Source organism: Lagenorhynchus albirostris, chromosome 13, assembly GCF_949774975.1.
Source record: "Lagenorhynchus albirostris chromosome 13, mLagAlb1.1, whole genome shotgun sequence".
Taxonomy (NCBI): domain Eukaryota; kingdom Metazoa; phylum Chordata; class Mammalia; order Artiodactyla; family Delphinidae; genus Lagenorhynchus; species Lagenorhynchus albirostris.
The window spans coordinates 29,968,575-30,040,663 of record NC_083107.1 but is presented as its reverse complement, the minus strand read 5'-3'; the positions used below and the strand labels follow the sequence as shown (position 1 = coordinate 30,040,663).

Here is a 72,089-nt window from a genome sequence, read left to right as displayed (position 1 = left end):
GAGTTGGAAGCAAATGGGAATTGGGCCCCCTTTTTTTCTCTCTGACATGAATAGTCTGTGCTTCCCCCCAGCAGAAGGCCTGTCTGCCTTGTTCCTCCTCTTGACTTCAATAAGGAAGCAGACAAGCAACCTTTGTGCTGGTTGGGATTCCTTTACAATCTCTTCTAATTCTGGACTTTGCTCCTTCTGGACGTTCTGACATGGGTGTATCACACACCAGGTAGCCCGTGTACATGTGAGAAAACAGTAGGTTCATTGAAAATCTAAGCTCGTTGGTCTTCTTTTGCTGATGCCCTTTCTTCTCCCTGTTAAAATCATTTCTGATTTCATCATCAGAATCTAATTTCCACTAGTTAGAGTGCTTAAGCTCGAGTGGTTTTTCTCTACCCTTCACATTATATTCCTACCAAAAAAAAAAAGAATTCCATTAGGCAGCTTCTCAGAACCACCACACCAAGCCCCAATTCATTTCTGGCCAAAGCCCCTGAAATCTTTTTTTTTTAATTAACTTATTTTTATTTTTGGATGCATCGGGTCTTCGTTGCTGCGCACGGGTTTTCTCTAGCTGTGGCAAGCGGGGGCTACTCTTCGTTGCGGTGCACTGGCTTCTCATTGCGGTGGCTTCTCTTCTTGAGGAGCACGGGCTCTAGGCGCACAGGCTCAGTAGTTGTGGCTCATGGGCTATAGAGCACAGGCTCAGTAGTTGTGGCACACGAGCCTACTTGCTCCGTGGAATGTGGGATCTTCCCAGACCAGGGCCCAAACCCATGTCTCCTGCACTGGCAGGCGGATTCTTAACCACTGCGCCACCACCGGAGTCCCGCAAACCTCTGAGATCTTTTCAGAGACTTTTGGTATTGTTACTTTAGTTTATTGTTGTCATTCTCCCCCGGGGAGAAATTTCATCGTTTTGTAGTCACAGGGCATTTGGAAATATCAGTACTAGAATTGTAATGTATTATGCACGCACACTATGTAGCAATCTACTGTTAAGACAGAAACCTCCTGGTGGTGTGACACACCACCAACTCCACTGCCTTCTACTTAAAGGTTGCTTTCTCAGACGATATGGAATAAATGATCTTTGTCTCAGAAACAGCTGGCTTTTCTTTGAGGTCCCCTTACTTATTGGAGCACCCCTGCAGTCACTCAGGGTAACTCACAGAAGCAGATCTGGGGATCAGGTGGCCAGTGAGCCGCGAGGGGACAGGCTATGGAAGAAACAGAGGCCTGGCTCTGTCTCAGTGAGTGGGCTGTCCTCAAGTAGTGAAAGCAGTGAAAAGGGTGGAACTTGGCTTCCAAGCCTGCCCCCCACTCCTCCCTAAAAGCTCACCACAGTCCAAATCCCAGTGGTTTTGTCCTGCTCTCTGGTCATTTAGGCCACCCCATCCTCAGGTGGGGTCCAGATCAGAGTTCTCTCTCTACATCTACCTTCAGAATATCCGGAAGCCACTATCAAGAAGCTTTCAGATTGGAAAGAATTTATTCACAAATTCACACAGGTGAACAACGGAACCCAACAGTAACAGTAATGGAGGGGTTTCAGGCTATGAGGCTGACTAGGGCTGCGTGGGGAGGACTTGCCCGTGAACCTGAGATTACAGCATGCCTCAAACCCATGACTAGTCCTAATCAGGGGCAGTTCAACAGCACCTAATTTATGCAGAATCACTGAGGTTCTCATGAATACTTTTCCTGAAAAGTGAAACTTCAATGCCCAACCACTTTAAAGTGAAATCTTGCTAAAATGTGGTCCACTGCTCTCTAATGCTTTAAAAAATGTCCTTTCCCCACATAAGTGGTCATTAGGAACATTCCCTAAGGAACTAGATAATAACATGATTGTGTCCCCTTCTTACTGTTTCTCTATCCTTCCCCATGGCTTTTACTTTCCTGTTATCTACATGTCTCTCTCTGGAAAAGACCTACCACCACCCTTCCAGGCAATTTTCTTCTGCAGTGGGTTGAGACATCAGATAGCCACTTTTCTTAGAAAAGTGTACTAAGTAAATGTCAACAGGCTTTGAGGATCTCAGAGGGATAAATGCAGGGGTTTTGAGGTAGCTATTTCTGTGGGTTCAGTTTTCAGTAACTTCCAGTTCCAAAGGGAGATGGGGCTCAAGACTCACTGCCCCCTGGAATGTTCCTTACGTATATTTATCATCCATCCTCTAACCAGGAAGATGTTTCTGTCACTGTTACGCTGCAGGCAAGAGCTCCCTGTTTTGCTTTTATTCTATTTGTTATCCATTAGCCCTCCCAGGTGAGCAGCACCAGTGAGCCCCACGGGGCCTGGAAGCTTTGTCTCCATGAGGAGCCTCATCAAATGGGATGAGGTATACAGCCTTGTGACACTTCACACTGAGCCAGCATCTTTCTGAGGGGTGTATGGAGTGCTTTATAGACTTCAACCTCCTTCCACAGCACGGAGAAAGCATCTGTGGCCACTTCATGGCACAACCAACTGGGGCCCTGAAAGGAGACTCCACGGAGAAAGCAGAGCACCACCAGGTGGACCACACCGCTGCCAGTGCCATCATCTGCAAGCTCTTCGAGGCACCCAAAGGGCAACATCGGCACAGGGCCCCTTGGCTGTGTTCAGAGTTGTTCTGAGCAGTAATGATCTCACTCTGCATTTTTCACCCTGTGGGTTGTGACCCATTACTGGGCTGTGAAATCAGTTCAATGGGTTATAACCAGCATTTTCCTTTAAAAAATAAATAGAACAGAAAATATCCAAATGCATCACACGTAGTGAGTGTTATTTTTACAAAATTTTTGTTTCAGTTTTATATATCTGTATGTAGGTGTGTGCGGTAGTTGGGACATAAGATATATTTTTCACTGGAAGTTTGAAATGCAGAGACCTAATGCACACCCATCCTGCAGCTACATCTTCCTGAGATCCATCCCTGCCACCTCCACCCTCAACTGGGAAGCCAAATGGAATCTGTTCAGAGCCCTAAAACTGGCCTCACCTGGAAGGGACAGGAGTCGGGGAAGTCTTCTTGGAGGAAGTAGGGTTTACCAAGGCACGAGCAGGAATAGAGAGAGGGGGTGGCAGGGCAGAAGGATGGGACGTTCTAGAATGAGCAAATGAATAATTCATTCCAGGATCGCCTTCCCTCAGGAATGCAACATCTTCCATTATTTCTATTATACCTGTAGTTCTAAATGCAAATGCCTCTGGGAGAGTAGTGGAATGGCTTAATCTCTTACCAAAGGGTAACTGGTTGATATCAAGGGCCTGAAGAAAGCCAGAGTCTAAGAAACCATCAGTGGCAGAGTATGTGTGAAGCATGAGGGTGAACGGACATTGGAAGATAAGACACTGCCCCCAACTGAATGTGCTGTCGGAGGATACTGATGGAGGATTAAGCTCTTCCGTCTGCAGATGTGGAAACCCTTGAGACCTGTGAGGAAAGGAAGTGACCCATAGTTATTATTCATCTTCAAGTGAGAAGACTGATTTTATTCCCCAACAGTCCTCAGCAAGGGGGCTATTAATAATGAGAAATAAGTGCTTCTCTAAGGAGGGAGGAAGTAGTGGACGCAGGCCTTCCCAGAGGTGGATGCTTGTGAACTTGGCCCTCTCCTGCCTTCTACACTCACTCTACGACTAGACCCGTGGCTTATCTACCTCCTTCACAGTGATGACTCCCTGAAAATCACCAAAGGCTCAGGCTTACAGATCCAAATACTAACTTGGTGCTTCCACCAGAAGCCTCCACTCAATAGTCCCAAGGACAATTATAACAATCTCTGGCCCACTGCCCACTCCCGCTTCCGATAGTCTCAATTCTGGCTCATCCTCCACCTACTCAAGCCGCCATTCAGGTCAGCACCCCGTGAGTCACCCCAGACTCCTCCCCCTCCCTCCTTGCTCCCCACCCAAGGTCATCATCTTGGCCACCTCTCCACTCTGCCTTGAATCTGCACAGCTCAATCCTCCAGCCCTCACTAGCGCAGGGGCCACCCACTGATCTTCCTGCAGCCTGTCATGGCCACCTCCAGCCCAGTGGTTCTTAACCAAGATAAGCAACACGATGACTTGGGGAGGTGTTTAAAATCTAGATTCTGACTCAGTACATCTGGCCAGGTTGAGAATGTATATTTTGCAAAAGTGCCCCAGGTGATTCTGATGTGTGCCCTTCATTAAGAACTACTGCCTCCTCCTCCTCATTATTAATAACAACAAAAACAATTAACATTTTTTGTGCACTTACATGTACTTCCTTGTGTAATCTTCATGACAACCTTGTGAGGTAAGAGCTATCATCTACTCCCATTTTACAACTGTTGAAACTGAGGCACAAAAGTCCCATGGCTAGGAAGGGGGAGGACCAAAACATGACCCATCACTCCTAACCATTCTGCTCTCCACATACCGTATAGACTTGATATGTGGCTCCCTCCTTAACACTCTTTAAAGGCAGTTCTAGAAAAAGATGGCAACTTGGGGACACACTCATGACTTCCCTCTCTACCCAACCTCTTCCCTCTCTTCCCTCTCTACCCAGCTTCTTAACTCTAAAACACCTATCTTGATCAGGGTGGTGGATCCACAGTGTACACATATATAAAAACTCACTGAGATGTATGCTTAGGATTTGTGACTTTATGGTATGTTCATGACTCCTCAATAAAAAAGACCCTGAAAAAGTCACTTAAATAAGAGAAAGCCTAGCAAATGAGAAATAGGGAAAAACTTACATGCACAGAAGAAACTAGGAAGAAGCCATCACAATGCTGCCAATTATGAATTCTCTAGAAGAAACACATTTAAGAACAGATTAAGAAAAGATCCCCAGGGACTTCCCTGGTGTTCCAGCGGTTAAGACTCCACGCTCCCAATGCAGGGGGCCCGGGTTCGATCCCTGGTCAGGGAACTAGATCCCGCATGCATGCTGCAACTTTAGTTGCAGGCTGCAACTAAAGATCCTGCACGCCACAATGAAGTTGTGTGCCACAACTAAGACCCTGGGCAGCCAAATAAATAAATATTGGAAAAAAAAAAAAAAGAAAAGAAAAGATCCTCAGAGCTAACCTACAGAAAATCATTAGAGGACACAAGGCTTGGAGAGCACACTGAGGGCACAGGCTAGAGACAGGATTGCCTGCAAGATGGAGAATAAAACCCCAGTATAGGCTGGCTTGGTTACAGTGGGGAGCATATGGCTGGGTGCTGTAACAGCCACAGCAGCAAGGACATAGGGGCTCTGAGGGTCCACAGGACTGTCTTTGGGCCAGTGACTGGGCGATGCCCCAAGTCAATGGCAGTGAGGGGCTTCTTCCTAAAGAGGCCCCATGTGATTTCTGTATCAAGAAGAAAGTCCAGGCTCACCAAACCCAGTTCCTGGTATATTTGGTGCTTATGAATACAAAGGGTCCCAATGGGGTCACCCGTGTTTCCAGCTCCCACTGTGCAGTCCAAGGGAGCAGGGCTTACAATGATTTTGCAGTCCATCCTAAAAGAACAAAGGAAATTCTGAGGAAAAAAAGTGTGAAGTACACCTTACCCTAGCACCTATTAGATATATTTAAAGAAAATGTGATCAGAACGGCGCTGGTGCAGGAGCAGACAATTCAGTGGAACACACCAGAGAATTCTAGAGCAGACTCAGGTATATACATGGAAATATATTGTAAGACACAGGTGTTATTTCAGATCACAAGAGCAAGGATAGATGTTTTAATCATTAGTCACTTAGGGGAAAAAAAGTTAAATCTTTAACTCACAATCACCAAAATATGACAAATTCCATCCACATTTAAATGTAAAGCCTGTGAGGTGGGCCGCAACCTGGGCTCGCAGGGGCGCACAGGCCAGCACGGGCCGCTGAGGGAAGCTGGGCCCGAGTGGGAGCCGGGAGGGGCCTGGCAGGCGGGCCGGGCGGTGCAAGGCCCTGCCCTGCCTTCCCCCTGGATGTGGCATGTTGCCCTGGACCTCTCGGCGGTGGGGTGCCGGTGAAGAGCAGGTGCCAGGCCTGGGACTCTGGAGAGGAAGCCCTGGGGGAACCAAGAACACCCCACAGGACAGCCTTCAGCCCTGGTCCCGAAGGCCTTCCTGGACCGGAAAGAGCAGCTGCTGCCTTGGCCGCCCCCAGGCCTGGCTGCCAAGTGGTCCCCAGGAGCCCCAGTTCCCCACTCCCCACAGACGACCTGGGAGGTGGCCCCGTCAAAGATGACCCTGCTGGCATCCTGGGACCCCAACTATGAGGCGCAAGCGGGACCTCGGCTGGTGTGGGGACCCAGCTGTGGGTCAGGCACCTCCTTCTCAGGCTGGACCTCATGCCATCCCTCATTCTGGCCTCTGTACAAGGCAGCATCAGGCAGAGGCCTCAGGCCCATCTAGCAGGACATCAGAGTGGAGAGCAGGCACCCAGGGATGCAGGGTTCCCAGTGACACGCTGTGAAGACGTCTTTCTTTCTGACCCTCTGCTGCCCTGTGGGCAGCATGCTCCCCTGCACCTGTCTCAGGCCCCTCAGCAGGTGATGGGCTCTCTGAAACTGCTGCTCCCACCCCCAGTAATGTCCCCCTGGGTCCTCCCCATCCCATCCTCTGGCTGCTCCACCGCCTGGCTCAGTGGGCCTGAGCTGATAGCCCTCACTGGCCTCCTGCAGATGAGCCAGGGGGAGCCAAGATCCAGCTCCCCGGGGGCTCCCATGCCCCCTGCTGGCCCCCCAGACCCTGTCTCTGACCACCCAGGTGCCAGTGGTGGCCAGAGCTGTTCTCACTGCACAGACCCATCTCTCCCATGGGCCCCAGACAACCAAGGTCCATAGCCCCTCTGGGGGCAGAGTGGGCCCCCTACTTCCCCAGGCAGGTTCTGTTGACAATAAAACAGTGTTGGTTTGCAAAAAAAAAAAAAAAAAAAAAAAATCCTAAAAAAACAGATGAAACAAAGTATTAAAAGAGAATTTATTTAAATCTATAATTCTGTAGCAGAGAAAGCCTCTCCGAGCTTGACACAGAGACGGAAGCAAGGCCAGGCCTACAGATTCAAACACCAAAGAGGGCTCTCTACCAGGAGGCTCCAACAACAATCCCTAGAGGAATTACAACAGTCTCTGCGCCGGACCCCTAGCCCCTTTCTTCCTGTATTCCCGATTCTGGTTCTTCCTCCACCTGCTCACTCTGCCATACAGGTCAGCACCCTGTGAGTCACCCCAGACTCCTCTCCCTCCTTCTTCACTCCCCCACTCAAGATCACCACATCTTGATCACCTCTACTCTGTCTTGAACTGCACAGCTCCATCCTCTCCAGCCTGGCCCTGACTGTGGGCCTCGTCTTGCCACCTTGGTACCAGTGCAGGGGCCACCAATGGGCCTCCCTGCTCCCAGTCATGGCCACTCCAGCCCAGTCGTTCGGAAAGCCTAGACAGACTACCTCGATTGCATGGACATTTCACTTTTACAAATGCTTAAATAGTGAACAAAACTAAATGGCAAATGACAATCTAGGATAAAATATTTGTAATATAAAAAAGACAAAGAGTTAATAGACTGAATATTCATCAAGTACCCTTATCAATCAGTAAGACAAAAAGAATAAACTACACTAAATAATAATAATAAAATACTGCACAAATAAAACGAAAAAAGACTATTCCAATTGAAAACTAAGTACATAATCAAACAATTTGTCAAGAGAATTACCAATGACTAATTGGCCTATAAAAAAATAAAAGTCCAAGTGATAAAATAATAATAATAAAGAAAAATAAAGCAGTAACAACGAAACACTATTTTGCTTATCAAATTTGCAGTTAAAAATAATAATAATACCTAGTATTGGGAAGGATGTAGTGAAAGAGACACTCTCATAGGACTGGAGAGCCTAAGTTGATATATCCTTTCTGAAAAGCAATTGGGCAATATGTACCAAAACTGCCGAAAGTGCGCATATTCTTTGATTCTACTTAAAGACTATAACCTAAGCATAAAAATAGGATGTGCACAGTGTCGGTATTATATATATCGGCCACCACTGTCAGTAATGTAAAGGGGCAATAACAAGGGATTAGTTAAATCATGGTAGGTACACAGTGAAATACAAGAGACCTTTAGTTTACTGACAAGGAAAACTGTCCACAACTTATCGCTAAGTATAAAAAGCAAGACAAAGAGCAGTATGTACCACATGAGCATATGAACCCATTTATGTAATGAAATGTGTGTGTTTATACCCATATATGTGCACAGAAAAAAGATCTTAAAGGATGTAACCAAAATAGTAACAACGTATATCTCTGACAAGTGTTAATATGATTCATTTTCTTCTTTATTCTTCTTTGTGTTTCCTACTTCTTTTACAAGAAACATGCCAGTGTGATACAGACCTCTCTCCCTTCCGTCACCTGGTCCAGAATTCCCATTTGGCTCTGAGGGTCCACATCCCTTATATGTAATATACAGTTGGCCCTCCTTATCTGTGAATTCAACAAGCCAAGGACTGAAAATATTCAAGAAAAAAAAATTCCATAAAGTTCCAAAAAGCAAAACTTGAAATTGCCCCCTCACTAGCCACTATTTACATAGCATTTACACTGTATTTACAGCTATTTAAATAGCCTTTACATTGTATTAGCTATTATAAGTACTCTAGAGATGATTTAAAGTATACTGGAATTCCCTGGTGGTCCAATGGTTAGGACTCGGAACTTTCACTGCCATGGCCCGGGTTCAATCCCTGGTTGGAGAACTAAGATCCTGCAAGCCTCGTAGCGTGGCCAAAAAAAAAAAACCGGTATATGGGAGGATGTGCATAACTTATATGCAAATACTACACCATTCTATACGGGAGACTTGAACATCCATGAATTTTGGTATCTCCGGGGTGAAGGGGGGGGAAGATCCTGGAACCAATCCCCAGATATGGGGGGACAGTTATGTATATTTCTGTGCTACTATAACTTTTCAAACTTAATCTTGTCTCCTCGATTCTCTTGACTGTGGGTATGGTCTGTGTCTTACATTTCTTTTGTGTTCCTCTCAGTGCCTAGTACATAGCAAGTTTCCAGCAAATGGCCCAAGAATGGGTATGTCACTTCTGTGCCGGTGCCTCTTAGGCTGCCCAAGCACGGACTGACGGGCTCCACAGGTGTAGCATCCAAGCCTGGTTCCAGGCCAGGCTTGAGGCTGTGTGTTTTGAGCCACCTGTCAATCTGGTCCTGTGAAGATGCCTATTGTTGCTGCTAATTACTGCTGAGGGATGGGGCTGTTTGTTTAAAGCACAGCTTACTACTCCCACACTCAGAGGCAAAGTCAATCCTATGGCATCCTATAATTAATAAGTATTTCCTCTGGTGAAAAGTTGGCTTTGATCCAACAGATCCCTCCCCACTTCTTCTGCCATCCTCACCCCATTTACAACTTCCCATCTGTTGGAGGCCTCCTATGGAGAAGTACCCACTTCATCCAAACTATGGGCCTAGTCAGAACAGCCCTGTGTCCCTGGTGTCCCAAAACGGACTCACCAGCTCCTTCTTGTCCTCCTGGATGATAAAGTTTGCTCTCATGTCTAAGCAAATCTACTATCCAAGCTGCCCAGACTGCAGGCCCAGAGGCTGAAAGAGTCCTAAGAGACCACTGCAGGAGTGACAGGAGGATTTTTTCGTGTAAACTCAACAAGTAAATTTTCATGGTTGTCCATAATCTCTGCCCTCAGTACTCATTTCAGTTAAACCCTCTGAAGAAAAAAATACAAAAGCCACTGGAAATGTCAGAATCAAAGAGAAGGACCAGTTGACTGCTTTTTTTTTTTTCCTCTTTGTATAGATATAAACAACCCCTGGTGCTCCCAAGGTTCTGGAAGAAGCAGAGAGAGGAGAGAAGTCCTGGAGCACTTGCCATGAGCACTTGTGAGAGGCCAAGCTTAGACTGCTACCATGGGAACCTTGAACTAGTACTTTACAGCCCTATGCCTCAGTTCCTCATCTGTAAATGGGATGATCACAGTGGAACTTGCCTCACAGACTTGTTGTGAGGATTAAATGAGTTAATGGGTGTAAACCACTTAAAACGTGGCAAGCTACAGGTGAATAAGTCGTAAGTGTTTGCCCCTGTTAACAAAAACGGAGAGTGTCATGGTGACAGCCACATGCTGGGCACTGTCTGCCCTCCTGTGGCCCAGGATTTCTCACCTCAACACTACTGACATTTTGGGCTGGATGACTCTTCGTTGTGAGCAGCTGTCCTGTGCATTCATTGTAGGATGTTTAGCAGCATCCTTGGCCTCTCCCTATCCACTAGATGCCAGCAGCACACCCCACCGAACCCCCTCACCAAGTTGCGATGACCAAAAACATCCCCAAACGTTGCTAAATATCCCATGCTGGTGCAGATGGGGGCAAAATCACCCCTGTTTGAGAACCACTGACATAGCGGTAAGTTGCAGACAGTTTTGTCTGTAAACTAATGGATCTCTTGTATTTCACTGTGTACCTACCATCATTTAACTAATCCCTTGTTATTGCCTCTTTAGGTTACCGACAGTGCTGGCCAATATATAATTCTGACTGTGTGCACATCCTTATTTTTATCCTTAGGTTATAGTCTTTAAGTAGAATTGTTAGATCAGGTTGATTCCATTGTCTCCACTGCCATGCAGAAGCCATGCCACATACTCTGACCTCCCACTTCTGTGCAGGTCCGGGGTGGATCCAGGCCTAGAAGCTCCACATTGATGTCCCTTGCAGTTAGATGTAGGAGCTTCAGGTGGGGAAGTAAAGAGTAGCCAACTGTTTCTCTAGGTGGCTGCCATTTTCTCTTCTTGCAGATAGAATAGGAAACTGGAATCTGGGCAGTCTCCTAGTTGTTAAGTACCCTCGCCCTTGAGAGACCAACAGGGTACAGAAAGAAAAGGAGTCCAGGGGCTGAATTCTCTGGCAGCTTGTGGCTGTGGCCTTAGTAATAGGGCATAAGCATGGTTACCAAGACTCCTGGGAGCGCAGTCCAACCCAGAGAGGAGAAGGCTAGATAGGATTCAGAGCTAAAGCCCTGGCCACCGCAAAGAAAACACCCTTACCTAGTGAGGTCTCTGGGCACAAGAGGTGGGGCCCTTCTCTTCTCAGGAAACAGGTGGGCTCTGTACTTGATTACGAAAAGAAGCATGCTGCTCTCTTCATAAAATAAACTCCTAACCATTTAGCACTACTCAAGTTTAACATGCATTTATTTTGACCCAGCAGCTGCACTGCTACAAATGTATTCTATGGATATCTCAGCACAGGTACACAGCATATACACAGGGACTGTGGTGTACTAATTTAAAGTTTAGGCTTGGGACCTGATGCCTGATTCAAATTCCAGACCTAGTACTACCACATATGTGACCACGGGAAAGTTACTGACCTCTTTGTGGCTTAGTCCCTTTATTTGTGAAGCAGGGGCAATAAGAGGGCCTATATCTCATTGGGCTGTTACAAGGGTTATGTGACTTACCATATACTAAGAACTATGTCTGTGATCAGTAAATGCTAGCTATTATTATGTTCACTGTGCCCTTAATTGGAAATAGCTAAAAATCTGGAAATTTAGGCCAATCAACTGGTTAAACACATGTGGTACATCCATTCTATGGAATACTGGGCATCACTGAAAGAAATAAAGTCAAATTATATCTACTTAAATAATAGAATTTATTTAACAATAAAGGTCAAATTGTTAAATAAAGAATCAAAAGAGGGCTTCCCTGGTGGCGCAGTGGTTGAGAGTCCGCCTGCCGATGCAGGGGACACGGGTTCGTGCCCCGGTCCGGGAGGATCCCACATGCCGTGGAGCGGCTGGGCCCGTGAGCCATGGCCGCTGAGCCTGGGCGTCCGGAGCCTGTGTTGCGCAATGGGAGAGGCCACAACAGTGAGAGGCCCGCGTACCGCAAAAACAAACAAAAAAACAAAAACAAACAAACAAAAAAGAATCAAAAGAGTTGCAGATAAGTACCTGTAGTTTGAGATTATTTGTATATAAAAAGAGCTACACAGAAATAAATACATGTCTTTATCTGCATAGGAGATTTCTAGAACACTCAAGAAGGTGTTAGCAGTAATTATGCCTAGGGAATGGGAATGGATGACTGGAGAACTTCTGCTTTCTCCTTCAGTATTTTTAGAATTTCCTACTATGAGCCTTTATTTTTAAAAAAATAATATTGTTTTTTAAAAAGAATAAATCTATATTTACTTCTATGGAAACATTTTTAAGATACATTGTGAAATCTTTTTCACAAGTGGCAAAATATGAATGGTACAAGCAACAGGAAGAAATCTCAGTTCACAAATTCAGGTGAGCAAGAAACCAAACTTTAGTTTCTATAACTCAACTCAATGTTTATGGTAAGTTTCCATCCTGCCAACAGGCAACTTAATTCTAGGTGTGTCTGAACCCTGAGAAGTGCCAGACATGGGACACAGGAAGGGGCTGTGAAGGTGGCTGAGGCCAGGTCTAGCAGCCTCTGCTGCTCTGTGCCACTGTGGGCAGCGAGGAATCTAGGACCAGGCTACCTGCATCCCTACAGCTTGGTCCCACCATGTGGCCACCGCTCTCTGGGATCTTATTCCTGCCTGCCCAGGTGAGCTGCTTGAAGGCAGGGTGGGACTCCAGAGACCACAGATCTTTCTCCCGTGTCTCCTGCCCCCAACCAGTCTGGGGGATGGGAAGGCTGCAAAGAGTTGGGGGTCTTGCCACTTCGGGTGAAATCCTTCTTCCATCTTGTTTCTAGTCAAAGTATTCAGACTGTGCAAGAGGATCCTTTTCCTTCGATGAGCTATTCTGCAAATCCTGAAGTTTCCCTACGTGTGTAAGCTTTTGATACACAAAAGCCAGAGACACCTGAAGGTGGATTCCATTTTCTAATCTGGAGAGCTGGTTCAAGATGAAATAAGCTCCATGAATGTGAGAGTGGAAAAGGGAAAATCCAGGGAGGAAAAAAGAGATAATTTTTCAAATATTATGCAAGCCATACACATGTGTAAAAGCAGAGCAAAAAGCCTGAACATTTCCACCAAATAGTTAACCAACCAGTACCTACCAGTAGTGTAAGCTTTAAGACAGGGGAAGGGGTGGAAGAGGAGCTTTACCTTTTTATTCTATGTATTTCTGAACTGCTTGGATTTTTTAATGATGAAGCTATATTCAGTATTGCTTATATAACCTATTATTTTAAATAGATAAATACCCATACATTTTTTGCCTCCAGGCTGGAGACGGAAGGTGATGAAGGTCACACTTGTCTGGCCCGCTGGTGGGCAGAACCTTGGGAAGCTATCTTCATGAGCGGTTGGGAGGCCTGTTGGGAAATAACTCTTTCTAAAGGAAGAAGGAAATAGGTACAATGAGCTGACCCAGAGACAAAAACTTTGCTCTGTGGAAAGGAGGAGGTAATTCTGAGCCAAGGTGGTAACTGTGATTTAGACATACCTGTGGAGCCAAAGCCCATGGCTCTATAAGGCAGTGGGGGCACCAGAAGCCCCATAGCCCTGCTCTGATAGTGGAACTGGCTGACCTCATGCCAAAATGTCAGTGACTCCTAGCAGGGGCGGGGTGCCTGATGGGTGTGGTAATGTCCAGCAGAACTGATAGCTCCATGGGGTGTGTCAGGGGCAAAGGTTGCAGAGCTGGAGGAGGGGAAAAGATACCTAGGGGTGGGGGTAGGAGGTAGGGGGTTAAACTGCCTAACCTTATCCACCAGCACATGGGAGACACACACCCCGGGGATGCCCAGAATGCTCATGGGGTGAGCGAGTGGGAACTAGGCAGGACCTGGGATCCTGCACTGGCAGGTAGGAGCAAGAGTCAGAGACATACTTGGATGGGCTCTAATGATGTGATAAAGGCACACAAGTCCAGCTGTGTGCACAGGTGGGCAGCACAGGAGACGGAGCCACAAAGCCTATGTGCGAGAGGTCAGAGAAGGTCTCCTGAGTCAGCTGACACTGGTAACTCAGAAAGGATGGGAAGGGTGGAAGACATGAGGAAGTGTGTATGCAAAGGCCAGGAACTGTGAGAGAGTGAGCCGGGATTTGGGGGAACTGAAAGCAACTTGGGCTGAATACAGAGGAAGAGCAGATGAAGCCACAAAGGTTGTGTTTCATGGTAAGGAATTTGGACTTTATACTACAGGCAGCGGTGAAGCTCAAAAGGGCGTTTTAAACAGGGAAATGAGATGATCAAATTACCAGGAAAGCTTTCTCACCACCACACTCCCGCCACTTCTAGCTAACTCCCACCCAGTTGTGCAGTCTGAGTGTTGCTTCCTTCAGGAAGTGTTCCCTGGCCACCCCTTGGACTTAGCTAACCCTCAGTTAAGGCTTCTAGGGGTTCCCAAGCACCGCCCCGTTTCTCTCTATCACACTGTGTCATGATTCCCTGTGTCCTGTATTTTTTTTCTCTCATACACTGTGAGTGCTGGAGGCCAGGGACTGTTGTCTGTTGTGTTCTGTGTTGTATCCCCAGCACCCCGCACAGTGCCTGGCATAGTAAGAACACAATATGTATTTATTTAATGAAAAAAAACCCAAAAACCTGTGAGAAGGTATCTTGAGATTTCCAGCCTGAGCTGTAAAGTATAGGTTGGAAAGGGAGGACAGGGGATCAGGGAGAGGGTTCTTGCAATAGTTTGAGTGAGAAATGATGAGGGCCCGGTCCTAGGCAGTGGTGGCGGAACTGGAGAGCAGGGAGTGCTTGGGAAAATATTTAGGGGGCAGAACTGATAGGTCTGGGAGATTAGATGATGGAAGTAAGGGGGCCAGATAAGGGGAGTTCCTGGGCTTCTGGCTTAACTAGTTAGGTGGATGAACGATGAACCAGGACTGGCTATGTGTGGAGGAAGATGACACAATCAGTTTAGACATGTTGACTGTGACATGCCTATAGGGCATACAGGTGGAGAGGTACCAGGGGCAGCTTAAATCACAGAACCGGAGCCCAGGACAGATATCTGGACTAAATAAAGATAAGAGATTTGGAAGCTTTCAGCCTGCGGGTGATGGTTAAAGACCAGGGAGGGGATAAGATCACCCAAGGAGCGAAGGAGCAGGTGAAACAAGGAGGACACCCACCTATAGGAAGTGGGCTGAGGAGGAACTTTGGAGAGAAAAGGAGACATGAGAGAGGAAGAGAGAAAAGAGAGCAGTAGCACAGTTGCTGGGGGAGAAGGGGCTTCAAGAACTAGCGAACAGGGTCCAACAATGTGGAGAAACTGAAAACCCACCCAGGCCCCTCCTTACAGTTGAGAAAACTGAGGCACAGGTAGGCTGACTGAGGTGTTCGAGCCCACAAGCTATCATTGCCCATGATCACATAGATCAATTATGATCTCTGGACTCCTGGGGGGTCCCGAAGACCCTTCCAGGGTGGTCAGAGAAGTAAAGACTATTTTTATAATAATACCAAGACTTTCTATAGTATTCACTTTGTTAACATTTGCACTAGTACAAAAGCAACAGTAGATAAAACTGCTGGGGCCTTAACACAAATCTACAAAGTCATATTCTTCACCCGCAAGCACTTATATTTTAACAAAAAGGCCAACTTCACATAAGAATGTCTATAATGGAGCAATAATCATTAATTTTATTAAAACATGACCCTTGAGTGCATATCTTGTTATTAGCCTTGCACAAAGCACTTCTGCTGCATACTGAAGTACTGGATACATTTACGTTATTGTTTGCATTGAGAGCTAAACTACCTGCTTTTTTTTGTGGAACGCCATTTTTATTAGAAAGAACAATTGGCAAACTATGATAATTCAGACTTGGGTATTTAGCAGACATGTTCTTGAAAATGAATGAAGTGAACTCGTCAAATCAAGAAAAACTGATAGTATTTTTTTACCAACCATAAAATTTGAGCTGTCAAGTGAAAATCAGGATGAGCCTGACAGCTTCCCAATACCTAGACTTGGTGATGAAATCAGTGATAATATTAACAAATGTGGTATTATGAACTGAACTGTGTCTACATTTGGAAGATCTGCATAAATCACTGAGCCATTATTTTCCAATGACCAATGCATGATGTTACAAAATCAGTCATGAATAAAAGGCCTATTCAAAGTGCAAGACGAACCAATGGATTTTTTTTTTTTTTTTTTTTTTTTTTTTTTTTTTTGCTGTACGCGGGCCTCTCACTGTTGTGGCCTCTCCTGTTGTGGAGCACAGGCTCTGGACGCGCAGGCTCAGCGGCCACGGCTCACGGGCCCAGCCGCTCTGCGGCATGTGGGATCTTCCCAGACCAGGGCATGAACCCGTGTCCCCTGCATTGGCAGGCGGACTCTCAACCACTGCGCCACCAGGGAAGCCCAAAACCAATGGAATTTAACACAGCTGACTATGAGAAATTCATTGATATGGTTTCAGATCTCACATTGCAACTAACCTTTCAGAAACTGCCATCTGTCCAGTTTTGGTGACATATCAAAGAAGATATCCACAATTATCTGAAAAGGCTATTAAAGTACTCCTACTGAGCTGGCAAGCCACAACTAAAGGAGCCCTGGAGCCGGAACTAAGGAGCCCTGGAGCTGCAACTAAGGAGCCCACGTGCTGCAACTAAGGAGTTGGCGAGCCACAACTAAGGAGCCCGCCTGTCGCAACTAAGACCTGGTGCAACCAAATAAATAATAAAATAAAATAAATTTAAAATAAAATAAAATAAAATACTCCTACTTTTTCCAACTACAAATCTGTATGAAGCCGAATTTTATTTATCTACTCCAACCGAAGCAAGATATCACAACAGACTGAATACAGAAGCAGGTATGAAGAATTTCCCTGGTGGTACAGTGGTTAAGAATCCACCTGCCAATGCAGGGGATACGGGTTCGAGCGCTGGCCTGGGATGATTCCACATGCCGCCGAGCAACTAAGCCCGTGCGTCACAACTACTGAGCTCACGTGCCGCAACTACTGAAGCCCATGCGCCTACAGCCCGTGCTCCGCAACAAGAGAAGCCACCGCAATGAGAAGCCTGCACACCGCAATGAAGAGTAGCTCCCGTACCCTGCAACTAGAGAAAGCTCGCGCACAGCAATGAAGACCCAACGCAGCCAAATAAATAAAATAAAATAAGTTGTAAAAAAAAAAAAATATCCTCCCTGCTCCAGACACACCTGGCACCTAAAATTTCACCATTAGAGGTCCTTAAAGTAACTCAATAGGTCTCTAGGAAAACAAAAAGACCTCTTGATTCAGGGTAGGGGTGGGGGATTAGTGAGAAGTCACAAAAGAACAAACCAGTGGTAGGCCTTGAATTCCTAGATTAAAGGCTTAGAGGTAGCAATCCAGTGGGAAGAGGAGTGGGGGTGGGGAAGTGGGAGGGTTGAGAGTATCTAAAGCCATTTTTCATAGTGAATACAGGGTTTTTAATTACACTGAATATTTATTTGGGGCGGCTTTGGCAAGGGATTGATAGAGATCTGGGATGCTAAAGACTCCCCCGTAAACCACCCCTTGACGGTAACACTGCAACAAGAGAAACAATCAGAGCGCTAAGACCTTAGAAACCAAGACACAAGAGTCCTGGACTTGGGGGGTTGGGGAAGAATACCAAATTCAATTCCTTCCCCTCTTAGTCACTCCGCTTGTCAGGGGCAGGCAAACACCCCAAGGCTGAGCTGAGGAATATCCAAGAGGGTCTTGAGTCCTCAGAATTCTCGGCAGGGTCCCCTCCCTTGTGGAGGCCTTGGATGGAAGTGCAGGAGCTGGGGCCAAGAAAGGCAGGAAAAGGGCAGAATAAATTGTGGGCTGATTGTCCAGTCACAGGATGAGATCTCACTGCTTCTTGTCACGTAATTTCTTTTTCCCTCCTCCTCTGGTCTCTCCCTCTCCTCCTTTCCCCTCCCTTTGCTCTTGATTTGGTTAAAATAGATGCAAACTCTGGTCTTTTCTATTTTTAATACCTAGCCATTACATAATCTACGCTGTAATTGCTGACTTGAAAAACTACTGGCAACAGTAGAAAATCCCCAGAGTTTTAAACAGGAAAAGGATTATTACAGCACAAAAGCCTTTGGCAGTTTTACTGACTGGTAAACCGTCTGTAGTCGTCACTTGCCAGTGGAAGTCACGTGGGCCTTGGGAAACACTCTCCCCATCTCAGGGAAAGCAGGCTGGGGGAAGGGATGAACCACAGCTTCATCTGGGAGGAGGATGCTTTGTGTGGCGAGTCAGGGGGTGGGATGGTGTACTGGAGCTCCTGCTGGGCCCAGCCCAGAGCAGGAGGGAGGAAGGAGTGAGCTTCAGGATATCCGCCCCCTCTCTTCCCAGGGGCCACTTTTTACTGCGTCTGTTTCTTGCCAGAGAGTCAAGTCTCCAGCATCCCCAACCTCTCCCTCATCGACTTCCTGGGCTTTCCTACAGCCTCCAACACATTTCTGGGCAAGCCTGAGTGAGGGTGGACTATCTCAGTTAAATAGATCATTTTATAAAGACAAAGGAGAAAGGAAGACTGCTTGTTAATCACACAGATCTGCCCCACTCCTCTGCAAGGCTTTCCACATATTAAGTCAACAACCACACTATTTAATTCCTCAATAAAATGACCTTATAACAATATAGCACTAGAGGTTTGATTTAACTAACTCATTAAGACAAAAATTCTCTGTATATGTGTTGGGGGTGTGGGTAGTATAGGAGATACAAAGGGGACAGGGACAGCTTTCCCTGATTTTGCCAATTCTGCCACAATCTTAACCCCAATAATCAAGGAGGGTCAGTCCAATCTGGGTAACTATATGTGACAATTCATTCAATAAACGTTTGCTGAATGCCACACGCTGAACTAGTTGTGGGGATATAACATTGAGTAAAGTCACTGCCCTAGTGGAATTGCCAGGTCAGTGAGGAAGACAGACATTAATCAAAATATTACATAAACATATCATTACTAACTATGATGAAGGGTTAGGTAAAAGTATAGGGCACTAGGGGCATTTAGAACAGGAAGACCTGATAGGGTCTGAGGGTTCCTAGATACCTACGGACTTCAGGGTTCTTTTAATTCAGCGCCCTATCTTCCTTCCCGTTCCCCTTCCTCCCTCCCTCCTTACTTCCTGTAGTTAATATTTACTTCAAAAAAAATTACTTTTTTTCTATGTAGAGAGGATGATACTAGGTTCTTTATGGTCTCATCTGCTTCATAGAGCAAACTTACAATTTAGTGCTTTAGGACAAAACTGTCTGTTAAGAAAAGCCAAACCACACTTTACAGTGAGAACTATATATAATTCATGATGACCTGAATTAGCACTCAACCGGCTGCAGATGACAAAAATCCAAATCACACTTTCAAAAGGAAAAAAAAAGGGAAAGCCTAGACCCATGTAAAAGAGACATCCAGAGTTAGACTAGCTTAAGGTATGGTTAGATCCTGGTGCTCAAAAGATGTCATTTAGTCTCCATCTCTTTCGATCTTGCAGCTCAGTTTTCATCTGTGTTGGCTTCAGAACTCCCCCTGGTCACCAGCAGCCTCAGGATTATGTACATTCTACAGGACTGGCAATCCAGTTGGAAAAGAAATGAGAATTCACTACTTAACAGTTCCAGTGAAAGTCCAGAGCCCTGACTGGCCTGAATTTCAGACCATGCCCGTGCTAACTGCCATTCTCTGACTGGCACAGTCATGTGTCCTCCATCTAGAACCAAAGGATGGACTTTACTACACCAGAACCTGATCTGAGAGTAGGAAGGAGGTGGTCCCTCAGAGTAAATCAAGGTGCTCTTATCTAAGACGGGAGAATGATGCTGGGCGGTGAAAGCCCACTCATCTCTACTGTCTTCAAAGTTTGGAATTACAGTGGATGTTAAGACTAAACAATAGGTTCTTCCATCAACTGAGTCTTCCTCCTTAAGGAATGAGCAAGAGTGCTTATTTAGGGCTTCCCTGGTGACGCAGTGGTTGAGAGTCCGCCTGCCAATGCAGGGGACACGGGTTCATGCCCTGGTCCGGGAAGATCCCACATGCTGCGGAGCGGCTGGGCCCGTGAGCCATGGCTGCTGAGCCTGCGCGTCCGGAGCCTGTGCTCCGCAACGGGAGAGGCCACAACAGTGAGAGGCCCGCGTACCACAAAAAAAAAAGAGTGCTTATTTAGTGTGGCACTGGGTAGATTTGCCCTGTTCCCAATCCAGCTACACGGAGACTTGGCGTCTTTAGGGCCCTCACTGGAGCCTTAATATTTGTTTAGGTACTTGCTCAGAGCAGTCTTCAAGTCCCAATACCTCGTGCAAAACTTTTCCTACCTCCCTTCACTCCCTACACAGGGCTGGCGTGTCTGGGGAGGCCACAGCTCTCCGGCTGTAACAAGCATCCTCAGGGTCTGTGTAAATTACAGGAAAGGAAGTGAAAGACAAGCCCTTTGTTGGCAAGTTTTGTTTCCCTTTTGGCTTCTAAACTGAAAATGGCTTTCCTTGGGCGGAAAGGGGAGTATCAGGACAGTTCCTGGAGCATCCAACAAACAGACCTCCATCAGAAAGAGCTTGGGGCGGGGGTGGGGGTGGATCACTGTTAAACAGTCTGTGAGTTACACAGCACTACAGCAATCATATGTTAGCTGCAACCACCCGCACCTTGGGCATGTTACAGAAGTGCCTGGATCCCCCTATCCAATAGCCTTTTGCGATTTCTGCAAATTCCCAGCAGCTAATACTCTTAGCAGTCCCTTCTGGCTCTGGCTCCAGCTCCTGCTGGACTTTTAATCTCACTCACATCTCACCTCCTGAAGCTGGTCTCTTCCCTCTGCTGAGTTGTCCCAGATATGGGACTTGTTTCCCTTTCTCCATGCTTTACCAAAAAGAAAAATATACACATATACCAACTCCATCAAAACACTATGTGTTCATCAGCCTTTCCTAAAGTTATGAAAAGACAGGTGGGTTTTATATTACCATGTTGCTTGGCTCCTTCACCCTCTCCAGACACTTCTCTCATTTGGGAGGGGTCTCCCCTTCCCTCAGGAAACTAAATTCCCCTCATATTATTCAGAGCAACTTAGCTCTCCATCCCCCTACCTCTGACACCCAACAACCCATAGCTAGAGTCAGCCCACTATGAACCACCTACTCCAGGTTCCACTCTGACCAGCACTATGGAACATAAAGAAGTTTAAGTTTTGAACTTTCACTCTCTCACCACTACCATTCTGTGGTGGAATGCTTTTTTCCCCTAAGAATATGAATTGTACTACCGTTTTTAGAACAGAACTGGCTGTAGTCAGTTTTGGTTTTAAATAAGTTTCTATTACATCACTCTATGTGAACTCTCCAGCTCAGAGAAAAGCCTACATTACAAGTCTAAACCAATTCCCATACACCCATATTGGGGTCTACTGACACTGAGAATGTGATTAAGGAACACAGTGCTTCTGACCCAAAGAAGGACAAAGGGGTTATATGTAAGTCCTTGTGCCACCCTGCAATAGAATTCCTACTGTTTCCAGGCTGGAGTTCTGGAGCTTCAACCGCCAGGGAACTAGGCAAAACTAAGGTGTCAGTTTCAAGGATTCCTTTCACCTCGGTTGGTGGGTGCCTAAAACCAGCTGAGAGGCTTCTCCAAAGGAGAAGTAAGGACAAATGCAAGGAGCAGGTTTCCTCCCAAGACCTAGGGCAGCTCTAATAACCCTTGCCTTCCTAGGCCACTCAGGTAATTTTCCCTTTCTAAGGAGAAGAAGCAAGAAAGGCCTCCCTAAGGAGGCCCCTGTCCCTTCCACTGCATCTGAGGCAGGAGGCTGAGAGGCTCTGCAAGGCTATATATACCAAAAAGGAGAAAATCCTAGGCAAGAAGAATTCTGAGCTTTGAATTCCTTTGTTCATCACACCAGAAACTGCAACTGTAGGCACCATGGCCCAGTAGCCTTCCTCAGGAATCCTTTTCGTTCCAGGAAGGGAGGGGTAGTGAGAGGTCCCTAAATTCTTCACAGAGGCTAAAATTTATAATACCAGATTCAACAAAGAGAGGAAGAGGTGAGGATGGGAAATAAATCTTCTATCTTACATGAAGAGAAGACAAAACTTGATGTTTCATTTGTTAATGTCATAATTATAATAATACAGCCTTAAATATTGTTTAACCTAAAGGAACCCTCTAATAAAATTTAAAACTGGATGAACACATTCCAAATCAAATAAATAGGAATATTAAAAAAAAATTAATAGGGGCCTTTCTCACCTTCTGAGATGGCCCACACTCTGTCTGTGGAGTGTGTTTCTCCCAAGGCCGCTCTTGCCTTCTGAGGTGGCCCACATTCTGTCTGTGAAGTGTGTTTCTCTCTAAATAAATCCACTTCTCACCTATCACTTTGTCTCTCACTGAATTCTTTCTGTGATGAGACATCAAGAACCTGAGCTTCATTAAGTCCTGAGACCAGCTAGACCACCTCCCGCTCATCATCAACACCACTGGGGACGTCTTCTGTGCCGTTTCTTTGTGACTTTTTGGGCACTAACACCTGGTTGGGAGACTACCTTGGAAGGGATAGCATCTAAAATCATATTTTTTACTCTGATGCTGTTACAACAAGTGCTTCATCATCAAGGAGATTCATAGAAAAGCTATGGAAACAATTACAACTATTCCACACCAAGATGATGGCTATGCGAGGATTCCAGCCCATACTGACTTAAACAAGGAGCTGTCCTGCCCCTGGGGCCCCTAGATCAGGCATCCAGAGATTTTTACTCCCTGACAGGCAAGGTTGATGCCCCTACTCAGCCTTGAAGCAGTTACATAAGACAGACCATCGCCCTTCTGATTCCCATAAGAATATGGGAATAAAATCTCTGAGGGGGAGAATGAAACATTAGGGAAGGAGGCAGGGCACAACCTTTGAGAGAATGACATAGCCCAAGGACATGACTTAAACTGATTAAAACCACATGGGTCCAAGATGGCAGACAAGTCAACTTCCACTAGACCTTGAGCCTCAGTATATGCTCACGTCAGCAAGCTAAACAACACACCCACAGGCGTCATGACAGTTCCAAGACCAACCATAAGCATCAAAAAGTGGGCGGTGGCCCAGTTCCTGGAAATCCCCGCCCCTTACTAAAATAGCTGGAATACTCCTCCCACTCATTAGCCTATGAAATTACCTACTGTATACCTGCTTTATACTGACAACCCCATACCCTGGTGCCTTTCTCACCTTCTGAGATGGCCCACACTCTGCCTGTGGAGTGTGTTTCTCCCAAGGCCAGTCTTGCCTTCTGAGATGACCCACACTCTGTCTGTGGAGTGTGTTTCTCTCTAAATAAATCCACTTCTTACCTAAAAAAAAAAAAGAAAAATTAATAGGAACATTCTATTCATATTGCTCTGTACTTGCTTCTTTTTTTTTTTGGGAGGGGGTGGATGTGAATTTATTTACATTAAGGCCTTATGAAGGCATAAAAAGGTTATATTTTGTGGCATATTTAACAAAATGTACTGACTGAAAATAAAGCTGGAATTGTCCCCAGAAAACTCAGGACCCTTAGTCTCACTAGGCTCTTTATAGCAGTCCTGTAGGGTATATTTGCTCTTTTCACTGATACAGAACCTACTTCAATGTTTTCATGGCCACATAGCATTTCACAGTCCTTACTCGTGGATATTTACCAATGCAATAAACATTCTTGTCCAGAGAACTCTGTGCTCAAGGATACGCACTTCTTTAGACAAAATTCTAGTTTGGGGGCTTCCCTGGTGGCACGGTGGTTGGGAGTCCACCTGCTGATGCAGGGGACACGGGTTCATGCCCCGGTCCAGGAGGATCCCACATGCCGCGGAGTGGCTGGGCCTATGAGCCATGGCCGCTGGGCCTGCGCGTCTGGACCCTGTGCTCCGCAGCGGGAGAGGCCACAACAGTGAGAGGCCTGCGTACCGCAAAAAAAAAAAAAAAAAAAAATTCTAGTTTGCCCTGCTGTGACTTGCCTATTTGTATTTTTTGCCCATTTTCTATAGGACTTGTTGTATTTTCCTTACTGATTTTTAGAAACCTTTTATAGATTATAGATACTAATCCATTGGGTTTTTTTTTTTAGGCTACATTAGGTCTTTGTTGCTGCGCGCGGGCTTTCTCTAGTTATGGCGAGTGGGGTCTACTCTTCGTTGTGGTGCGCGGGCTTCTCATTGCAGTGGCTTCTCTTGTTGCGGAGCACGGGCTCCAGGTGCATGGGCTTCAGTAGTTGCAGCACACAGGCTCAGTAGTCGTGGCGTGCATACTTCAGTAGTTGTGGCTCGTGGGCCCTAGAGTGCACGGGCTTCAGTAGTTGTGGCGCACAGGCTTAGTTGCTCCACAGCATGTGGGATCCTCCCGGACCAGGGCTCGAATCCACATCCCCTGCATTGGCAGGCAGATTCTTAACCACTGTACCACCAGGGAAGTCCCTTAATCCATTGTTTATCACATACATTGCAAAAATTTTCTCCCAGCCTGTTGGTTCTCTTCTAACTTTGTTTATGATGACTTTGCCATACAGAAGTTTCTCATTTTTATGTGACAAAACCAATTACAAACAATTTGGAAAGTACTGCCGTGGGAGCAATGCATTCCAAGCTCTGAGCCACACAGCCTCTTCTGCTAGGGGCCACGTAGCTGTGCTTAGTAGGTTCCCGTGGTGAAATGGCTGGTTAGGCAATCATTTTCTGAGCTGTTCACGTCTGGTTTTACAGCCAAGGTGGTGGTGTAAATTAATCAAGTTAAGAAGGAGCAGAAGAATTGTGAAGATTTTACTTGCTTGCTCGTTTTCATCTATTTGGAGGCTTCTTTCTTAAATGTTTGGAGTCATGTACTAACAATGTCAAAGAAATCCTGAGCCACTGAAAATCCAAAAACATCTTTATAAACAATAATCTGAGTATTTCCAGACCCTTTCAAATGTGGGCTTTAGGGCACTATTTGCTGTCACTGTGGAGGGAAAAATACATTCCAGACCCCACAGGAACAGAAAGGCTCAAGAGTCAAATGACTCCTAAAGTTTCAAGCAAGAAACCTTTAGAGTTTCCCTTCAGCCTCTCACAGATGATTAGCACTGGCCCCAGTCTGATCCTGAACAGTTCAAAAAACCCTAGTGGCCAAATGGGATTTTGCCTGCAAGAGTACTTAGTCCCTGTTGCTGCAAACTGTGCCTACAGGCCCAATACTTTGTGGAGGCCATCCCACTTGGCCAGAACTACCTGCCGCCCCACTACTGAAACTCCACAGTATTTAGGCCAGCTGTGCAGAAGACAGGCCTAAAAGATGGTTCTGGCCTCCTTTCCCCTAGCTGAAACCTGACAGTCCTTAAGGAACTTGGTTTCTAAACAATGAAGGTTCTGCCATAAAATCATCCTTCAGTATCCAGTGGTACCAAAAGGAGAAACAGATGGTCTGTCTCAATGCTGCTTTAACACCATTATTCCTATAACCTTAAAAAAAATCCTTCCTTTGCTGAGGCCTATACCAAGCAACAACGCTCCTCCTCACTTCTGTAAGCTGTTGACCTCCTGGTCATCAAGGACTTGGCCCCTTGATCAGAGTCTGCCTTTCCACTCCAAGTCACACCTTTTGCCTGCTCATGGTCTCCTATATCCTCCTATATTTCTACCTCTCCTTGTCTTGTCTTCTACAGTTTCTTCTTCAACTTCATTGAGATTTCCAGCCTCTCGATACCCACCCCCCTCATCGCTTTGCTGCCTATCAGTCCTCTCCTAGATTCACTTCTTTCTCTAGTCAAGTAGACAACCACTCTACTACCAATATCCGAGACTCCCCTTACTCCAGGTCTTCCACTTACCCCACAAAACACAGCTCCTGTTTGAATATGAATGTCCTCTGCTTTAACCCCCAAGTTGCTGAGCACTGCTAAAGCAATCATTTATCATGAGGGCTACTTCCTCTAGAAAGTCACTGTCTCCAATATTAGCTGGGTCTTTAGCACGGCTCAGCTGTCCTCCTCCGTGTCTGCAGATTACAGCCACTGGCACAACAGATTTTAAAAAACATGCCACTGTCCCCACTATCCCACCTGCTCCCAGCAGATGACTTCAATTTCTTCTGCCCAGAGAAAACAAAGCCCAACAGAAAGAAACTGTCTCCTCAAAATACCAAATCCCTCTGCCCCATCACATCCCTCACCCCTATCAAATGAGAGTTAAAAGTGCTCAAGAGGGCTTCCCTGGTGGCGCAGTTGTTGAGAGTCCGCCTGCCGATGCAGGGGACACAGGTTCATGTCCCAGTCTGGGAAGATCCCACATGCCGCGGAGCGGCTGGGCCCATGAGCCATGTCTGCTGAGCCTGCGTGTCTGGAGCCTGTAAAGTGCTCAAGAGAGTACTAGCAAAAGGTAGGAAAGCAATAAATGGTGATGTGGTGGTGATGCAGTTAAAATCAGCGATGGCTTTGTCCTTTGTTCAGTTCAAGTTTAATCTCTCTACCGATTCTTAGGATACAGTAGACCCTTCTCCCCTGGAGCCTTGCTCAACAATTTTTATTTCTCTTTTCTGTCTTCAACTTCTCCCTCTCTTCTAGCTCTTTCCCCACTGCACAAGGTCATGCTTGGGTCTCAAAAAACAAATAACCCTCCCTAGATCCTGCGTTCCCCCTTCACCAACTCTCCTCTCTTCACAGAAAAGCTTCTTGAAAGAGTGGCCTCCCTGATAGGGTCCACACCCTTGCCTCCATCTGCTAGCTGCAGAGATACTATCTAATAAAAGAGAGTGGACTGCTCTTATTTACCAACGGTCTGCTCTTCGGAAAACTGCTCTAGAGATTAGCAAAGAAACACGGTGAAAAGAAATACACTGTGTTGCGATTAATTCAGAACTTTAATAATATAAATGAAAAGAACAGATTTTCCTTTGTATCAACACTACTTCTGACTAAGGTATAAGCAAGATCGTTTAAAGTGTTAAGACAAAGAAACGTGTTTTCACAAAACTCTGATTCTCTAGATCCAAAGGTAAAAATCATCTCTCCTCTCTGAGTTCCCACAGCATTAGTCTTATACCTGTCATATCCTATCAGTTTATATCAAATTATCATAAAACTCTCTGCAGTTAATAAATAATTAATAAATGAATGCTTATTATTATAGATTGGATAATTCTAATAATAGATCTACTCAACCAATTAAATCAGGCCCCGTGAAGATCCTCCACTGACATTTTGCTTAGTATTAGGCTTTTTTTACACATTGAATTTCACAAAGTTACATTCAGTCATTCACATCCTGTAATTTAGGTTTTCACTTATTTAAATGTACCTTAAAAATATCAAATACTAAGGCATTACCATGTCATTTGGTGTTCAGTCTGAAAAGACTAAGGTAGAAGTCAATGAGGCAGGAATTACCCAATCTGAGGGATGTGAGCAGGGCATTCTGGGGGAAGGAGTGCATCTTCCCTGCCTCACCTGAAAAACAGCCCAAGAGACGCTCCTCCAGGAGGGAAGGAGACGCCCTCTCACACCGTCTGCCCCTTCTGCCTCAGCCCCTTCACAAGATCTGAGTGTTCAGTTCCCTGGCACAGGCACGGCTTTGCCATTCCCGGACCTCCCGAAGTGTGTTCATTTCTGAAACAAGGAAGTCTGCCTAGAAAATCTCAAAAGCTTTTCTCTGATACAAATAACTGCACATTATTTAAAGCATGAAAATCAAATTTGATTTTGAAAAGCAGGTTCAGTGCTTAAAGAAACCCAGTGGTAAATCCTTTTGTGGATATGAAGAATCTCCATGTCCTCGTCCCCCAACCACCCTCAAATGTAACTGTTAGATCATCTGTATGAAATCAATAATTCTCCTAAAGCAGAACATGGAGATTGGTGTCAGAAGCTTCTTCCAAAGCACTGATTCCTGCCCCCACAGTCCTGCTGAAGAAGCCAGTCTTTAATCCTCACCCAGGCAGAAATACGGGCTTGGAGGACTGTGTAAGGGTAAAAAGGTGGCCAGGAAAGCATGCCAGGAAACACAGGGCAGGGCCAGGTGACAGGCCCCAGTCCCTCTAGAGCCAGTACCAGAACCTCCCAATTTGCTTTACCCTTGTAGAGGGTGTAATTTCCAGCAGTGCTAAAATAAAATCACCAATGGCACACAGCCAAAGGGCAGGGCCAGGCTGGGTAAGCAAAAGCCAGGGATGCGCCTGAGAGACTCCTGATTTAGAATCCAAGCAGTATGGGCAGAAGACCTAAATAGACATTTCTCCAAAGAAGATATACAGACTGCCAACAAACACATGAAAGAATGCTCAACATCATCAATCATTAGAGAAATGCAAATCAAAACTACAATGAGATATCATCTCACACCAGTCAGAATGGCCATCATCAAAAAATCTAGAAACAATAAATGCTGGAGAGGGTGTGGAGAAAAGGGAACCCTCTTGCACTGCTGGTGGGAATGTGAATTGGTTCAGCCACTATGGAGAACAGTATGGAGGTTCCTTAAAAAACTACAAATAGAACTACCATATGACCCAGCAATCCCACTACTGGGCATATACCCTGAGAAAACCGAAATTCAAAAAGAGTCATGTACCAAAATGTTCATTGCAGCTCTATTTACAATAGCCCAGAGATGGAAACAACCTAAGTGCCCATCATCGGATGAATGGATAAAGAAGATGTGGCACATATATACAATGGAATATTACTCAGCCATAAAAAGAAATGAAATTCAGCTATTTGTAATGAGGTGGATAGACCTAGAGTCTGTCATACACAGTGAAGTAAGTCAGAAAGAAAAAGACAAATACCGTATGCTAACACATATATATGGAATTTAAGAAAAAAAAAATGTCATGAAGAACCTAGGGGTAAGGCAGGAATAAAGACGCAGACCTCCTAGAGAACGGACTTGAGGTTATGGGGAGGGGGAAGGGTGAGCTGTGACGGGGCGAGAGAGAGTCATGGACATATACACACTAACAAACGTAGTAAGGTAGATAGCTAGTGGGAAGCAGCCGCATGGCACAGGGATATTGGCTCGGTGCTTTGTGACAGCCTGGAGGGGTGGGATAGGGAGGGTGAGAGGGAGGGAGACGCAAGAGGGAAGAGATATGGGAACATATGTATATGTATAACTGATTCACTTTGTTATAAAGCAGAAACTAACACACCATTGTAAAGCAATTATACCCCAATAAAGATGTTAAAAAAAAAAAAAAAAAGAATCCAAGCAGTGAGGAGCAAAGGCAGTGGACAGCCTCTACAGAGGTCTTATAAAGTAGTTGCCTTCTCTGAGTAAGATTCAGGTTGCCAACAGGAAATCTCCTACCTCCATGGGCCTCCTTACTTGCTCCAGAGACTTCCTCAGCAGCCTGACCTTTTTAGGAGGAAAGATCATGAGACTGGGACTCAAGTGACACCAGTATACTGGTTTTGGAAATGTCCCTTCTCTATGGAGTCACCAGCTCACAGAGCAGAAACTTCCCATGGTGTGCCCCCATTTCCTCCCCCTGCCAATACAGAATCTAAGACTTGTCCCCAAACCACCCAACCAAGCTATAGTGTGAGGCTGTGGAAAGAATGCTTCATACAGTTCAACACGCCTGGGGAGAAAGATTCCTTCAGTCCTTCACTTGTTCACGCGCTCATTCATTCACCCAGTTTCCAAGCACTATTACTGCCCACTGTGCTCCAAGCACTCGGCTGCAAGGACGCCTTGCAAGATTCTTAGCGGACACCAGTCTGGCAATTGCCTAAGAACCTCTTTAAAGTGGACCCTGTCGATTCGAACTTCTGACAGGAAATAACTGCTTTTTGTGTCTATGCTATCAGGATGGGTTAGGTAAATAATTTAATCCTATAAATATGACTGTCAGTTGGAAAACTGCAGTGACTTATGAGACTTCTGGTTTTCTACCCATTAAAGCAGGTCTTCTCATAAATCACAGCAAGATCCTTTTTGACCCACCTCTTAGAGAAATGGAAATAAAAACAAAAATAAACAAATGGGACCTAATGAAACTTCAAAGCTTTTGCACAGCAAAGGAAACCATAAACAAGACCAAAAGACAACCCTCAGAATGGGAGAAAATATTTGCAAATGAAGCAACTGACAAAGGATTAATCTCCAAAATTTATAAGCAGCTCATGCAGCTCAATAACAAAAAAAACAAACAACCCAATCCAAAACTGGGCAGAAGACCTAAATAGACATTTCTCCAAAGAAGATATACAGACTGCCAACAAACACATGAAAGAATGCTCAACATCACTAATCATTAGAGAAATGCAAATCAAAACTACAATGAGATATCATCTCACACCAGTCAGAATGGCCATCATCAAAAAATCTAGAAACAATAAATGCTGGAGAGGGTGTGGAGAAAAGGGAACACTCTTGCACTGCTGGTGGGAATGTGAATTGGTACAGCCACTATGGAGAACAGTATGGAGGTTCCTTAAAAAACTACAAATAGAAATACCATATGACCCAGCAATCCCACTACTGGGCATATACCCTGAGAAAACCATAATTCAAAAGGAGTCATGTACCAAAATGTTCATTGCAGCTCTATTTACAATAGCCCGGAGATGGAAACAACCTAAGTGCCCATCATCAGATGAATGCATAAAGAAGATGTGGCACATATATACAATAGAATATTACTCAGCCATAAAAAGAAACGAAATTCAGCTATTTGTAATGAGGTGGATAGACCTAGAGTCTGTCATATAGAGTGAAGTAAGTCAGAAAGAGAAAGACAAATACCGTATGCTAACACACATATTTGGAATTTAAGAAAAAAAAATGTCATGAAGAACCTAGGGGTAAGACAGGAATAAGACACAGACCTACCAGAGAATGGACTTGAGGATATGGGGAGGGGGAAGGGTAAGCTGTGACAAAGCGAGAGAGAGGCATGGACATATATACACTACCAAACGTAAGGTAGATAGCTAGTGGGAAGCAGCCGCATAGCACAGGGAGATCAGCTAGGTGCTTTGTGACTGCCTGGAGGGGTGGGATAGGGAGGGTGGTAGGGAGGCAGACGCAAGAGGGAAGAGATATGGGAACATATGTATATGTATAACTGATTCACTTTGTTACAAAGCAGAAACTAACACACCATTGTAGAGCAATTATACTCCAATAAAGATGTAAAAAAAAATTAAAAAAATAAAAAAACAAAAACCAGGTCTTAGGATCTCTACAAGCTAATGCATACACAAGTGAGTTAACCATGTGATTCCAAAAGTAAACAAACCTAATGACTTCACAAAAAAATCTTTTTTTCATATAATTAATTCAGACAAACCCTTCCTTCATAGGTCTAAGTCAATATGTTTTTATTGTATTGCTCTCAAAAGAATGAAGCCAGAATTCAATAAACCACTAAGTTACAACCCTAACTCTGCTGTAATCAAACTAGACAACCTTACTTAAAACACCTCAAGCTATTTATGAATAGATTAGGACTTTTTTTTTCCTTTTGAATTCTGTGGAACACCCAACATTCTCTGGTTAGAGGAATGTCAGGGCCTACAAGGGACAGGGGACAGGGCGGTGACTGTGAGTGACTTGTCTTCCCTGGCTCTCTTCTTCCTCCCACCTCTTAACTGTAGGTACTGCTAGCTCCAGGCTACAGCTTTTGCTCTAATCTTTCCCTCCTTGGAAAATTCATCTCTAAGAGATGGAGAGTAGAGAAGTGAGAAATGGAATTTGAGTCCTGAATACCTTAGTTTGAGTCCTAATTCTCTAACTGAACTTCAGTTCTAGTAAGGAGTAAAGTAATAAAGCATCGTATACAGGATTGTGTTAAATAAGCTGCTGTATATAATGGCCTTTGTAAACGGCAAATTGATTTTAAAATAATGCTGTGGCTGTTGTTTTATTATGATTACTGCCCAATCCTACCTCTCCTCAAGCTCTACTCTCAGGTTCCAACTGAGACCAATGTCACACTCCTCTCCAGAGTCTGCCAAGACTGCCAACAGGAAAGGGAGAACCAAGATATGACCCACCCCTCCTTCAAGAATCTCAAGGGTGTCAAATCTAGAGAGTTCCCACTCCTACCTATTACCTCTATTTTTACAGGTAACTTTTTCTCTAAATGGGAATCCCCACCCTAAAGAACATTTCTTTTCAGATATACCTCTAGCCCTTCAAATTCAACTCCAAGAAACAAATTTGTCTCCCCTTCTAGAACAGTGGTTCTCCTTTCCAGTTACCCCATACTTGTCATGACGAGTAATTTTCCAACTTCACAGGGCAAACACTTTGGCATTATCAGTGACTTGTTATTCTTTCTTCTTTATCCTCTTCCTGCCTGACAGACTACCAGACTAGTGGTTTCTTCTATGAAATGTCCTTCAGATTGGTTCTTTTCCTTATAATCCCATTGCCTACCCCAGCTGACACCTTATTTTCATATTACAGGCCTGAACTGCCACTATAGATTCCTAACTGGTTTCCCTAACCTCATTTTTCATTTCATTCATTTCATGCATTCATACCATAAAACCTTCCTACTTTTATCACCACTATTCATTACCTAGCCCATCAAGGTTTAAAAGAAAATTGTCTGGTTTCAGCCCACCCACCACCCTCAAGTCAGAATCTATTTCCTATTTTTCTTAAATAAATAAGTTTATTTATTTATTTAGGCTGCATTAGGTCTTATTTGCTGCGCACGGGCTTTCTCTAGTTGTGGTGAGCGGGGACTATTCTTCATTGTGGTGCACAGGCTTCTCATTGAGGTGGCTTCTCTTGTTGGCGGAGCACGGGCTCTAGGTGCACGGGCTTCAGTAGTTGTGGCACGTAGGCTCAGTAGTTGTGGCTCGCAGGCTCTAGAGCACAGGCTCAGTAGTTGGGGCGCACAGGCTTAGTCGTTCTGAGGCATGTGGGATCTTCCCGAACGAGGGCTCGAACCCTTGTGCCCTACATTGGAAGGTGGATTCTTAACCACTGCACCACCAGAGAAGTCCCCTATTTTTTTAAAGTGGCTTTTCTTTTTCTGAATTAGAAAAGATAATTTCTGTTAACAATGTGTTGTATGATTTTTAAAATATATACACACAGCTGTGGCTATATTTATCTCAACTGAAATAGGTTCATATGCTATATATTTTTTCATGTATATACTGTAGCCATCTTTCTGTGATAATAATTATACATTTACTTCATGTACCGCTGTATGGACATACCACTATTTATTTGACCAATCCTCTATCAATGGCTATTTTGGTTGCTTTATAAACTCTGTAATAAATATCATCACACATACATCTCTGTACACTTGCCCTTAGGATAAATACCTAGAAGTTGAATTGCTGGTTTAAGAGCATGTGTACTTTAAATCTGTTACATATTGCCAAAACTGAACTTCAGAGAGAATGGATTAATATTTATTCCCAGCAACAGAGTATGAGATCCTGTTTCCTCCAGTCCTTGACAGTAATAAATATTTTCTTCTTTTTAATATTTGTCAATCTAACAGTTGAAAAATGATATTTCATTTCTGTTTGTTTTCTGGATTATAAATAACAGCTTTTTTCTATATGCTTTATTGGCCATATTTAGTTTTCCATGACTTTTCCCTTTTTCTTTTTGTGTTTTTTTCCTATTGATTTGTAAGAGCTTTGTACACATTAGAGATATGTTGAAAACTTTTTTTAACCAGTTGACACCTACTTTTTATTTTGTTTATGGTACTTGTTGTGATTTTTTTTAAGCTAATCCACCACACTTTTTCCTTTATGGTTTCTGCCTTTGGTACCACACTAAAAAAACTATTTTCTAGTACACTTATCACTTTAGTTTTTATGTAAAAATCTTTAACACAACATTGTAAATCAACTATACTCTAATAAAAAATAATTTAAAAAAGTAAAATAAAATGAAAATAATAATAATTTTAAAAATAAAAATATTTATCTAAAATTTATTTTACTAGAAGGTGACAGATTTTCTTTTAAATGGTTAGCCATTTGTCCTAAACAGTATCATCTGCCACTGAAACCTAAGTCTGTTTTGGGTCATTCAAATCTATTCTGAGCTCTACTCCCCAACAAGAATTCTTCTTCCCAGTTAGATGAGTTTTTTCATTGCCCACAATAGGTTTTATGTAGGTTGCTGTTTATATTTACATTGTCTCTTACCTTCCCTCCAGAGATCCTTCAAAGCAAAACCATTTCTGGGGTAAGAAGTAGTAAATGCTATTTAAAACAAGAAATACTTCCAGGGCTTCCCTGGTGGCACAGTGGTTGAGAGTCCACCTGCCGTTGCAGGGGACGTGGGTTCGTGCCCCAGTCCGGGAAGATCCCACATGCCACAGAGCGGCTGGGCCCGTGAGCCATGGCCGCTGAGCCTGCGCGTCTGGAGCCTGTGCTCCGCAACGGGAGAGGCCACAACAGTGAGAGGCCCGTGTACTGCAAAAAATAAAAAAATAAAATAAAATAAAATAAAACAAGAAATACTTCCAAAAGAGAGAAGATAATATAGAAGAACACATAAGAGGTTCTACAAATCCTTTGTGTGGCTAAGAAGTAGATGCGCTTTTTATTCAGCAGAGCCCTTCAGTGGACCTTGGATATACAGAGGTGAACCTGGGAGGCGAAGTTAGAGTTCAATTGCTTTGCATAATAAAGTAAGAAGTATTTGGAGGCTTAGTGGCAATAGAGTGAGGAAGGTTTGCAAAGGAAAGAAAGATAAGATTGTAAGAGACACCAAGGCCACATATATGGGTGATATTAATGAATCCCTAATGGAAAGGTGGGCAAATTACTTTAAGGGAAAGGGATAGCCAGTATGAGAATTCAAGTTGCTTACTTTGCTGCAATGTAAAATACTCTCCATTACCCAAACTTTAATAAAGTCCACTACACACAAAAGGCTTTAAGCTGTGAGATATCTGAGTTCTACCATCTGGTTCAATGTGGATGGAAACAGGAACAGCATTCTTGAGACAACAAGACTGTCTATAATCTGAACTAATTTAATGGGAGCAAGAGATCAAAATCAGTGACTATAAATACATGAGCTCCCAAGAAACTGGTGAATTCCGGGTGAAGGAATCAGAGTTTCCACAAGTTGCAGAATGACACCTTGAGCCAAAAGTTTAAGGGAAAAGATGGTTCCAGCTAACTAATGTGTTACACTATGATATTCAATTCTCAGAACCTCTTAAACAGAATCAAACTGCATGAGGTACAACAGTGATGAACAGAAGTAGCTGGTAGAGGAGGTGCTGATCACTCTGCTTGCACAAGAAACAAGCTGAGGATTGTCGCTTCACCATTGCACATGCTCCCAAAGGGGTCTTGCGGTCCCTACCCCACCTAAGGTGTCCTCAGTCGACTCTCACCTCTTCCACGAAGCTTTCTCCCAAGGTTTTAGCCCTCAGATGTTTCCTTTCCAGAATTTCCAGTTTACTTAAAATCTAAACCTCAGATTAACCTTTATTTTTTCTATCTGTTAATTTCTCTGTGGAATTCAACTGTACATGCCATGCAGATGAGAATTACATGAAAGAAAAGGAAAAGAAAAAGAAAAGAAAAGAAACAAGCCACCTACACACATCCTAAACATCTTATATTACACTCAGAGCCTATTACATTCTTGGTGGTGGAACAGTGCAAGACACTGATGCAGAAGCAAGTTTACTAATCAACCTAGATGGTGATGCTCCTGAATCAAGGAACAACGTGAGAGGAATAAAAACAGGAAGGAATGCAGGAATAGGGAGAAGAGGATGGGCTGATGAAGAACGTAATCTGGCTTAAGACACCCAGGTTATAATATCAATAGTGTATGGTCATCATGAGTCAGGAACTAGAAGAGAGATTTAGGTTGGAGATAGAGATCTGAGAGTTTTTGATAAGCACAGATGACATCACCCAGGGACAGTTTATAGAGGGAGGAGAGAACAGGTCTAAGGAAAGAATCTTAGGAAATGTCTTCATGTAGGGAGCCTGTTAGGAAAGACTAGTTGGGGAAAGTAAGCCTTCTGCAGTTATAGACAAACTAATAATTATAAACACCTATAGAATGAACAAGTAACTGGCTGGCTCTATTTAAGATCTCTAAATGCCCATTTCAAGCCCTCTTTCCACCTTCCTGCAAGTGAACTCACTCACTGATCTTCACAGTTAAAACCATGGTCTTTCAGAGGAAGTGGCAGAAATGGACAATTGTCACAGGCCAAGGCCCCTAAGGTGGGAGGATGCTATTTGCTGATGTTCAGAGAACACCATACCTAAGGGAAAGTTCAACGCTGAGCCTTTCCATCTAGTTTGTTCTATGATTAGCTCAAGCCAACTGAGTTAAGATCAGCCAAACAAAGATCTCACTCATGACAGGAAAGATCCATATACCAGGGTCTCAAAAGGCCTTAGTCAAGAGCCTTAGTGACTTCTATCTGCTTCAAGGGATCTGTTCCTGTCCTGGTTGAGAATGACATTCAGAGGAAGTGATGGCTTCCACTTTGGTTACCCGCTATGCCTTTGGCACTTAGTCACCCACCCTCACAGATTTAAATGGCTGGAAGACTGCCCTTCCCAGACATGGGTTTATCTTCACTGAAGGACTGAAAAAAATTATTATAGTCTGGACTGCCCATGAGCTATAAAAGAAGAGGGATTTCATAGGCAAAGCAGAAAATTTATAATGTCACACCCATTCCATAAAAATGACCTCCATACCACTTGGCACTGATGCCCATATGTAAAATCAAAATCTTGAACCAGCAGTGAGAACTGGGACTAACGTGGAGATGAACAGTCCCAGAGTGGGAGAGATGGGGTGCCCAAAAGTACTAGAGAAATCCTGGAAGAGGTCAAACCTAGGGAAAGAAGCCTCAGAGAAGCCCTCCTTCCTTGGATCCAAAAGCTGATGTATCTGTGGCCATGATGGCATCACCCCATTCACCATTTCCTGTTTCCACTGGAGGAAAGGGGAAGAGGACCTAAACATGGGAGAAAGAATGTAGCAACCCTACCTCCTTCTCCACCTTGGGCTCCACTCCAGATCAGAGCCGGCCTTCTGCAGACACACAGTTAAGTAGTCACACACATGGTGTGATTCCAGCAGAGACATAAACAGCAGGCGCTCAGTGGGCACTTGTTGAATGAGGAGCCCCAGGAGACATTTCCTATCCCCAAAGAATTTTTTTCACTGACTGTCACATTACCTTTACCTGGAATTACTCCATTTGATGTCCATTCCTTTAGGATAAAGCCTTGTACTTCCCAAAACTGTGCTCCACCAAGCACCATACTCTGTCAGATCTTAACAATTTTCTTCAGCCAGAAAAAAAAAAGGTTTTCTAGTTAAATAAGTCTAGGAAATGTTATATTCTCTATCTCCCTTTTGGAGCTTTATAAATGCATATTAAAAGCTCTTTTTGAGGCAGAGGCAGTTGGAGAGCTAACATGAAATTCAGGACAGGGGCTCGACTAAGCCTAAGAGCCTTGTTCCAGAAGCATAGCTGTACAGACCAGCAAGACAGCCAATCAGCCCAAAGAGCAGTAGACAGAGTTCAAGGTGGTCAACACTGGGATATCAGTGCATGGGCAGAACTCTACTTACCAAAGCGTAGCTGTAGGAAAAGTCTCTAGTATCGGAGAAGGGACCTGGCCCAGAAGAGATTGGAAAGCAAAGGTCACAGCCCCTGATAAGGGGTTGACAGCAGGGTTACACTCCTGGACAGGGCTAGGGGGTCCTCTCAGGGAAAAGCCGAAAAAAAGGTGAGATGGAGGAGAGGCAGAGACTGGTGGACAGAACTGTCACTCAGGGCACATGCCCAGGAGTTCCTCCCTGCTGGGGGCACTGGCTCCAAAATCCTGGTGATCAGCAGATCCAGCTACATCACTAGATCTTGTGTATGAGGCTAAGGTGGTTGGGAAGAGAGGTAGGGGTGTGGTATATCCAGAAATTTCCAAAGAACTGTGCTGATTCCAGTAAGGAAGGAGGTCCACATTATGTCAAACTTTAGGAGGTGAGGGGTAGAGACCATTCTTCAGGTAGTTCTCTAGGAAAATGTGCTGAAAGAAGTGAGAGCCTTAGAGGCCTGAATGAAGCCGAAAGTCTGATCCAAAGAAAATGCTCCAGACTTAGGGTAGAAATGTGGACAAAGTAGAAGTGGAAGCCTGAGGGTAAAGGACATCCATGAACCCAACTGTGAGGAGCTGGGAAAGGCACTGAGATTTGAGCTGTCTCTGTCAGACTCCCTGAGGGAGGAAAGATGTGAGAATTCAGATCACAAAGGCAGTTTGGGAGCACTGCTAAATGAAAGATGAACAGTCAACCAGTAGCGAATTTAATCCACAAAAGTTGAAGATTGAATCCCAGGTGCTATGCTGGCACCTCTGGCTTAGTTATTTTGGCTCCACAAAGATAGAGAACAAGAGGGAACTGCACTTTGCATGGATACCCCAAGTGCTTTGTCACTGCTTTGGACAAGGCTTATTTACTTTCTGGTAAAGCCCTATCGCAGCACAGCTCATTGGGAAATCAAGACCAAAAGCTGTCTGTGACCAGCGGCCACTGAGGAAGTACCCTGCCCATGTTGTCATCGGTGGCCTCTTTTGCGCCACCATTTTACATCATTTATGGGAAGCTGCCTCCTGCTTCCTAAGATCTGTGATGGTCTTGTCTGAGGACATCAGAGCAAACCACAGACTCAAAGGTTCTACACTCCTTATTACATTCTGCCTGTCAGCTGTTCTCCAGATAACACCATGACTGCATATCCAGCACACTGGTGGGGAAATCTCTCTACCCAGCACCCCCTCTGGAGTTCAAGAGCCTCCATTCCCCCCACTCTCAGCTCCTTATCTTTCCTCAGGCAAAACTGTGAAGAAAACAAGGTGTTTCTGGGTCTTCCCTGGTGGCGCAGTGGTTGAGAGTCCGCCTGCCAATGCAGGGGACACGGGTTTGTGCCCCGGTCCGGGAAGATCCCACATGCCGTGGAGCGGCTGGGCCCGTGAGCCATAGCCGTTGAGCGTGCGCGTCCGGAGCCTGTGCTCCACAACAGGAGAGGCCACAACAGTGAGAGGCCTGCGTACTGCAAAAATAAATAAATAAATAAATAAAAACAAAAAAACAAAAAAAAACAAGGTGTTTCTTTAGGAACCCAACTTCTCTTCTCAGGGCCATTATCTCAATCTCAGTGGTGTCTCCTTCCCGTCACTATGACTGGGGGCACAATGCTTTCTCCTCTCTGTCCCTGCCTTAGTCTAGTTCTCAGAAATCAATCTCATAAACTCATTCATACTTCTACTTACATGACCAAGACACTTCATAATCAAACCCTTTCCTGGAGTTTCTTCATTTTTAATAGGGTTTCAAAAGACTTAAGGGAAAGAAATTTCACTTGTGGAATTCCAAGCAACAGCAAATAGCTAAGGCAAGTCTTTGAGGGTCAAGACGTATTCTTGGTGCCCCCTGAAATTATACCACTTAACAGACCAGCCCTGTCTCTTCTTATTCCATCACCTGACACCCTTAAGCTGTCTCCTCTGCCAGCCAGGGGCCAGGCTCCCCTGGATCTGGGCCAACACCCACCGCCATCTGGTCTCCCTTGAAAAAGCAAAAGGGAGACATCTCTTGTTTACTCAGTAATAATTCACTGTAATAGCCACATAACAGGTGCCACCACCTCCCAGTTCACGCAGTAAGGCCACACCACACCCTCACCTCTGCCGCCATCATGGCTTATTCCTTGGAACACATCAACAGGTTTTATTTGGATGATATGACAGGGCCTCTTAAACAGTACACCAGAGTTACCAGTGGTGTTTTGATAGTGTGAGTTACACTACAATGAAGACCTAGAGGTAAAGAACAAAGACTTTTTTTAATCCTCCCCTACAGTCAATTGGTTATCTTTCCCACATATGTTGTTGCACCATATCTATATATAGAACCTAGTACTAGTCTATAAACAGGATGCTCTGGCTAAACACGTCTAAACAAGCAAAACTGTGAGATAAAGAAAGATGGTATCTCCCCATCTTCTCTTCTTTCCCCACCCTCCTTTCTTACATCTTGTCAGAGACAGAAGAGCTCTATAAAAACCGCATGGGCTTTGGAATTGGACAGACCTGAGGAGAAATAAATCATAGCTCAGCCTTGTATTAGCTGTCTGACCTTGGGCAAGTTACATAATTTCTTTTTCAGCTTGCCCATGTGCAAAAATGGAAATGATAACTTATTGATTTGTATTATGATATTAAATAAGAAAATATGCAAAGACATCTAATATATGCCTGGCTCTCCAGGGATGTAAGTTTGTTCTTCCCAATCTAGTTTATCGTGTACCTGGTCCCCTCATGTTACGCTCTGGTTGTCCAAGGTGTGTGCCACACACAAACTTTCCCTTCCTTTTCCTAAACCCTATCAAAGTTCCCATCCCTTACAAAAGCTAATCTAATCACATTGCTAAAAGGAAAGCAATTCTGATAAAATGAAGTCAAGTAAAACGTGGACGATATTGCTAGGTTCCTATATTAACTCTGTGGGAGATATTTCTTCATTTTAAAAAAAGGGGGGGGAAAGGGGTGTGTGTGGAAATTCAAATGAAAGAAAAGACTTCTAATGATGAAACTCTCCTACAGGACAGGGGATCCGTGTGTTGGCCTCTCTCCCTGCAAGCACAGTCTCTGTGGTAAAGATGAGAAACCATCAGAGATACAGGACACCATCTCAGATTGCTGAATGTCACACCTCAAATCAACAGGTCCAGAATAGAACCTGGGAGCCTTGGCTACCTCTTCTGCTCTGGCCAGCACACACTACTTCCTTAGCCAAGAAGTTACGGTGGTGCTTTTTTCCCTAGGAGGTTTCCAACACTATTTTAAACTCTATGGAAACAAGCAGTAATAGGATTTAATTATGGGTCACAGCCTTGGAACAGCCTATTTGAGGCCTGGGCTCACTTCCAGAATCATACCTTACCTCACTGAATGGTCTCAACAAGGCCCATGTTAATACAGGAAGCAAAGTGGGCCTGCATCTTGACTTCTCTCTCAGTGATCTAGGAAGGAGGAACACAGGAAAATTTCTGGACTTTCCACATCCAGGATCACTGAAGCAGATTACTACAACTAAAAACGGCTTAAGTGTAATCACGTGGCACAAAATGCTATGCTGACTATAAATCTCAACTCAGCATGGGAGTTCTCATTGTGAGGGACTCTTTAGCAGTGCGCATGTTCTACTTGACCTTCTTGGCAAGGCCCCAGGGAGCCCGGAGCATAGCCCAGGCTGGGCTCTCAGTGGTCTGGACACCACTGCGGGGTGAAAGGGGCTGGCTGGCAGCTTCAGCAGATGGAGTTAAGAGGAAATGAAGGTGAAGTCCAAGGTAAGGAAGGGGCTGGTCCAGGCAGGATTATCTGACAGCACATGCTCAGGGAACTGGCAAAGCAGAAACAATAATAACAAATGTTTTAAATTATTTTATATTTATCCAGGTAGTCACCATGGTAAATATCAAAATTTTGCTGGGTTTTCCTTATACTTTGCTAGATTTCCTTACACTTATTTTGTGTTTAATATTGTTTCTGAAATATATACTGAGGGCTAAAATTACGAGGAACATCATAATCTTCCTATTGCTTAGGCCTCTAAAGTTCTTTTCCGTTTTTTTTAATAAATTTATTTATTATTTATTTTTGGCTGTGTTGGGTCTTCGTTGCTGTGCGCAGGCTTTCTCTAGTTGTGGTGAGCAGGGGATACTCTTGGTTGTGGTGTGTGGGCTTCTCGTTCCGGTGGCTTCTCTTGTTGTGGAGCATAGGCTCTAGGCGCGCGGGTTTCAGTAGTTGTGGCACATGGGCTCAGTAGCCGTGGCTCGCGGGCTCTAGAGCGCAGGCTCAGTAGTTGTGGCGCACAGGCTTAGTTCCTCCGCGGCAACTGATCTTCCCGGATCAGGGCACGAACCTGTGTCCCCCGCATTGGCGGGTGGACTCTTAACCACTGTGCCACCAGGGAAGCCCCGAGGCCTCTAAAGGTCTTAATCTGGTTCTTGACTTCAGCATGAAGCAAGAAAAACCAGGATTCCAAAGCTTCATGGTCAATATTCATTTTTCCATTCAATAAACATTTCTTCAGGGGCCAATAAGTGCCAAGTCTTTACTCAGTCCTGGGATACAGCAGCAAACAAAACAGATATGGTTCCTGAGTTCCCGGAGCTACAGTTTAGTGAGAGGAGTTGAGAATAAGATCAGGATCCAAAGCAAAAGGTCTATATTAGAAAACAGGCAAGATTCTGTAGCCAGCAATGGGATGCAGAGGGAGGAAACCTCTTCTGGGATGCCAGCAGAAGAGACCACGGCTGACAAGGTGCTGTTCAGGGAGATGAGCTGGGTCAAATAATACCCTTATCCTCCCATTCTTTTTGGCAGGGGAGAGAGCCACTGCTGTGGGTTGAGTTAATCGAGAACAAGTGACCAGGGCCCTCGCAGCCAATGCTACCATGAAGCTGTTCCTTCTCTGCTCACAGCCATGAACTGTGACATGTGCCATGTGAGTTATGTGTGAGATCCTGAAATCTCCAAAGGAAAACAAGACTTGAGCTGTCTACTGACAGGAATTCTAGGAAATATAGTGGGCCAGAAATGGGAAGCATAAAAACAGTCGCCAGAAGAAACTTGGTGACCCTCCCCTGAATTGTCACTGACACTTCTGACATTACAAGGGAATGAAAAAAAACGCCTGATTTCACCTGGAGGGGTGGGGTCAGGAAGAGACCTGCTGAAATGATCGGGCTACAACCAGAAGCCTCCTGAGAGGCATTTCTGCTTTAGGGTGTAAAGTGGGCAAGGACGGGGAAATGCTGCAGCCTGCTGTGTTAGAGAAAGGAGCTATTTGAGCAGCTCAGCCTCAGCACTACCAGAAGTGGGAAGGCTGTGGTAAAGGTGAAGAGCTGATAAGAATAATAGCAAGAGCTTCAGAGTGAGTGCCCAGCCAGCAGAGCAGTGGCCTAAAGAGCTTTCCAAGTATTTGACCTCTCTGGGCCTCAGTTTCCTTATCTGAAAACAGAGATGATAATAATAGCGTGCACTGGTTTCCTAGGGTTGTTGTAGCAAATACTACAAACTAGGTGGCTTTAAACAACAGAAATTTACTCTCTCACAGTTCTGGAAGCTAGAATTCAAAAATAAAGGTGTCAGCAGGGCTATGCTCCCTCTGAAAGTTCTAGGAAAGAACCCTTCCTTGCCTCTTCCAGCTTCTGGTGGTCGCCAGTAATCCCTGCCATTCTTTGTATATGGCAGCGTATCTCCTATCTCTGCCTCCATCTCTACGTGGTCATCTTTCCTCTGTGAGTGTCTCCCCCTTCTTATAAGAACACCAGGCATTGGATTAGGGCCCAATCAAGTTATGACTTCATCATAACTTGATTATACCTTACAAAGACCTTATTTCCAAATACGATCACATTCATAGATTCTAGGTGGATATGAATTTTTAGGGGGACACTATGCAACCCAGTATAGAGCACCTACCACATAAAGAGTTGATATATATAAGATGCTTAAAACAGTTCCTGGTAGATAATATATGCCATGTATGAGTTAGCTACCTTTCTTCATTATCTCTGGCAGATAGTAGCTACCATGAAATATGTGGATGCTCTGTTGTATAAGAATCATCCTCCCTCCATCTTGAGTCAGAGGCAAAAAACTGGGTGGGACTAGAGTTCCAAAAAGAGAAGATGAGGACAGAGCTAGAACACAATGGGTTTATTACCATTCAACACTCCCTCTACCAATACCCTATCAATACACCTAGGCTGGAGTGAGGAAATATCTGCTACAGTCACATCATTTGTTTTTTGAACAACAGAGAACTTATCACTCCAAACTAACAATGGCCCCATCAAAGAAGTCCTCAAATTAGGACCCACTTAGGAGGAGCTTCCAGAGCCAGGAGAGAAGCTGCACCAGTGAGCCCAGCAGCCTCATCATTTAGAATCAACTGTGAGTTCTGATCCCAAACTGCTTTACACAGCATATTCATCCCATAGTTTAACAAATGAATGACTACTGACTGAGTCCAAATATTAAGTTCATTCTCTAAAATGGAGATTTGCTACTTGCTATAGCTAGGATAGCTTACTTTCAAATTGGGGGAGGGGAGAATAGATTCAAGGCTCCTGCTCTTGCTCCTTCAATAAAGGGGTTTGGGACATACTAAAAAGAAACAGAACCAGATCTCAACTGCTATCTTCATATCGAAATAAATTCCAGATGAATCAAAGATTTAAATTTAAAGATTGAAAAATACATACCCACGCAAAGTACTCAACAAGAATGGGTAACTATTTTTATAATTTTGAGGTAGGGAAGCATGCCTTTTCTAAACATTGAACTAGTAGCAAAAACTATAACGGAAAAGATTATCTTGACTACTTAAAAATGTCAAACTTGCAGACAGATAAAAAATTGTATAAACAAAGGTGAAAAACAAATGACAAACTGGGAACAATTCTGCACTATATACAACCGTCAACACTTTAGCTCTTACAAATTATTAAGAAAATATTACTGGGAAAATGTGCAAAGGACATGACATGAATAAGTGATTCAAAAAATATATACATCTGTCCAAAATACATTTGAAAAGATGTTTAATCTTTAATATTCAAAGAAATGTAAATTAAATCATATTTAATGACTAAATATGATGTAAATTAAATCATAATTGCTATGTCTCAGTTACTATTCAAAGCATTTTACTTGGATTAACTGATTTATTTCTCATGAAATAGGTGCTATCATTATCCCTACTTTACCAAAGATGAAACTGAGGTACAGAGAAGTTAAATGACGTACCCAAGGTCACATAGTAAGTGGCTGAGTCAGAATTCAGGTCCCATCAGGCTAGCTCCAGAGTCACATTCTCAACTACCATGTTATACAGTGACAAGACAATGTTTCACCTGTCAGATGAGGAACACAAAAAACACACAAGCCAGTGTTACTGATGATATGGAGAAACAGGCAATCTCATGCACTGTTAGTATAAGTTAACATTCTTAAGGGTAGTTTGGCTTCATGAATCAACATTCTAACTGTGCATATATCCTTTATCTTAGCCATTCCATTTCTTGAAACTTATCCTAAGGAGATACATAGACAAGTGTATAAAGATTATTTACCAAGGTATTTACTATAGAATATACATAATAACAAATATGTTACAAATAAAAATCCCAACAGGCACACCAAAAATCCAACAAATTAATTCATTCAACAAATATTTATTGAGCACCACCTAGGTACCAGGAACTGGTACTAAGCTCTAGTTACAGAGAAGCAGAGTAAAAAAAAAAAAAAAAAAAATCCCTATTTTCATGGAGCCTACATTCTAATGAAGCGTGTTAGGCAATAAACAAATAAGAAAAATATGTAGTATGGCATGTGGGGCTAAATGCTATAAAGAAAAGTAAAGGAGAGAAGGAAGATAGGAAAGGAAGGTTGTCACAACTTTAAGTAAGAGGGTCGGGGAAGGCATCATTGATTAGAGATGAGATAAACAGATTATACACTAAGAGAATAAAATGCATTATGGTATATCCACACATGGAAGTATAATTCAGCCATTAATTCTGTATTTACTGAAAAGATGTCTATAACACATAATCCAATGAAAAAGGATTCTCACTACACACAAAAAATAGGTAACTATGTGAGGTAATGGATGTGTTAACCACATTGTGGTAATCAGTTAACAATACATATATGTATCAAATCATCACACTGTACACCTTAAACTTACACAATGTTCACATCAATTATATCTCAATGAAGCTGGGAAAAAAGGTGAAAAAAGATTACAAAACAGTATTAAAGAAAAAAACCAGGGCTTCCCTGGTGGCGCAGCAGTTAAGAATCTGCCTGCCAATGCAGGGGACACAGGTTCGAGCCTTGGTCCAGGAAGATCCCACATGCTGCGGAGCAACTAAGCCCCTGCACCACAGCTACTGAGCCTGTACACCATAACTACTGAAGCCTGCACTCCTAGAGCCCGTGCTCTGCAACAAGAGGAGCCACCGCAATGAGAAGCCCACGCACCACAACAAACAGCAGCCCCTGCTCGCCGCAACTAGAGAAAGACTGCACGCAGCAACAAAGACCCAACGCAGCCAAAAATAAATAAAAATAAAATAAATAAATTTATTTTTAAAAAAACAGTATTAAGTTATGGGTCCATTGATTTGAAATTACATGTGTATACACGCTTATGCTTTACATGGGAAAGAGAAACAACACAGAAAGAGACTGATAATACCAAGCAAGGGTCCAGGCTGAGTGCCAGGTAAGTGGTACAGGCAGCATGTGTTTGTTCTCCTACCTGCTCACTCATCCCCCTCTCCACATCTACACTTTGTTCCAGAAAGGATTTAACGACAGCAAATCTACATACACCGCAAGTTCTTTAACTCTTCCCATCCTCCCTCACCCTTTTCCCTGCTCTTCCCAGAAGGCAGGACAGTGACAGGATGAAAGGGATAAAAGCTTAAGATCGTGATAAGCTGAGTGGACATAAGACGGATGGAGGGACACCCCCACAGATCTGGATGGGATTCCTCTTATTGCAGCACATGGGAAACATCCTGGGAGGCATACTTCCTCCATGCAGATCTGTAAGATTTGAAGCAAGGCTATCTGATTTAGATTCCCTATTATATCTCCTACTAAACCCCAAATGCCTTACGGGGCAGCCAGGAGCAAGACTGACTCATTCACAGGGAGGTGACAAGCTACAGCAGGCCAGAACACTACCCCTGGTACATGAGTGCCTACATCTTCCTTTGAGCAGAAAATGACACAGAGATGAGCCCTTTTTGCCCCTTACCTTATCCCTTCCTCCATGCCTGCACCCAACAAGCTGTCCTTGGCTATACCATGACTACCCTAGAGATTCAGATTTCCCCACTAAGATTCTCAGGCTAGGTCCCTACCAAGAAAGTTGCCCAAAGTGACCAGCCATGCTAGTGTACACTGAAACATTTTCAGCTGCGACGCAGTTTCAAGTAGATCCCTAGATCCAGATATATTTGCTCTCAAATATGTGGGAGCAGAACACACTTCTTGCTTGAGCATAAAGCCACACACAAGAAATTGGCAACTTCATAAAGGTGGAATCCATGTTGCTATTCCCTATTTCTTTAGCCTGAGGGAGCAGTGGAGGCACACCAATAGAGGTAGGGGACCTAGGGAAAGATTTGACTATGTCAAAATATTTCTCAAACACTCTCTGTCACCTCTTGGATACCTACTATATGCCAGGCCTCGTGTTAAGTGCTTTCATATACTTACACCAAAATAGACAAATTACTTTTATCAAACATTCCTATTATGTGCTACTGAATTTAAGACACCTAAGGCACGTACAGGTCCAGCTGCCCTGCTGACAGCTGAATACCCAAGCTTGAAATTAGGTAGAGGGTAGAAATCTAAGACTTCCCTTGAGGCTACGACACAGAAGTCTCACTGCATACTATCAGGCCACAGCCTCAAGGCCCCATTCCAGCTTCTGCTTTCTCTCCTGGGCTTTCAGCAGGGAACATCACACACAAACACACACAAACAGACACACACACACACACACACACACACACACACACAAATCCTCCAATGCCCTTAGTCTGCAAGTGGAAGAAATTCTTCAGTAGGGAAGAGTACAAGGTGAATCAGAGAAAAACCAAAGCAATCATCTCTTCGGCAGAGAAGTCTCTTTCTCTCTTTATCCATTTCTCTCTTGTCTTTCTTGAATATGTAGTTATTGAGCAACTTCTATTATGCTTATCACTATAGGATATAATCATAAGACATGCCTCCTGCCCTCAAGAATTTACTCTGTTTAGGAAGACAAAATCAACGCACAGGAAACATGTTATTGAAAAGGGGGACTCCAATGTATATGTAAAACTGAAACAGACTCACAGATACAGAAGACAAACTAGTGATTACCAAAGAGGAGAGGGACAAATTAGGGATTACAGATACAAACTACCATGTATAAAATAGATAAGCAACAAGGATATATTGCATAGCACAGAGAATTATAGCCATTATCTTACAATGGCTATCTTACAATGGAGTATAATCTGCAAAAATCACTGAATCACTTTGCTATACACCTGAAACTAATATAATATTGTAAATCAACTATACTTCAATAAAGGTGGAGGGGCTCTAAGATTTCTAGTGCAAGAGTGGTGCTAGTAACACAAATGGAGGGATAAATGATGTTAGACACACGGTACACATAGGTATCTTCAATTTCAACACAATCTCCTCTTTTTTTGTTCTATTCTTAGTAGAAATATGTTTCACTTCAAGAAAAATCTCAAATGCAAAAATTCAATACATAAAGTTGGCAATCATTCACTAGAAAAAACCGATCTCTTTGCTGTCAAGTTTAGGGAGATACCATTTAACCTGCCCCCAACCCATGTTCCTGTTGCCCCATATACACACAACGTTTACATTCAACTTTTCAGGTTCACAGGGTAAAGCAAAGTACTTTTTAAAATAGATTATAAAAGGCAATATATTGACAGATGAACAGATATAAACAAAATGTGGTACAAACAAAAAATGAAATATTATTTAGCCTAAAAGAGGAGGAAGTCCTATCACATGGTACAACATACAAGAACCTCAAGGACTTTCTGCTAAGTGAAATAAACTAGACACAAGAAGACAAATAGTATATGATTCTACTTATATGAGGTATCTAAAACAGTCAAATTCCTAGAAACAGAAAGTAGAAGAGTGGTTCAGGGGCAAAGGGGAAGGAAAAATGAGGAATTGCTGTTTAATGAGTATAAGAGTTTCAGCTGTCCAAGATGAAAAAGTTCTGGTGATCTGTTGGACAACAATATGAATATACTTAACACTACTGGACTGTGAACTTAAAAATGGTTAAGACAGTAAATTTTATGTGTTTTTTAATCACAATTTTTTAAAAAGGCAATGCACACATGGGTTAAAAAAAATTTCAGCAACACAAAAAGATATCAAAAAAAAAAAAAAAAAAAACCTCCAGGGGTAGTCTGGGTATAACAAGTATATAGAGTCCTCCCCTTTTTTCAATCAAATACTAATACTAGCATGCCACAAACTCTATTTTGCTTGCTTTAGTTTTCTCTTAACAATAGATCTTAGATATTGTTCCATATCACTGTGTGAGTGTGTGTGTGTGAGGGTGGGTGTACCTGTCTCATTCTTTTTAACTGCTGAATTAATATGGTGCTATCCACCATAATTTACTCAACTAGTCCCTTATCAATATAGTAAGATGTATTTTTTAAGCAAAATGTGTTAAAGGCTTTGCACACTGATTTTGCACATTTTTCCCCCTCAACAAAAATGTTTAGATTTCACTCTTCATAATACCTCCAAGCAACTATAAATGATGACTGACATTTGCTTTAGTTTGAATTTAATAGTGTTTCGCCTTGGCTCATTTCTACTAGGTTGTATGTTGATTTGTCATTGTCACAAGGAGTCACCAACAGTATGATCAAGGGAGCACATGAAATACACACCATCCTCTGAATATTATGGTCACCCTTTACTCCATCATCCTTATAAATGGTTTGTCAATAGTACAGCCGTCCTCCTTTATCCAGGTGGGATACGTTCCAAATCCTGGAACCATGGATAGTACTGAAACCTATATATACTGTTTTTTCCTATAGCATACACAGCATGGGTATGCTGAACAAAGGCTGATTCACGTCCTGGATGGGAAGGAGCAGGATGGCACAAGATTTCATCACGCTGCTCAGAACAGTGTGCAATTTAAAACTTATGAATTGTTTATTCCTGGAATTTTCCATTTAATATTTTCAGACCTCAAGTATTGAAACTGTGGAAAGCAAAACCTCAGATAAGGAGGAACTACTGTCTACCCTTTACTGTGTTTAACTCTGAGAAAATTAAAAATATATACACACACACACATACTTTCATTATTTAAGAAATTTTTTTAAAAAAACACCTCTTTCGGGCTTCCCTGGTGGTGCAGTGGTTGAGAGCCCGCCTGCCGATGCAAGGGACACGGGTTCGTGCCCCGGTCCGGGAAGACCGCGGAGCGGCTGGGCCCGTGAGCCATGGCCGCTGAGCCTGTGCGTCCGGAGCCTGTGCTCCGCAACGGGAGAGGCCACAGCAGTGAGAGGCCCACGTACCGCAAAAAAATAATAATAAAAAAATAAAAAACACCTCTTTCACCCAATGTGTCTGGGTCTGCTATTTGGTTTCTTTTAGAGAAAGCACAGTGAAATAGAATGAGTGAGGGCTGTACAGACCACCTGAATCAGGGTTTGAATCCCGTTTCTGCCATTTCCAAGTTAGTCCATCTCCCAGAGCCTGTGTCTTGTCATCTGTAAACCAAGGGCAATACCATCTATCTCTTGCATAGGGAAGATTGCCACACAGGGTGAAAAGTCCATTCAAGAGGACCAAAGTGCTATCTCTATTGAACTAGCACTGCCTGGGGAAGTCAAAGAACTGCTTAGAGAAGTGGTAAAGGACAAGAAGGAATCGGACCAGTCAATGAGAGAAAGGGTGCTCTGGCAGAGGTAACACATGCACAGAGGGTGAGAGTTCTGCAGAGCCACAAAGCACCAACACACTTACTGACAAGAAGGTGAAAGGCAATTTAGTCAACAAATCCTTATCGAGTACCTCTATGTACTCACTAGGCACTGAAGACAAAACTATGAGCAAGAAGGTCCTTGCCCTCATGGAGCTTATAATCCAGTAAGAGGGAAAGATAAACCAGTAAAAAGCATTAAGTGGTCTAACGGAAACAAACAGATGCTAAGATAATAACATGGTGTTGCTTTGTATGGAGAGGCCAGAAAATACCTCCAAAACAAGATAATGCTCAACTGAAACTTAAAGGCAAGTGATAATTAATGAAGTGAAGAGCAGGGTAGAGAGTATTCTAGGCCAAGTCCATGAAGCCAGAGAACTGAAAGAACTGCAAGCAGGTGAGGGTGCATGCAGGAGATAAGGAGGAAAGGGGCTTGAAATGAGACTTAAAATACAGGCAGGGGCCAGATCTTGCTAGGCCTTGTAGGCCACAATTTGGGTCAAATTGTGCAAGACTGTTTATTCCAACCTGAGACATTTGGACTTGATTGTACAGGTAACAGGAATACAAGAGAGGATGTGAAAAGGAGAGAGACAAGGCTGGGTTGTTTTATAGAAGGATAGTGGAAGTTGTTTAGAGGACAGCTGCAATAGGGAGTGACGACAGCTTGGAGACCAAAAAACAGCCTACTTTAGGGCAGGGTCACTGTGTACAGAAAAAGAGGCATCCCAGAGGCAAATCTGAAGTGCAATTGGCAGCCTTCAAAGACTGTGTTCTAGCCTGCTTTCTGAGTCCAAAGTCAAAGTCCGCAGTATACTCCAGAAGTACTGACCTGCCAGGGGGAATCATTAAGGCCCTCTACCTCATCTGGGATCTTTGCCTTCTATGGCAATGAGAAGATGAGGTGTCAGTACATAGGGACAGTTATCCACTGTCCTCAATGGAAGACAGGTGACAGATTAAGGTTCCTGTGACCTTAGGATCCAAGTAAAGGGTTCAAAACCCTTTCCTTGGGGCTTCCCTGGTGGTGCAGTGGTTAAGAATCTGCCTCCTGGGCTTCCCTGGTGGCGCAGTGGTTGAAAGTCCACCTGCCGATGCAGGGGACATGGGTTCGTGCCCCGGTCCGGGAAGATCCTACATGCCACGGAGCGGCTGGGCCCATGAGCCATAGCCGCTGAGCCTGCGCGTCCAGAGCCTGTGCTCTGCAACGGGAGAGGCCACAACAGTGACAGGCCCGTGTACCGCAAAAAAAAAAAAAAAAAAAAAAATGAATCTACCTGCCAATGCAGGAGACACGGGTTCGAGCCCTGGTCCAGGAAGATCCCACATGCCGCGGAGCAACTAAGCCCCTGTGCCACGACCACTGAGCCCGCGTGCCACAACTACTGAAGCCTGTGAGCCTAGAGCCCGTGCTCCGCAACAAGAGAAGCCACCACAATAAGCATGCACGCTGCAATGAAGAGTAGCCCCCACTCACCACAACTAGAGAAAGGCCGTGCACATCAACAAAGACCCAACGCAGCCAAAAATAAATAAATAATTTTTTTAAAAAAAAAACCCTTTCCTTCCCTCTAGGGGAGCAGGGGGTCAACACAGTCCTCTAAGTCAGAGTTTCTTCAAATATGGTCTGCAGATGATGACTGGTGTGAGAGTCACCTGGAGGCCAATCAAAATGCAGATTCCTGGTTACCACCCATACCTACTCAGTCAGGAGAGCAGGACTAAAGACCAGGAATCTGAATTTTAAATAAGTAGCGAGCCCCTCAATACTTGCCCCCATGGGTAATTCTGATGTATTAAAGCTTCAAAACCATAGCTCCAGGAATAGGGCTAATAGAGGAAGGCCCTCACTTAAGGGTGAATGGCAACGTCGAAATTAGGGGACTACATAGAACCAAGAGTCAAGCTGGGCATGAAATAAACTAGAAAAAGGAGTCCGAAGGGATTATGAAATTTGAAGGCCTCCAAAGCAGAAAATAGAAGGCAGGACATCAGAGCATGGGGATTAGAGAGCAGAGGAATCAAAGACAGGGAGCACTCCTGGGGAAATCACTAACAATGGCCATGATCTCCGGCTGCCTTAGGTTGGTTTCCCCAGTGGAGCACTAGGAAGGGAGTGCAGATGCTTCACCTCACACAGGCCAGGTTACCGGGCCTTTGACTGCCCAGTATGTGCACACAATCACTCCATCCAACCATCAAAAAGAGAATGACACTCCTCCTCAGTGAGTACTGTTTCTATCCCAATGATTCCCCTTCAGCATCCACCATGATGCCAGCTACTGGTCAGTCTGTAGAAGAGCGCCAGGCTAAGTAGAAAAACATACAGAACACCTCTAAGGGGTAATGACCGGCCCTACTCACCAAGATTCTCTGCTTGGCACATCAGAGACCCCTAATGCTGCCATAAACTCTAGGACAATTCCAGGTCAGAAACTTCAGATCCTACCATCATGCATACCCAGCCAGTCTTCTACTACTCCTTACGATGCCTCACCAAGAGAGTCCCGACCTATATTCTACACTCTCATGTCCCTCCCCAAAATTCAGAGAGAAATTCCACAAGTTCAGGTTAGGCAGGGAGTCCTGGACTTCTGAGGCTAGCTCCCATGCCTAGTTTGGTGGGAGGAGGTAACCTGAAGGAGTGCCTACCCTACCTGAAGGGAATATCCTCCGCCTACCCGAAGGGAGCACCAAGACTGCTACAGGCCTCTGTACGGGAGACTTTTTAAAAATATGAGCAAGTTGAACCCAGTATATTTAAAAGGAGGGAAGGGAGGCTCTTCAGAGCAGAAATTAAATTGGGTTATTGGGGGAGGTAAGGTAGGATTTCTGGGGATTTGACTTTAAATAGCACATAAAATACAAAGCAATACAAAATTTAGCTCAAACCCTTACATGTCAACTACCTGATTGTTCCTATAATCCAAAAGCTGGTTCCACACTAAAGAAATAAGACTGCTGGCAGATGATTTTAGTAATCCCAAAGATTATTTATGGCCTTAAAATCCTGAACTGCTTGTCTGTCCCTTCTTATACTCCACCCACTATCCTGGTTCTCTAGGTTTTTGACCTAATGATTTAGCTTCCTGTTTCATCTTTCCCTCACCTTATCCCTAAGGTCTTTTGCTTCCTTCCTTGCTTAGGACTGCACTCCACTCAGTTATTCTGCCATCAGCCACTCGGAACAAATAATCTGCCTATCCAGATCCTCAACCGTGATCCTAGGCACTCATGCCCCCTTCATAGCCAAGTCCCTTGCCAGGCTTACCCTTACTTTATGAAGATGTCCCAGAGAGAGACAAGCCATGTTAGATGGTTCATCCCAAGTATGTTAGTTGGTTCATCCAGGCAAACACTGGAATCACCAAAGGTGGAATAAGGAGAATGACAATGAGCCAGGTCAAATGTCTAGACCTCCCCCTGACATTCTAAGGCACACCTTCTTAGCCCTCAAGTGATATCCCTAGTATTCCATCCCTCCTGCCCACCACCTCCACCTCAAGGGATCCTTCTATCCCACAGCAGCTAGGACTAAGAATACACGGTGAGCAACACATAGGCCTTTGTCTGATAGAACTTACAGTTTAATGAAGGAGAAAGACAATTAAATAATCCCAACATGTATGATAGTTAAAGGCAATGCATGCGGAGCTGTAAGATTAAGAAGGCCAGTCAGGTGAAGTTACACCTAAGATGAAACTTGAACGATCAACAGGAGATACCCAAGCAGTGGCAGAGCATTTAAGGAAGCATGTTCTAGGCAGAAGAAACAGCGTATGTAAAGGCCCTGCAGCAAGAAAGCATATCTGAAGAGATGAGATGAGCTGGGGAGGTCAAGGTAGAGAGAATACCAGCACAGATGATGCTGGAGAGACCAAGAAGGGTCTCATAAGATATGAAGCTGTTTTATCATTCACTTAACAAGTATTCACTGAGTGCTTACAATATGCCAGGCATTGTCCTATGTTTTTATAACAGTAAATGAAATAGACAATATCCCTGTTCTCAGAGAATTCCCGTTCTAATTGGAGGAGACTATAAACAAGTATGTGACTAAACTAGAAAAATATCACTTATTGATAAGTGCTATGCAAAGAACTAAAATAGGTGATATGCTAGAAAGTATGTATATGGGTGGTTACTTTATAATCATTAGGTGGTCAGGGGAAAGCCTCTTTGAGGAGATGACATTTAAAAGTAGGTATCTAAATAAAAAGGAACCAGCCATTCAAAGACCAAGGGAAAAAGCATTCTAAGCAGGGTTAACAATACACAAATACAAAAGCCCAATGGTAAGATCACTGAAGCTTTTTTAAGCAGAGGAGTTAGATCATGATCGTTCTTGCATTTTATAAAGATCACTCTGGCTACAATGTAGAGAACAGAATGGAGGTAGGGGAGAATAAGATTAAGACTGGAGACAGAGATGAGAGTGGATTATGTAGACTAACGTGAAGAAGAGGAAGAAGGGGACAGTAACAAGGATGATGATAATAGCTAATACTCACATAGCACATACTAGCTGCCGAGCCATTGTTCTAAGCATTTTTTATATATTAATTCATTTAAACCTCACAAATACTGTATCTTATAAATTAGGAAACTAAGGTAGAGGATAGTGGCAATGAAGAAGAAAGCAACTGGGGACTTCCCTGGTGGCACGGAATCCACCTGCCAATGCAGGGGACATGGTTCGAGCCCTAGTCCGGGAAGATCCCACATGCTGCGGGGCAACTAAGCCCATGCACCACAACTACTGAGCCTGTGCTCTAGAACCCGAGAGCCATAACTACTGAGCCCACGTGCCACAACTACTGAAGCCTGCGCTCCGCAACAAGAGAAGCCCGCACACTGCAAGAAAGAGTAGCCCCCAGTTGCCACAACTAGAGGAAGACTCAACACAGCCAAAAATAAATTAATAAATTAATAAAAAGAAGAAGAAGAAAAAAGCAACTGGATCCAAGAAATATTGGGGAGGACAAATCCTATGATAGGCTGGTTGTCGGCTGTGGGAAGGGAAGGGGTAGGACTTAGAATGACTACTAGGCCTTGGGCCCAGCAACTGCATGGGTTGTGGTGCTATTTACCACGTGACAGGACACTGGAGGAAGAGCAAGAGGGGAAGAGCAGAAGGCTGCATTTTGCTGAGTCTTCAAAACATCCCAGTGGAGCTGTCCATGTGAACAGTTGGATATTCTGGTCTGGAGAGAGATTTGGTCATCATCCACGTATAGATGGTAACTGAAGCTGTCACAGAAGTTGAGATCACCTACGGGGAGCAGGAAGAAAAGAAAGAAAAAAAAGCCTAGGAACAGACTGCTGATATTTAAAACACAAGAAGTTGAATAAACAAATAAATTTTTTAAATACATAAGGAAAATTTAAAAAATTTTTTTAACACAAAAAGAATCATTAACAACAACAAAAAACTGGAAATACCTTAATGTCCCTCAATAGGAAAACAGATAAATAAAATACAGTATATCTAGTCTATGAAATATTATACAGTAGCCAAAAAGAATGAGAAGTATCTTTATGTACCAACATGGAATACTGTCAAGGCACATTACTGAATCAAAGAAAGAAATATAAAAATGATACATAAAATGTGACCCCATTTGTGTAAATAAATAAAACACGGCAATAGCATTTTAAATATTTTCTGGGACTTCCCTGGTGGTCCAGTGGTAAGACTCCACGCTTTCACTGCAGGGGACACAGGTTCAACCCCTGGTCGGGGAAGTTCCACATGCCGTATGGTGTGGCCAAAATAAAAAAAAAAAAAATTTCTGGGTTCATACGTATGTATGCAAACACACACAGAGTGTGGGAGGTACACTTTAAACCACTAACAGGTTGCCTCTGGAAATACAGAAATAATTGAAACAGGGGAGCGGGGAGCAGGAGTATTCAAAGTATCTACAATGTTCTGAAATTTACAGTTGTCAGTATGTTCGTATTTTAATTCACAACAGAAAAATATGTTCCAAAACTGAAAATTCATAATACTTGTGTAAACCGTGGAAGATTAAATGTGATGTTATTTTGACAATGTTTTAAATTTTAGAGTCACATTTTATTCTGATCTGAATTTTTATCAAGATGCTAAAACTGGTTTGTTTGAAACTAGTTTGTCATACATACTGTGCATAATCATAGTATTTATTTTCTGGGACTATTGTGAATGTGTAGACTTATGTTTATTGCTATGGGAACAATTATTTATAAAATAATATTAAATCCAGTATTAGCTGCCTATTTCAGACACTTAATACTTGCAGAGACCCATGTTACACTTACTACACTGAAGTTTTTGGTTGTTTGCTTTTTTTTAAAATTTATTTGGCTGTGTTGGGTCTTGGTTGCTGCGCACAGGCTTTCTCTAGTTGTGGCAAGTGGGGGCTACTCTTCGTTGTGGTGCGTGGGCTTCTCATTGCGGTGGCTTCTCTTGCTGCGGAGCACGGGCTCTAGGTGCACAGGCTTCAGTAGTTGTGGCACACGGGCTCAGTAGTTGTGACTCGCGGGCTCTAGAGCAAAAGTTCCGTAGCTGTGGCACACGGGCTTAGTTACTCCACGGCCTGTGGGATCTTCCCGGACCAGGGATCAAACCTGTGTCCCCTGTATTGGCAGGTGGATTCTTAACCACTGTACCACCAGGGAAGTCCCAAGGGTGAGTCTTTTAAAAAAAAAAAACTTCAGGACTTCCCTGGTGGCGCAGTGGTTAAGACTCCACCTGCTGGGCTTCCCTGGTGGCGCAGTGGTTGAGAGTCTGCCTGCAGATGCAGGGGACATGGGTTCGTGCCCCGGTCCGGGAAGATCCCACATGCCGCAGAGCGGCTGGGCCCGTGAGCCATGGCCGCTGAGCCTGCGCGTCCAGAGCCTGTGCTCCGCAACGGGAGAGGCCACAACAGTGAGAGGCCCGCGTACTGCAAAAAAAAAAAAAAAAAAAAAAGGCTCCACCTGCCAATGCAGGGGACACGGGTCGAGCCCTGGTCCGGGAAGATCCCACATGCCGTGGAGCAACTAAGCCCGTGAGCCACAGCTACTGACTCTAGAGCCTATGAGCCACAACTACTGAGCCCCTGCACCACAATTACTGAAGCCCGCGTGCCTAGAGCCTGTGCTGCACAACAAAAGAAGCCATCGCAATGGGAAGCCCGCACCCGCAACGAAGAGTAACCCCCGCTTGCCACAACTAGAGAAAGCCCGCACGCAGCAACGAAGATCCGATGCAGCCAAAAATAAATAAATAAATAAGTTTATTTTAAAAAAAAGAATCACCCTCACTGCTGAAAGTAAATGGACTCTTAGGGTGCAGATATTAGTGTTCCAAAAAACATATGATTATATTAAGGTAGTGGTAGCAGGAAGATAATCTTGATTCCATTGGGAATCTTAGGTTTTCTCATACATTGGGAAAATAGTTTTTCCTGTACTGCTGAAGTTTCTTTTTGGTAAACAGTACTTTCTAAAAGAGAAGCATGAAGGAGAAACTGAGGTGTGTACCTTTCCTCAAATGGCCAGCATTGTAGAAGATACTGTGTATCTTGCAACGAACAGTGTGGAAGCTGTTCATTTTTCAATCTGAAGTAAAATACATTCAAGAACTTTAAAAAAAAACTACAGTGTTTTGATTTTTTTAGATTACTATATTCTCTGTAAAATTAAAGATGAATTTTTCAAAAAATAATGGGAATTTCTGTACCTTCTACTCAGTTTTGCTGTGAACCTAGAACTGTTCTAAAAAATAACTCAATTTTGAAAAGTGGGAAAAGAGGTAGGCTACAAAGGACATCCTTTACTTCAGATAGTAAATTTTCTCTGTTCCTTCCATCCCCGACTGGCTTGATGTTTAGATCTTCTGGCTTGCCATCTGCCCATGTCTGAGAAGTTAACACCAAGCCCCTAATTCCAAGCTCCATCCTGAATCCTTGGCCCCAGGCCAAGTTTGGCCACAGATCCCCTAGACTGGGCCAGAACCCCAGGAAGGGGGGTCAAATACCAAAGTCCTAAACAAATATGGGAGAATAAGTACAGATGCCAGCTTCAAGGACAGGGATCAGGTGGCCTTACAGGCCAGCAGCAGTCTCAAAGGGGAAAAAGTATTTAAAGATCTGGAAGCAGCTCTGCAGTGCTGGAGGATAAGGCTGGGGGGCAGTCAGGCAAAACTGGGCGAAGTGGTACGGGCAAGTTGAAGAAACAGCCAGTTCCACTTATAAAGATTCCAAGTGAAGTGCCATAATATGGTGGAAACCACATTTACAACAAAAGGAAGAGGGGAAGCTGCATTCTGTGAAGGGGTTGGGGGCATGGTGGGGGGTTGTCTAGGGATTATCTAGAGGAATCACTCCACATCAAAGCAGCAATTCCAGGAGGCACAGTATAAAAGTTTAGAAACTGGCTTCTTCCTGAAAAGAAGGTTCTATAAAAGAGGAGAAAAGACACTGAAATAAAGCCTTTCCTTCTTCAGTAAACCAAAGGCAGAGAGATCATGGTAGATCTCTGGTGACCGTGCTCTTAACTTTCAACTTTCTGAGCCTGAAAGACAACATATTTGGTCTACATGTTTTCCTGGTTACCCAAAGAGATGACACTGCCTAGCTGAGGTCTTACCCAACAGCTGACTCACCATCAGTCTGTATCACAGCCTGCTGCGCCTCATGCCTCACACAGTCACATACTGGGCGGCTCTGGAAAGAAAACAATCTGGTGTGAGCTGTCAAAGTCCTCTCAGTACCTGACCTCACCCTCTGGGGTAGGTTTCATTTCAAAACTGAAAGGGACTGAAGGGCTAGGGAAATCCAAAGATCAACAGAGCCAGGAACAGGTGGTTCCCAGCAGAAAAGGGTCCCAAGCTGGAACTCAGAACAGAAACCAGACCACTGATAAGACAGTTTATGGTATCTGTCTCCAAGCCTTCAGATGCCATTCACATATTTTCCAATATTTACAACAGGGCATGACCACACTTACCCAACTTCTGACAACTAAATATCTAATTCTCCAAATGTTCAATCAACTTCCTGGCTTTATTAAGTTTTAGAGCTTTGGGGTATCTCCAATAACTGGGATACTGGGGGTGGGGGTGAACTTCTGAATTTTGCAGTCCTTCATATGGGCCATATTTTAATCCTAACGAATTCTATCATCTCCTCTTCCTTCTTCATTTCTTCATGACCCCTTGGAAAAATTCCTGTCTCACTAAAAAATTTCTAATTAGTTCATAATGGCTCTCTCACTAGAGCAATATTCAATACAATGAAAGTGTACCTCATTAAAGGAGTCAGGTTATTTGCTTGAGGTTCATTTTAACTACCTGAGTGACCCTTAGGTAAGTCACTTAATCTTTCTGGGCTCAGTTTCCTCATCTATAAAGTAAGGAGGTTGGAAACAGAAGGAAAGCAATAAAACTTCCCTGAACTGAGAAAAGACTTAAGTTTTTAAGTCTAAAAGGTTTATCAAGTGACAAGCAGAGTTTTGTTTTTTTTTTAAATCAAACCTAAGCCTATCATGATGAAACACTAAGCATGAAGAAAAAATTTACAAACTTTCAAAGAGAAATGGTTATTACTTACAGAGGAAAGAGAAACCTATTGGCAGTGGATTTTTCATCTGTATTACTAGAAACTGGACAGTACAAGGCTGCATACTTTGTAGAGACTAGGACTACTATTCAAGAATCCTTGGGAATTCCCTGGCGGTGCAGTGGTTAGGACTCTGTGCTTTCACTGCCGAGGGCCCAGCTTCCAGCCCTGGTTGGGGAACTAAGATCCCACAAGCCGTGTGGCACAGCCAAAAAGGAAAAAAAAGAAAAAATCCTAAACCCAGCCAAGATATCATTCATACATGAAGATATATATACACACACACACACACACACACACACAAATAAATAAGTAAATAAATAAATGGACCATCCATGTCCCTTTGTCTAAGAAAATCACTCAAAGTATCCTAGTCAAATTAATATTTAAAACTGGAACAAAGCTGAGAAAGACAGAGTATACGCAAGACATGTTTCCCCTCCCCCTAAGAAAACCTTTTCGTGAAATTGTACCAAGTGACTTCTGATGGCAGTTCCACGTACAAACAGAAACTGTCCTATACACAACCGTCCCTGGCAGTCTGGGTTTGCGAGTTGTACATCACCTAGTGGCCTGATGAAGTAAATGCAGTTTCATCAAGTGCCCGGATAAACTTCCAGCCATTTTGTGATCTCTGACAGTGTGTACGGGGCAGCAGCCTGATGTCTTAGAGATTCTGAGTAGGGAACTGCAAACCCACCAGGCTCATATAGAACTGTATAGATTCAGCTCACTAACCATCCATTCTCCAAGGATGTGGGAAGGGTCCACACTTTGTGCTAACTAATCACAAGAAGTGAAGCATAATTTGTTGCAAGGCTGCACTTACAAATAGTGAGAGACAGAGAATGCTTTTGTGCAGACCAATCTGAACTGAAAGCCAAGTTTAGATGCTATGAGAAAACCGCAAATACTCCTTATAAACAGGAAGAACATCTCCAAACATTCACAAGATTGGATGTGGAAGATGGATTACATTTACCCTGTATGGTTCCAGGAGACAGGCCTATAACTGATGAGAAGATACCTCAATTAGATTTCAATTCAAAACAAGAAATAATTTTCTATTAGTGAGAGCTACTCAACAGTATAATGGGAGAAACCATAAACAAAATGAAAAGACAATCTACAGAATGGGAGAAAATATTTGCAAACAATACAATCAACAAGGGCTTAATTGCCAAAATACACAAACAGCTCATACAATTCGATAACAGAAAAACAAACAACCCAATCAAAAAATGGGCAGAAGACCTAAACATACATTTCTCCAAAGATGACATACAGATGGCCAACAGGCACATGAAAAGATGCTCAACGTCGCTAATTATTTAGAGAAACGCAAATCAAAGCTGCGATGAAGTATCACCTCACACCAGCCAGAATGGCCATCACTAATAAGGTCTACAAATAACAAATGCTGGAGAGCGTATGAAGAAATGGGAACCCTCCTACATTGTTGGTGGGAATGTAAATTGGTGCAGCCACTATGGAAGTCAGTATGGAGGTTCCTTAAAAAACTAAAAATAGAGTTGCCGTATGATTCAGCAATCTCACTCCTGGGTATATATCCGGAGAAAACTCTAATTTGAAAAGATACAGGCAGCCAAGCTCCAGCTGAAGGAGAAGTGGGGTAAGTAAGGAGGTCTGTACAAAGCGGGCTGCCTACAAATCGACCCGTGGTAAAGCACCAAGGAAGAAAGAAACTGGCTACAAAAGCCGCTTGCAAGAGTGTGCCCTCTACTGGAAGGCTGAAGAAACCTCAGCGTTACAGGCCTGGTACCGTGGCACTCGGCGAAATCAGACGTTGTCAGAAGTCTACTGAACTTCTGATTCACAAACTTCCCTTCCAGCATCTGGCACGGAAAATTGCTCAAGACTTCAAAACAGATCTGCGCTTCCAGAGTGCAGCTACTGGTGCTTTGCAGGAGGAAAGTGAGATCTATCTGGCTGGGCTTTTTGAAGACACCAACCTGTGTGCTATCCATGCCAAACGTGTAACAATTATGCCAAGCGACATCCAGCTAGCACGCCGCATACGTGGAAAACACCCTTAAGAATTCACTCTGATGGGAAATACTTCTTTCTTTAAAAAAAGAATTTCTCTTCTTCCTGTTATTGGTAGTTCTGAACATTAGATTTTTTCCCCCCATGGGGTCAAAAGGTACCTAAGTATATGATTGCAAGTGGAAAAATAGGGGGCAGAAATCAGGTATTGGCAATTTTTCCATTTTCATTTGTGTGTGAATTTTTAATATAAATGCGGGGACATAAAGCATTAATGCAAGTCAAAATGTTTCAGTAAACAAGTTTCAGCAGTTCAATTTTATAACAATTATATATAAACCTGTTAAATTTTTCTGGACAATGAAAAAAAAATACAGGCACCCCAAAGTTCATAGCAGCATTATTTACAGTAGCGAAGACATGGGAGCAACCTAAATGTCCATCCACAGATTAACAGATAAAGAAGATGTGGTACATATACACACAATGGAATATTACTCAGCTGTAAAAAAAAAGAAAAGAAATAATGCCATTTTTGGCAACATGGATGGACCTAGAGATTATCATACTAAGTGAAGTCAAAAAGAGAAAGACAAATACCACATGATATCACTTACACATGGAATCTAAAATATGATACCAATGAACTTATTTACAAAACAGAAAAAGACTCACAGATATAGAAAACAAATTCATGGTTACCAAAAGGGAAAGGTGGTGGAGGGGGATAAATAAGGAGTTTGGGATTAGCAGATACAAACTACTATATATAAAACAGATACACAGGGTACTTCCCTGGTGGTCCAGTGGTTGAGAATCTACCTTCCAACGCAGGGGACACGGGTTCGATCCCTGGTTGGGGAACTAATAATATCCCAGAGGCCGCGGGTTAAACTACTGTGCCGTGTGGTGCAACTACTGAGCCCGCGCACTCTGGAGCCCACGCGCCACAACTAGAGAGAAGCTCGCATGCCACAATGAAAAGCCCACTCACCGCAACGAAAGCTCCTGTGTGCCACACCTTAAACTTGACGCAGCCAAATTTAAAAACAAACAAACAGGGCTTCCCTGGTGGCGCAGTGGTTGACAGTCCGCCTGCCGATGCAGGGGACACGAGTTCGTGCCCCGGTCCGGGAAGATCCCACATGCCACGGAATGGCTGGGCCCATGAGTCATGGCCACTGAGCCTGCGCGTCCGGAGCCTGTGCTCCGCAACGGGAGAGGCCACAACAGTGAGAGGCCCACGTACCGCAAAAAACAAAACAAAACAAAACAAAAAAACAAACAGATAAACAACACGGTCCTACTGTATAGCACACGGAACTATACTCAGTATCCTGTAATAAACCATAATGGAAAAGAAAAAGAAAAACAACTATAATGGGATTCCTCAAGAAATGATGAGCTTCCCAGCAATGGAAGTATTCAAAAATAACTTAAATCAGCTGTCCCCAACCTTTTTGGCACCAGGGACCAGTTTCATGGAAGACAATTTTTCCACGAAAGGAAGGTGGCAGAGGGATAGTTCAGGCAGTAATGCAAGCGATGGTGAGCAGCAGATGAAGGTTCGCTCGCTTGCTTGCCCGCTGCTCACCTCCTGCTGTGCAGCCCGGTTCCTAACAGGTCGAGGACTGGTACCAGTCCGCAGCCTGGGGGTTGGGGACCCCTGATTTAAATGATCATCTGTCAGGGGACTATATAAAGCAATTCTGTAACTGAACGGAAGTCTGGAGACAAGGAGATTGATTGTATTACCTCAAAGGCCCTTTCCAATTCCAAGTGTCTGTCATTCTATTAAATAAAATGCAAACAAATAAACAAAACAAAAACCACTAATAAATAACTAAAGAGTTTTCCCTCTGCATTTTTTTTCAAGCTCCGACCAAGAAGCCAGTACAACTTAGTGGGTTTGATACCACTTTCCACTTAAGTAAATGTGGACAAATTAGTTAACTCTATTTGCCTCACTCTTATTGTCTGTAAATTTAGAACAATAATAGTACCCATCTCATAAGATTACTATGAAAATTAAATAATATGATACTTTATAAAGTACTTAAAACAGTGCCTAACAAAGAAAGTGTACACAACTAGCAGGTAGCTGTGGTGAGTGGGAGTGGGGGTGGAAAGTGAAACCTAAATGTGCTGCTTGTTTTAGTTATCTGTTCCCAACCCTCAACCAAAGCATTCCTGGCTGCTGCTGGCCAGAGGCTAGGTTCCCTTGGCAACCAGCCTCAAAAAAAAGCCCAGTTCTACCTTCTTCAGGAAGGCAGCTCATTCTCTGCCCTGAAATCTATCATCTTCCTTTGCACAAAGCAGGCTCCCTAAAACCTCACAAATACCAATGCTCCAGATCAAGGAGCTGAGCAGGTATTATCCTCGGCACTTCATATGATCAATTACAGAATATCAGAGTCAGAAGGACCATCTCAGAGACCATGTAGAGCGACCCCTTTGTTTAATAAATGAGGACAACAGGCTGAGAAAAGTGAAGTCCTAGATGTGGCAAGTTGGTGGCAGGGTCAAGACAAGATCGCAGGCCTCCTCATTCCTAGCCCAGTAAAGTTTTCCAATTTTTCAGTAGGACTGGCCCTCCTAAGTCCCATGCTACTGACCCACACTACGTACTTTACACAGGTGAAAGAGAAATAGAAGCAGTAGAGTGCAGAGGTTACGAGCATGGACTCTGGAGCCAGACTGCTTATTCAAATCCCAGCTCTACCACTTACCGTGACTTTAAGCAAGTTTCCTAACCTCTCTGTTTCTATAAAATAGAGATAAGAGTTACTACTTTATAGTTATTTTAAGGATATGATGAGATAATCCATGTAAAATGCATGGCACACAGAAAGTGCTCGATGTGTATACTGCTTCCTCTGTTTCTCATCATTACCAGTTGCATTAAGAAGAAACAATCATAATAACAAATGAGACCAGACAAGCCCCTACTTCTGGTCCAAAGAGCGCTGGGAAGAACAAGCGTATTTGTTTAGCTCCATTTCCTTGTCCTGGCCAGGAACACCCAATCCCTAGCAGGGGAAGACTACAACTAACCCATCACTCACTCATTTCTTTGGATCTAGGAAAGAGTCAACTCAGAGAATAACCAAGTACATGCTATAGTGATAAGATATTTAAGATCACAAATAAAGGCTAGGGAGGTCCAAACCCAAAATGCAATTCTTGTGGGTCCAGTCTCCTCCTCTTAACCCATGACGGGTGGTATAGTGTAAAGGTTAAGAACAAGAGCTCTGGAGTTTGACGGCCTGAAATGCAAATTCCTGTTCCATCATATATTTGCTGTATCACTTAAGCAAATTACCTTACCTCTCTCTAAGCCTTTATTTCTCCATCTGTTAAATGAGAATAACAGGTATTTTGATTATGATAACAGCTGACATCTGGTGAGCACTTTCTATGTGCCAAGCGCAACATTAAGCACTTTACATGGCTTACATTACTTAATCATCACAAACACCTTATGAGGCTGGTACCTTAGTACCCCCATTTTACAGATGAGGAAAATGAGGCACAGTCTTCTTATTCAAGGCCACATGGCTAGTTACTGGCAAAGCTGAGATGTCAATACAGGAGGTCTGACCTCAGAGTCTATGCTCCCTCCTCCCACGCTGCTCTACTTCTCCATAGCACCAGCTTCATATGGTTACGTTGTTAAAAATAAGCCAATCCATATACGGTGCTTAGCGCAGGGCCTTGTTCATCAAGGTTCCCCATTACCATTATTACTGTTGTTGTCATTATCATCATCATCAATCCCTTTGAGACTCTCAAATACTACTACCTCCTGAGTTCTAATTTCACCTAAAGGGAAATGGTTGCTTTCCTACCTAGATACCAACCAGCTCACTGGGCAGCCTGCAGTGAGGTTCTAGTATTTCATTTCCCTCATGTAATACAGCAGTAAGTATCTGGGTGGAGAGGCAAGGAAATATTTTCTATAAACCTGCTACTCTATAAAAAAATATATATTAAAGTCTGTTTTTAAAAAATAGAATCTTCACTACTCTCATTAGAAAAGAAACACACGCTTATTGTATTTTTCAAAATAAAGCACAGATCGGACTTCCCTGGTGGTCCTGCCTTCCAAAAAAAAAAAAAAAAGAATCCGCCTTCCAATGCAGGAGACACAGGTTAGATCCCTGGTTGGGGAACTAAGATCCCACATGGCGCAGGGCAACTAAGCCCACGCGCCACAACTAGAGAGCCCACGTGCCCCAACTACAGAGCCCACATGCTCTGGAACCCACGTGCCACAACTACAGAGCCCACACGCCACAGCTAAAGAGCTCACACGCTGCAACAAAGATCCCGCATGCTGCAACTAAGACCTGACGTAGCCAAAAAGAAAAATAAATATTTTTAAAAATAAATAAAGCACAGATATATACTATTTTTAAAAAATTGTTCTCTACCTCCTTCCCCTTTCCACTCTGCTGTTCTCAAAACCAGTAGATTATTTAGTCACTTAATCCTCACAAGAAGTAAGATTGGTATCATTCATCATTATCTCCATTTGACAAGCACAGAAACTGAGGTTCAGAGAGGTTCACGACCGTACAGCTGGTAAGTGGATGTCCAGGGTCTCTGGAAAAGAACTTTCAGATATGGAGGAAGGTAAAGATAGTAAACTCCTTCTCTAAGCCTGAGAGGAAGTGGTTATGACAGATGGTTCCTTGAAGGTTAAAAAGAACCAAGACTGATAATGGGATTTTTAAGAAACTCTTGCTCTAACAAGGTAAGAAGAGATGTTGTAACCCAAAAAGCCAGTAATGCAGTGAGCTATCATCAATCCTGCCCTCCCAGAAACAGTGCAAATTATTGATAAGCCTAACAAAGCAGGACTTCATCTCTGAAGATATCCATACCATACCCCTGCACACCAGTTCTTACCTCCCCAATTCCAAAATGATGTATCACTTTATCCTGCTAGAGAGCACAGTTCAAAGTAAGTGTTTTTTAGAGTGAGCAACTTGAGGGCAGGAACAATGTCTTGTTCATACAGATCTTTCCCTCATTAACTGGTACACAACCTTCTATTTATTCAATACATTTTTGTGTAAAAATGAATAAATTTGGGACTTCCCTGGTGGTCCACTGGTTAAGAATCCGCCTTCCAATGCAGGGGATGTGGGTTCAATCTCTGGTAGGGGAACTAAGATCCCACATGCCACAGGGCAACTAAGCCCGCATGCTGTAACTACTGAGCCCACGCGCTCTGGAGCCCATGTGCCACAACTAGGGAAAAGCCTGTGCGCCACAATGAAGAGTCCACTCGCCACAAAGAAAGATCCCACATGCTGCCACTAAGACCCAACACAGCCAAAAAATAAATAAATTAAAAAAAAAGGATAAATTTATTCATTCAACTCCTACGTGCTAGGTATTGTTCTAGGAGGTGGGGATATAGCAATGAGCAAAACAAAGTGGATGAAATTTACATTCTAGTCATGGGTGACAAATAATAAACTATAGTAGAGAGTTCCTAGAACAGTGCCTGGCACACAGTAGGCAGCACTCAAAATATCTAAATAATGAATGAATGAATGAACGAATCAATAGTATGTCAAATAGTAATAAGTTCTGTGGAGAAAAATAAAGCAGGGAAGGGAAACAAGGAAGGCAGAGAGCAGGAGATGGCTTTTACTTTAAATAGTATGGCTAAGGAATGCTTAGATTAGGTGACAGTTGGGCAGAAACCTGAAGGAGGTAACAGAGGAGGCCACATTGACATCTGGAATAAGTGTTCCAAAAAAAACAACTACAAAGGTCCCAAGGCTTGGCATGTTGGAGCAATTGCAAGGAGACCAGTGTGGCCAGAGCACAAAGGGAAAGTGATAGATGATGAGGTCAGAGCAGTTGGGAGAGGGTGATGTTGAAGATCCCATGCAGCCTTGTAGATCACTTGAAGGACTTTAGTTTTTAATCTGGTTGGGACCCTGTGGATAGTTTTCAGCAGAGTGGTATGATGTGATATACACGTAACAAGATTATACTGGTCACTGTTAAGATTAGACTGGGGGCCCTAAGAAAACCATAATTCAAAAAGAGTCATGTACCACAATGTTCACTGCAGCTCTATTTACAATAGCCAGGACATGGAAGCAACTTAAGTGTCCAACGACAGATGAATGGATAAAGAAGATGTGGCACATATATACAATGGAATATTACTCACCCATAAAAAGAAACGAAACTAAGTTATTTGTAGTGAGGTGCATGGACCTAAAGACTGTCATACAGAGTGAAGTAAGTCAGAAAGAGAAAAACAAATACCGTATGCTAACACATATATATGGAATCTAAAAAAAAAAAAAAAGGTCATGAAGAACCTAGAGGCAGGATGGGAATAAAGACACAGACCTACTAGAGAAGGGACTTGAGGACACGGGGAGGGGGAAGGGTAAGCTGGGACAAAGTGAGAGAGAGTGACATGGACATATATACACTACCAAATGTAACACCAATAGCTAGTGGGAAGAAGCCGCATAGCACAGGGAGATCAGCTCCATGCTTTGTGACCACCTAGAGGGGTGGGATAGGGAGGGTGGGAGGGAGGGAGACGCAAGAGGGAAGAGATATGGGGATATATGTATATGTATAGCTGATACACTTTGTTATAAAGCAGAAATTAACACACCATTGTAAAGCAATTATAGTCCAATAAAGATGTTAAAAAAAAAAAGATTAGACTGGGGGAGACCAAGAGCAAAAGGAGGAAGAACATTTAGAAGGCTATTCCAATAGTAGCAGGGAAGGGGGTAAGAAGTGTTCCAACCCCGGGTGCATTTTAAGGTAGAGCTCACAGGACTGGCTGGTGGATTGGATGATGAGAGAAAGAGAAAAAACAGAGTCAAGGGAGAGTCCTCAATATAACTGAAACTGAGACGGGGAGAAACTGCCAGAGGTACAGGTTTGAGAGGAGAAGTTCCAGGATTAATGTTTTGAATATTTTAAGTTCAAGAAGCTATTACAGGACTTCCCTGATGGCGCAGTGGTTAAGAATCCGCCTGCCAATGCAGGGGACACGAGTTTGAGCCCTGGTCCAGGAAGATCCCCCAGGCCGCAGAGCAACTAAGCCCTTGTGCCACAACTACCAAGCCTGCGCTCTAGAGCTCGCGAGCCACAACTACTGAAGCCCGTGTGCCTAGAGCCCATGCTCTTCAACAAGAAAAGCCACCGCAATGAGAAGCCCACGCACTGCAACGAAGAGGAGCCCCTGTTCACCACAACTAGAGAAAGCCCGCATGTAGCAACGAAGACCCAACACAGCCAAAAATAAATTAATTAATTAAAAAAAAGAAGCTATTACATACACAAGTGGAGATATCCCGTAGGCAGCTGAATAGAAGAGTCCTGAGTTCACAGGAAGACATTCAAGCTGGTAATATATACTTGAGAATTCTCAGGATATAAATGATATTTAAATTCTTAAAAGAGAGCACTTAGTAAATGAGTGTAGACAGAGAAGTGATCCAAGGACTGATTTGAGTACTCCATCATTGGAGGCTGAGGAGATAAGAAAACAGCCAGAAGGGCAGGGCGGTACGTGGGAGTTTGAGAAGAAGGGGCTCCTGAGGTAGAAGGAGAACCAAGGGAGTGGCATCCCGGAAGCCAAGTGAAACTAGTGTGTGAGGAGGAAGTGTCAAATACTACTGAGAGATCAAGAAGATGACTAAGAAATGACCACTGAATCTATGTACTATTTTCTAAGCATTCCTCCCTAATCCACACATAACACTTTTTCTTTTAATCTAGGTAAAATCCCAGTATTGTCCAACGAATACACATAAGGTTTCTGTTTAATGCAGCTATATCTGCATCTCAAAAAACAAAATCAATGCTCTTAATATGGACGCAGCAGACTTTACACAGTGAATAATGTTGAGTAAATGCTTTATCTGGTTGAAGTAACTGTCTCTCTGAAACAATGTCCCCGACCAAGTCTTACTTGTGTTCAGTAGGTGGGATCAGAGAAATGAGCTATTTAAATGTATTTCTTTTGTTCTGCCATAAAGTAGCAATTATTCTTCAACTCATTTTCCTCCTTCCTAACTCAAACATCCTAAGCAGCTAAACAAAGACCCTAAATTTCCACACACACCCCCTTATAAACAAAGCAGAACACAATAAAATCCAAAAGTTGGATGAGAAAGGGATATGCTGCCTATCGTAGCTGCTTTTACCGTACAAAGGGTTAGTAATTATTTGCTAATTCATAGGCTGTACTCTGTTTACATTTTGTCCTTAAAATCTCTAGACAGGAAGTGCGATTTCTAGTGTCTTCACCTTAAAAGAGAATTATTGCTACAAAATAAGTACTTTAACCTTCCGTGCTCTAGCGCAGGGGTCCCCAACCCCCGGGCCACAGACCAGTACTGGTTAGGAACCAGGCAGCACAGCAGGAGGTGAGTGGCGGGCAAGAGAGCGAAGCTTCACATGTATCTACAGCTGTTCCCTATCGCTCGCATTACCGCCTGAGCTCTGCCTCCTGTCAGCATTATTGTGAGTTGTATAATTATTTCATTACATATTTCAATATAATAATAATAGAGATAAAGTGCATGATAAATGTAATGCTTTTGAATCATCCCGAAACCATTCCCCCCCACCCCATCCGTAGAAAAACTGTCTTCCACGAGACCAGTCCCTGGTGCCAAAAAGGTTGGGGACCAGTGCTCTAGCGAACAGAGTCATGTCTCAATAATCTACACTTCTGAAGCAGAACAATAATCACCAAAAACTGGATCATGCAAACATCCTTCATGTCTTCATGAAATGGCTACAACTTCTGAAAGGTCTGAGCTCTCTGCCTTTGGGAGGAATACCCTTCCCTGCCCTCCACCGTGCAATTTGCCAACTTGGGACTCAGCCTGAATGACAACTTCTCTAGGCGGCCTTCCCAGATCCCTTCCAAGGCTGAATCAAGGGCCCTCCTCTGAACCCGTAACACCACAGGTTGGTAAGCACCACAGCTTACTCATATCCCAATACTTTAACACATTATACTGTGAATCTGTTTACTTCTCTGTCTACCTCTCCAGACCATAGACATCTTGAGGGCAAGGACAATATCTCATTAATTTTTATAGCCTCAGTGTCTGAAACATATCAAACAATCAAGTGTCTGCTGAATGAAAGAATAACATGAAACTTGACCCAGAATACCTTACGTGATTTTTGTAGCATATTTTCCTTGATAAATCAGGTGAACTGAAGCTAATATTAAAATTACTGGCGTCTATATGATCCAGCAATCACACTCCTGAGCATATATCCACACACAAAACTGTAATTCGAAATGATACATGCACCCCTATGTTCACAACAGCACTACTCACAATAGCCAAGACGTGGAAACAACGTCACTATCCATCGACAGCTGAATGGATAAAGAAGACGTGGTACATATACACAATGGAATACTACACAGCAATAAAAAAGAATGAAATAATGCCATTTGCAGCAACATGGATGGACTCAGAGATTATCATACTAAGTGAAGTAAGCCAGAAAGAGAAAGAAAAATACCATATGATATCACTTATATGTGGAATCTAAAATATGACACAAATGAACCTATCTACAAAACAGGAACAGACTCACAGACACAGAAAACAGGCTTGTGGTTGCCAAGGGGGGGTGGGGGTGGGGGAGGGATGGATTGGGAGTTTGGGGTTAGCAGATGCCAACTATTACATATAGAATGGGTAAACTACAAGGTCCTACTGTATAGCACAGGGAACTATATTCAATAACCTGTGATAAACCATAACAAAAAAGAATATAAAAAAGAATGTATACATATTTATACCAGTTTCTTACTAACACAACATTGTAAATCAACTATACGTCAATAAAAATAAAACAGGGAGTGCCCTGGCGGCCTAGGGGTTAGGATTCAGTGCTTTCACTGCAGAGGCCTGGGTTTGATCCCTGGCCAGGGAACCATCCCGCAATGCCATTCAGCATGG

The 72,089-nt window shown here is 43.6% G+C and overlaps 1 protein-coding gene, 1 long non-coding RNA gene and 1 pseudogene across 2 annotated transcripts; all 3 read left to right on the top strand.

The window, feature by feature from the left end:
* Window positions 1-5,933: 5,933 nt before the first annotated feature.
* On the top strand, window positions 5,934-6,819 carry LOC132531736 (histone deacetylase complex subunit SAP25-like). The gene is given in 3 exon segments (XM_060169760.1): window positions 5,934-6,069; window positions 6,072-6,350; window positions 6,353-6,819. Coding segments are annotated over 3 exon segments (849 nt in total). The 3' UTR covers window positions 6,787-6,819.
* A 34,163-nt stretch (window positions 6,820-40,982) lies between these two features.
* On the top strand, window positions 40,983-46,077 carry LOC132531848 (uncharacterized). Its single transcript, XR_009544242.1, has 3 exons — window positions 40,983-41,255; window positions 42,295-43,869; window positions 45,802-46,077. It is a non-coding gene; the product is annotated as an uncharacterized LOC132531848 (long non-coding RNA).
* Window positions 46,078-61,057: 14,980 nt separating this feature from the next.
* Window positions 61,058-62,147, top strand: LOC132531868 (uncharacterized; annotated as a pseudogene).
* The last annotated feature ends 9,942 nt before the right edge of the window (window positions 62,148-72,089 follow it).